At 47.8% G+C, this 71823-nt stretch overlaps 2 protein-coding genes across 2 annotated transcripts; both read right to left on the reverse strand.

The window, feature by feature from the left end:
- Positions 1–23762: 23762 nt before the first annotated feature.
- On the reverse strand, positions 23763–33322 carry LOC124647813 (disease resistance protein RGA2-like). Its single transcript, XM_047187683.1, has 6 exons — positions 33230–33322; positions 30824–31879; positions 28270–30405; positions 28001–28105; positions 23873–23980; positions 23763–23780 (listed from the first exon to the last, which is right to left on the reverse strand). The coding sequence occupies exons 2-6, from the start codon at positions 31859–31861 to the stop codon at positions 23763–23765; spliced, it is 3405 nt and encodes a 1134-aa protein (XP_047043639.1). The 5' UTR covers positions 31862–31879; positions 33230–33322.
- Positions 33323–53604: 20282 nt separating this feature from the next.
- Positions 53605–57764, reverse strand: LOC124706356 (enolase). Its single transcript, XM_047238020.1, has 17 exons — positions 57633–57764; positions 56965–57028; positions 56457–56521; positions 56301–56348; positions 56091–56177; positions 55900–55980; positions 55712–55813; positions 55547–55627; positions 55390–55464; positions 55003–55065; positions 54842–54922; positions 54570–54764; positions 54432–54482; positions 54259–54347; positions 54120–54171; positions 53972–54028; positions 53605–53828 (listed from the first exon to the last, which is right to left on the reverse strand). Exons 1-17 carry the CDS (start codon positions 57699–57701, stop codon positions 53748–53750), a joined length of 1341 nt encoding a protein of 446 aa, XP_047093976.1. The 5' UTR covers positions 57702–57764; the 3' UTR covers positions 53605–53747.
- Positions 57765–71823: the final 14059 nt, after the last annotated feature.

The raw sequence follows: 71823 nt of genomic DNA on the forward strand, positions 1-71823 counted from the left end.
AACTTAAGAGGGAGCAAGCCGAAAGCAGCCAAGCGGAGAAAAACTCCGAGCATATCAGTGGAAAAGGGCGAGCTGAAATTGAAGCTAAGTGTTGACAAAGGAGACCATCAAATCTCAGCAAAAAGAGCTCAATGGACTCCGGAAATTTATGAAGACGGCGAGCAAAGCACTCGGGACTTGCTCAATGAGAACATCTTGGGTACCGATACCAGAACCCTGCCCAGATATTTGTTCCGACGTTTTACTTTATGCTCGAATACCGTATGCTTATATCCTCACCGTTTATGCGTAGCCGCTGGGTATTCTCAAGAGCGCCGGAATTTGTACCCACGTGATCGACCTTCTTCAACTTGCGTGCGATGACCGCAAAGATCTTATCTCCGCCTCCCGCAAGATATGTTACAACTTATCCATCAAGAGGAGCCGCACTTGCGACGTCCGGAAACTTATTAGGAAGATGGATGTCCCACCGGAACCGGTGACAGATCCGCAAGCATCCTCAGCCCGAGGCGCAGCCTGCAATGGCCTTGACCATGTGCCCGGCACATACTCCGGATCTTGATCTTGATGAAGTGACCACGGGCGTTCTCCGGATGCGGATGTCAACGCGCCGTCGGATGCGATGAGCGGCTACGACACCCGTATCGCGCGCAGGATCCGAGCACGAGGAATTCTACGACAAGGTCGTCCTTCCCGTGGACGAGCCCTTAGAAGCGGAACTTCGAAGGAGCTTGCCGCCAAGGCGCGACCTGCGGAATCCGGAACCCAATTTACCCGGACCAGCTCCAAGGAAGCTCCCCAAGAGGAACCCAAGACCAGCGCTGCCGCTTCGAAAAAGAAAGTGAAGAAGATGTGTCTTCTCCGGCCGAAGGCGCCAAGGAACAAGATCCAGAGGGCAAGACTTCTCCGGCTAAGGGGAGTGAGAACTTTTATTCCCGCGGGAAAACAATGCATCATTTTGGCCCCAGCGAGGGTTTGTAATAAGACTTTAAATTCTTAAGTAGCTAGGAACGAAACGATTATGCATGGGGCGGAAACACTTATCCCGCTATCCGTTTAATATTATGTGCATGTTTCGCTTTATGTCGGAAGCAAGTGCTGATCTCGTTATTTTCCGGCTTGCCCGCTTGACCTTCCACGAGCCGGAAAACCTTAGCCGGAGACGCTCGCCAGCGGCGACGAAGCCCAATGGCAATCCGTCCATAACCGCGGAAACAAGCCCTCAGGCATAGGTGCCGGAAATCGCTACTAGGAATCCACGAGTTCGCAACTGTATAACAACTTAATCGAAAACTTAAGCTTACGTCCTAAAGGACGATTTTAGAAATCACAACTTTTATACACGCCTAGGCGGAAAACATCCAGCTCTGCGGTTTTAGTCGGAAAAAACATACACGATCTAAAATGAACAAGTAAAGGAGGTAAAAGACTCAAAGAGTGAACCATAAGCTTTATTTCATTGATCATGTATAACTATTACGTAGTTTGTAACTCGGAAAATATGCTAAGTGTAGAAAGGACGTAGCCGTGCTATATTCCAAGGGCGATCTGTTTCATCGTAGATGTCATCCGGATCCTCACGCTTGCGTTTCCGGCGCCAGTTAGCAGGTCTATCCCTCAGCTCGCGGAAATCGACAAGGTAGTACGATCCGTTATGAAGCACTTTGCTAACGACAAAGGGTCCTTCCCATGGAGATTGCAACTTATGGTCTTTCACTCTGTCGAAGGCGGAGGACCAGGTCTCCGGCCATGAAGGAGCGTTTCCGAACTCGACGACTGTGATAGCGTCGGAGCTTCGGCTGGTAGATGGCGGAGCGCCGGTCAGCCTAGGTTCCGAGCTTCTTCGATCAGGTCCACGCATAGCTGTCTCGGCCTCGTCACTGTTTCTTCATTATAGGCGGAAACTCGCGGTGAATCGTGGATGATGTCGGAGGGAATCACGGCTTCGGATCCGTATACCAGAAGAAAGGGGTAAACCCCGTTGACTCGTTAGGGGTAGTTCGCAAACTCCACAAGACAGCTGTCTAGTTCGTCGGCCCAAGCTCCACCTGCTCGTCGCAGCGGTTCTTCAAGGCGTGGCTTGATTCCTGATAATATTAGACCGTTAGCTCTTTCGACTTGACCATTGGATTGTGGGTGAGCCACAGATGCAAGGTCCAATCGAATCCCCATTGTCTCACAATAATCCTTCAATTCTCCCTGAGCGAAGTTTGTGCCATTATCTGTGATTATGCCGTGTGGGATGCCGAATCTCATTACGAGGCTGATGACAAATTTTAGTGCCGTAGCACCGTCGGCTTTTCTCACCGGCTTGGCCTCGATCCACTTGCCGAACTTGTCAACAACGACCAGAGGTATTCACAACCACCAGGAGATGATCGTTTTAACTTACCAACCATATCGAGCCCCTGCACCGCAAATGGCCAGGTGATAGGTATGGTCTTCGCCTCTTGGGCTGGAGCGTTTGGTTGAGTAGCGTAGTACCGACAACCTCGGCAGGTCTTGACTATCTTATCAAGCATCTTCTTTAGCCGTGAGCCAATAAAAGCCTAGCCGAAAAGCTTTTGCAACGAGTGACCCGGGAGCGGCATGGTGCCCGCAGTCCCCTCGCGTGGATCTCTCTCGAGGATTTCAATGCCATCTTGATTGGAGACGCATTTGAGAAATACCCCGTTGCGCTTCGTTTGTAGAGCTGTCCATCAACAATTGTGTAGGATCGTGCTCGTCTCGATGATCCGGCGCGCGAGGACCTCGTCCTCCGGCAACTTCGATCGATGAGGTAGTCCAGAAAGGCCGTGTCCAAGCCGGAATGGTAGCCAATACCTCTTTGGCCGGAGACACCGCCACCTCCGGATTTTCCGAGTTAGCGCCTTCACCGAGGGTATCCGGAGATGCTCTAGGAAAATTCCGAGCGGAATTGGTTTTCTCGCCGGATCCGAGCTTGGATAGCATATCTCGCCGCCGTGTTGTCGTCTCTTCGACGTACTTGACTTCGTATCCGAGGAAGCTCTTGGCGATCTCGTCAACTTCGTCTCTGTAGGCCGCCATGACGGAGTTTCTGGCGTTCCAAGTTCCGGCTACTTGCTGTGCCACCAGGTCGGAATCTCCGCAACAAATGATGTGCTTGATCCCTATTTCCTTAGCGATGCGCAGTCCGTGTAGTAGAGCCTCGTATTCCGCCATGTTATTTGTAGCTTCAAGTGGATCTCGCGTAACATACCGCAGCTTCTTCTCCGTAGGGGACTTCAGTGGTGACTCCGGCTCCCGAGCCTTGATGCTGCTTGGATCCGTCGAAGTGCATGACCCATGTTTCTGGTTCCGGCTCCGGACTTGCATCCGGAGCTTCAGTCCAATCCGCAACGAAATCTGCCAGACTTGGGATTTTACCGCAGTCCTTGGCTTGTAGGCGATGTCGAAGGCGGATAATTCAATGCCCCATTTAGCTGTCCGTCCCGTTGCGCCGCCGTTGTTGAGAATTGTTGACAGAGGAGCTTTGCTCACAACTCGTTATCGGGTGCTCTTGGAAGTAGTGTCTCAGCCTTCCGGCCGCCTAGGAAAACTCCATAAGCTAGCTTCTGAAAGTGAGGGTATCTTTGCTTTGACTCCGCCAGCACCTCGCTTATGTAGTAGACAGGTCTTTGGACGTCATATTCATGACCTTCCTCCTTTCGCTCCACCACGATGACGAGGCCGATGACTTTGTTGGTAGCCGCCGTATAAAGGAGCATTGGCTCGACTCGCTGGGCTGCCAGGATAGGTGGGGAGGTAAGTATTTCCTTCAACCCTCGAAGAGCCGCGGCTACCGCGTCTGTCCTGCATAAATTTGTCCTGTTTTCTTCAAGAACTTGTACAGAGGTAGCGCCTTCTCGCCAAGACGGCTAACAAACCTATCGATTGCCGCGACACAACCAGCTAGTCGCTGCACATCTTTGAGACAAGTTGGCCGTTTGATACACAGTGATTGCCTTGATCTTTTCCCGGTTAACCTCAATGCCTCTCGTGAGAGACTATGAAGCCAAGGAGTTTTCCGCCGGCACGCCAAAGACGCACTTCAGCGGATTCAACATCATCTTGTACCGACGGAGATTCTCAAAGGTTTCGTGAGGTCGCTGATCAAGTCGGATCCTTTCCGGGTCATGACCGCGATGTCGTCGACGTAGGCGTGCACGTTCCGGCCAATTTGGTCCTTCGTGCATCGCCGCATCGTACGCTGGTAGGTGGCACCTGCGTTTTTCAAACCAAAAGGCATAGTAACATAGCAGTAAGTGCCAAACGGGGTAATGAATGAAGTCGCTTTTGGTCGGATTCCTTCATCCGGATCTCGATGGTACCCGAATACGCATCAAGAAAACACGAGTTCCGCCCCGCCGTCGAATCAATGACTTGGTCAATGCGCGGCAGGGGGAACGGATCCTTCGGGCAATGCTTGTTCAAGCCGTAGTAATCGATGCACATTCTTAGTATTTCAGTTGTTCTTTTTGGGTACAAGGACGGGATTCGCGACCCAATCGGTGTGGATAACTTCTATTACAAAACCTCGCTTCTAGTAACTTTGCTAGTTCCATTCCTATGGCGCGGCGCTTCTTATCTCCAAAGCGTCGCATAGCTTGCTTCACCGGTTTAGCCCCGGATTTATGTTGAGGTAGTGCTCGGCGAGTTCCCTAGGTACTCCGGACATGTCGAAGGTTGCCATGCGAAGATATCCATGTTAGCGCGGAGGAACTCGACGAGCGCGCTTTCCTATTTGGGGTCCATGTTGGCTCCGATCGAGACTTGCTTGCTAGGGTCATCTTCCTTGAAGCCGACTTTCTTGGTCTCAATCGCGGCCCCGAAGGAGTTTTTCTCGCTCGGAGATCTCGCTTCTTGGTGGTTTGCATCTCGCTCGGATCCACCGCGGCCCCGTAGCCTTTCAGCCTCTTCTCCGGATATGACAGACTCTGCGAAGGCGGCTTCGCCCAACTCGCACTCATGAGCCTTTTTGTAGTCTCCGGTTATGGTGATCATTCCATTGGGACCCGGCATCTTGAGCTTGTTGTAGATATAGCATGCTCTTGCGTGGAACTTGTGGTAGGTGGGCCTGCCGAAGATGACGTGGTAGGAGCTCTTGAAGGGCACCACTTCAAACGTGATCTTATCTTCGCGGAAATTATGAACATCGCCGAAAGCCACGGGAAGCGTGATGCTGCCGAGGGAGTTTGCCTTCTTACCCGGAACCACGCCGTGAAACTCAGTGGTGCTGTGTTTGAGTTGTTCCTTGGTGAGGTTCATCCGCTCCAGCAGTCTCCAGTACATGATGTTCAAGCCGGCTCCGCCATCCATGAGGCACTTGGAGAAGTCATACCCGTCTATGCGGGGACTCACAACCAAGGCGTAGTATTCTTTTGGCACAATGGCGGGATGATCTTCCCCGTCAAATGTGCACGGAACTTCCGACCACCCGACATATCACGGCACAACTGGAACCGTGTGCGTTCAGTGATCCGGGTAGCTGATTTTGTAGCGCGGATCGTGGGGGTTCCGAGGAAGGTGTGGTAAGCCCCCACGCTCTTTTTCTCGAAGGGGTTGGATTTACCCGCGGATCCGGCTTTGGGATCCGGCGAGTTATCATCCTCGTCCATCGCCTCGAACTGTCCTCCTCCTTGTCCTTGTTCTTGCCCTTGCCTCCTTTGCCGCGTGGGCGGTGCTTCCGGCTCGCTTGTATCCTGCCTCCGGGTCATTCTTTAGGTCGTTGACCCACTTGCGCTATGCGGTTGGTGTGCGTGGACTTCCCCGTAGCCGGATCCAAGTGGGCCAGCATGGCATGTCTCTCGTACTCTCGTAGGTTTGCGGGCGCGGGATCCGCCAGCCAGTGACTCCGTGCCATGTTGCCGACCCCCGCCGGCTCCGCTCCGCGGCCGCGTCCTCTTCCGCCTCCCGAGCCTCCGCGTTGGAACGCCATGGCGACCATGTCGGATCCGCCGCTCTTCTGGTCATCAGGGTTTTTGCGTTTGTGGCCACTGTTGTTACCGTTATCACGGTTCTTCTGTTGGTGCAGGGGAACTGCCGTGGCTGCGAGATCACCGCCTGCGTCGTCATCGGCGGCAGTGTGATCACTGGCAATGGAGATCATCTCGTCCAAAGTCAGGTTGTTGGCGTTGGCCAAACATGTAAGCTTATGCCTCAGCAGTCCTCCTCTCTGTAGTCCACCAATGAAGGCGTACATGGTAGTGGTGTGATTGACGTTTTCGCATTCGTTCCTGCATGCCAACCATCGTGTGAGGAAGTTTCTTGAGGTTTCTCCCTTCTTCTGGATACAAGCTTGTAAGTCGCTTGTCGTGGCAGTGTCTTTTGTAGGTGCCTCCGAAGTGTTTCTCAAAAGCGGTCTTCAGGTCAAACCAACAAAAGATGGAGTTTTTCTCGAGGTCACCGAGCCGCATCCGGGCTGGTCCTACAAGGTACAACTGGAGCATGCGGCAGCGATATTAGGGGTTCCTCCGGCGAAGGTTACTGCATTGTAGTAATCCTCAATCCAGGTATCCGGCCTTTCGGTGCCATCATAATGCTTCATGTTTCCGGTAGCTTGAGGGAGCTCCTTGGCTTTGGTTCCTCTCGAATCATCCTCGCCAAAGCACTTCGGTCCGATGTAGTCGGTCTCCGTATTCGCTGAGGCGTTCCCGCTGCGCCGCGCGAGCCGTGTCGGGGGACCGTGAGCGAGAGCGAGATCTCCGCCACCGCCTCCGCCTCCACCTCCGCCGCCACCGCTAGGTGGTGGTGAGGGAGACCCGCGAGGGGGCCGATCCGACCTCCTCGCTTCCGCCTCGCAGTATTCTCCCCGGCCCTCCCGTGCCGGCTCCGGCTCCCGTGGCTGCCTTCGCCATGACGCCGGCTGCCCCGGTCGTTCCGGCTCCGGCGGGGCTCCGGTCGCGCTCCTCATTCCGGCTCCTCCTAGGCTCCGGCTCACGATCATTGTTCCGATTCCGGCGAGGCTCCGGCGTGCGCTCCCCGTTCCGGCTTCCGAAGGCATCACGATGTCGCGGATAATAATTCCACCATGCCCTTGAGGCCTCGGTGTTTCCGGGCTGGACTACGGCGACGAGGGGGACGCGGGTAACCATTAGGCGGAGGAGAGGCGTTGCGGTACTTGTCTCGTCCGGAGTACATTGCATCCTTTCCCTTTCTCGGATCTGACGGTGGCGTCTTTGATGGTACGGGGATCGGATTTGGGTGTTCTCTGGCTTTCCTTCTGCGTTCCGAGGATCCGGTTCGCGACTCGTCATCTCGCTGGCGATTGTTGCGGGCGTCCTTCTGCGCAGTGGAGACGCAATGCTCCGGGTTGGATTCCAACTTGCGCGAAGTATCTGCCTTGCTCGTCGTTTAACCGCTGAAGCGACGAGCGTGCGCAAGTAGTTGATGTCAACCTCCTCGTCACTTTTCTTCAGAATTTCTGCAGCTCTTGCCAAGTTGTCCTTTGGGGTAGCGAGCGGCTGCCGTTCGGCAGGGTTGCGAAGTTGATCCTACGGGGAGGGATTGCTTCTCCGACGATTCTCATCGCCTCCGCCCGTGCGTAGGTCATCTTTACCTCCCACTCCGCTCTCATGCTCTTGACTTGCTCGAGCGCTGCGGTGACTTCACGATCCTCGTCTTTCAAAGCGATCCATGATCGCGCAGCCTTCTTCCCTCTCATCCAATATAGCAACTGCGGTATTGGCAAACTTTTTGGCCGTGGCCGCATCTCCTTTCTCGGTGGCCTCTAAAGCCTCCGGATCCGCGGCATCGCCAGGAGTTATTGGCTTGTTGAGGACGTCCGACTTTGCGACCAAATCCATGCGTGCTTGTGCAACTATCTCTTCAGCGACAGGAGGCTCTCCGAGGAAGGATCCCTACGGGGCCGTTCCCGCGACATCGGAGATCCATGGTGAGATGGCCGGGGGTCGGATTGAGTGTCCGCCGCTTCGATCCGTCTTCTCCGAGCGCCGCTACCGTTGCAAGTACCGCTTTGGCTGGGCGGAGTCGACTTCAGTCGATCGCTGAAACCATACTCCCCTAGCTTGCGGACGAAGTCATCAGATTCCGTGGACGGGGAGTCTCCGGAAATTGGGCTTAGATTTCCCAAGATCGATTCTTCAGCCGGAGTCTCGCTTTCTCCGACAGCCTCCTGCTGATCCGGAGCAGCGTAGTTTTCCGGGCCTCAACTCGCACGGGACCAGCTCCGACTTCATGAGGGGCGGTTCCGGCGGTATGGGCCAAGAAGTGTACGAAGTGACACCTTTGCTTCTCTAACACCTGGGAGACCCAGCGGATCTCGCATTGGTCTTCCACCGTTACTTCCCGCTCAGGGCGGATTGGGTGGGTTTTGATTTTTCCGCATCTAAGGCGGAATCTTCGCTAGGAAGTTCCAGCCGTCTCGTATCGGATCTTCGCGACCGCGTCCCGCTCAGCCGGCGGTCGCGTCGCGCTACTTACTGCAGGGTTTCCGTCGGAATCGACGGCTTCCCCGATGAAGATGTGTATGCCGCCAACTCGGGACGATGGAGAGCTTGACGGGGTCGGTTTTAGCCGGAATCCAACACTCATCCGGAGGGACGATCGGCAGATTTCCGGCGTAAAGGACACGCCCCACGCCGATGGTGTCGTCGTAGCTTCCCATGGCGGAACCCTCCTGGCTCCGGCCTCCGTACGCCGCAGGCCCCACGGTGGGCGCCAACCGTCGCTGCCTAATCGACTGCACTCTCTGGAGGAGGGATCCTCACGAGGGGGAGAAGAAGTAGGGGCCATAGGGCGGAGTGCACACGGGACGGTGGTACGCGAGTTACCCAGCCTTCGAACACCCGCACGATGACAGGGCCTACCGCTGCTTGTCCGGAATTATCCGGGCGCTTTCGCGTTGTTACAATGAGTTGTGGTTGTGCCTCTAGGGCTCCCGGGATCCGGCTTATAAAGGCGCACGGATCTAGGGTTTACATGGAGAGTCCTAACCGGATTACGTATAGCCTAACTACGGCATAATATCTTGCCGTGCACGTCACGGATCCGCCTTCCATACACGTCGTCCCGGATCCGGGTTCCTCATGGGCCTCCATGGATCCGGGTTACTCCTATGTCGGTACGGATCCGGCCTGCCGATCCTGGGTTGGACTTCTCCCTTCATGATCAACAAGAATCGGGCCGCCCGATGGGCCACATGCCTCATCACCGTCTGTGGGCCACCCGGGCTTGCCGGATCTAGGCACTGTCGATGGTACACCTATGAAGTATACCCACAACAATAGGTTTGTATGGACACATTGCATGGAACATGATCCGAGGTGGTTTTAGCAAGAGGATGTACCATGGTATTAGGGTAAGAATCTGTCCAATTAACTGACGTGAAAAACCAGTCAAGTTGTTCCAAAAGTGGCTCATTTTGCATGTTTGACCAAGTGAACGATCGCCCCTTAAGAGGTAGCTCAATTAAACCCAAATGACTGATAATCTCATTAAATAGGAAAATGTCATTGAGATCCCCACCAGGCCTATTTCTGTTATCTTGCGAGCGAATAAAATTGAAGTCACCCATGAACAACCAGATCCTCATCATCGAGAACATTCAAGTTATAAAGCCATTGCACGAAATTATCTCTTTCCTCTCCATGACAAGGTCCATATATATTAACCAGAGTCCATTGCTGATTGGAGTGAGTGGATGTAAATTTTATAATTATTCCAAATTTCTGTAAATCAATTAGAACCCCGTAAACACCGCCGAATTCCAAACAACCAACATTCCCCCCGACGAGCCCACCGAAGGAGAGCAGACAAAATTATCAAAACGCCGTGGACAAAACCCTCTTATGAATTTACGATCAAAAGCTTCTTTTTTGTCTCTTGCAAACATAGAATAGCACAATTACTTTCTTCCATTTTCTCTCTAACTTTTAGCCGCTTAGCTTCGCATTAATCCCCCTAATATTCCACCCCAACACTGACCAAAAGCGACAATCCATTATCCAACCGATGAGATGTACCAACAGAATGAGCTAGCGTAGCCAACCCATATTACAAAAATAACCCTGGGAACCATACTAACACTGAAAATGCAAGAACCACAGTAACCATAATGGACAGGTAACAAGACACCAAAATATAGGGCACAGTGCCCCTGTAGATGCATGAGAACACTAATCATCAAGATCAGCTTGCTTGGCACCCTCATCACTTGGCTCTGCTGTAAGCTTCGCCACCGTCAAATCTTCGTGGTCCATCTCGCAGCAGATCACCAATGCGCCGCATAACAGGGATAGATACCATTGCCGCCGACTCGCAGCTAGAGCCCCCCACCTCCTCGTCTCAGCCGCACTTGACACCACAGGCGACCGTCTCATCAAATCCCTCACAGCAGAAGAGGGTTCCACCTTCCTAGATCTCTTCTTAGGTTGAGGCTGCAAATCCTTCAGAGGAGCTGCCCTAAAACCCTTGTTCGCTGACACACTTCGAGTGACACGCTGAAGCGAAGGATCTAGAGGCGCTGTCTGCTTCTTTCGACGGCAGTAACTTTGACAGACAGGTGTCGAGCATGGGGAACCATTGGAAGGCATTGAATCTTGCACGTAAACGAGATGACACTTGCAAAGAATCCTCAACAGACTTGAACCATATCACCGCAATCATTCAACCGACAATCAGCAATCAAGACATTTAGCAAGATCCACCGAAGCAAGGCAAAGAGCAATGAAACGTAAATTCTCATCCACCACCCTTGGCTTGATCGGCACCACAATTCTCTTATCTCGTTGCCTTTCCATATATGTATGAGCCCCGGAATGCAAAAGCAACTTCCCAGCTTCGCTTCGTATAACCGAAAGGGGAAGATCTCATGGAGATGGGGATGGACCTCGAAAGCAGCTTCCGGGAGGAAACTGTGCATCGCTCTAGCCCACATCGCGTGGAGGCGGTAGAATTGGACCAATCTCTACACGCCCCACCCGAATAACATCAAAAACACCAGGCCCATGTGCCTCCTCACCCATGTTCACCGAATCACTAGAATTATCGACAATTGTAACACCATAGACTCGCTGGTTGTCCATGCCCCGATCCTCCATCTCATTCATATTATCCTGCATGGGTTCCTGCACAGGTTCATCAAAAGGCTCCTGGACCGCATCCCAACCTATCTCCGGATACTGTGGCTGCACAAAGAGGTTCAGATTCGGTTGCAGATTTCCTTGCATTGGATGCGGATTGCCATCAGGCGGCATCTGATCTTCATCAGCAGGCAGCTGTTCAGCAAATTCTGCGGATAATATGAAAACGAGCGCAATCCACGTCTCCTTAACACCTCCAACTCGTCGAGAACTTGCCGAAAACAACATCCCGAGGCACGAGAGCAGGGGAACTAAAGGATGCATACACAAGAATCCTTTCCTTGATAGGATCATCACGATTCCAGAAGTGAAATTTCCCAAAGGTGGACACCGCAGAGGAGATATCAAAGTCATTCCTATAGTCAGGCGGCGTACCCAAGAACATGAGCCATCCCTTACGAAATCCTAGAGCAGCCCTATGATTCTGCGGCGCATCATCAGCTCTAACAAAATGGACAAAGCGGTTGAGCAACTGATAGTGGCCATGTTGGACCAACGCATTGACCGCATTGGGGCTACTGAGCTGGAAGAGACCAGCACCAAAAAGGCTCGGCTGATTATCCAGGACATTGCGGTTCAGTGGACCAAGGAGGAGATTAAGCACCTGACCTCTCCAGAAGACTTCCTCAGCTGGCGGCGGCGGGGCTCGACAATGGCAATGCAGAAATCATGGTGGTAAGGGAGCGGATCTTGAGCAGGAGAGTATAAGGTTCTCGGCAATCTTGTCGGCCCGCCATCGATCACTTGATGACCCCAGGGCAACCACGGCGTAGGATCCACTTCAAACGCCGCCATCGATGACGACGAATCTAGGTTTGGAGTAGTACAAGGTGGCGGCAGGTTGGGAGTAGCACTATCCGACGGCAAAACGACATCTTCGAGGGGAATAAGCGAATTTATCCTGTCGGACGAAGCCGAAACGGCAGCAGCAGCCCCAGATAATTCCTCTTTAGGTAATGGGCCTGACTTCTTGGGCACCCATTTTTGGGCCTTGGCTTGTACTCGAAAACTTGAAACAGCTTCTTTTTAATATGCCCATAGCTATAACAAGCCCGACACCTAATATCATTTGTGCAATCTTTCCGAAGGTGAGTCATGCTTAAACACCTACCACACTTCCGGACCTTAAAAGTCATATCATCAATCATTTGTTCGAACGCCTCATCTTGTACCTTCTCAACTTGTACAAAAGGTTGATTATCAGTCGCCTCTAAAGTTGTAGGAACAGAAACCCCACCGTCAAGGGTAGAAACCCGTGTGACACCCGCATCACATACTTCCCGTTCGAAACACCCTTAGCCAACGAACCATCGATAAAGCCCGCAAGCATGCATATTCAAAGTTGCACTACAACTAGAATCGGGCTTTTGATAACCCTTGCAAGCGTAATAAGCAATCTCCTCAAAGAAACTCCAATTTCCTCTTAGGGCCGAAAACCCCATAGGCTTATGAATCGATTTTGGTGCGAGTTCTTCATAGCAGAGAGACCAAGCTGCATTGCTCGCTTTGAGGGACTCGACAAGTACCCATTCAGCTTTGACACTCTTGTCGCCAAAGCGAAAATTCTCTCCTCCAGCTTAGGACCACCTCGACTCCAAAGATGGAAGAAACATTTAAATTGCTGGCATCTATATTGTTTGAGCTTCAATATATGGAAAGCAACTTCTTTTGAAGCAACAGCAAAAGAGAACACCCTATCCTTAAGAGAGGACACAAGAAATTCCCCACAGAAACCACCAAGGCAAGCTTCCAAGGCTAAAGCAACCAAATCCTCCTCCATGCGAAAGGTGGCCCTTCCAAATGACACGACCATTGAAAAATGACCCGAACTGTCAGAAGGGTGCACAGCTGTATGAAACTTACTTCTGACATCCTTTGAGAAGTTTCTACCATGTGAGAAATCAAGACCCAGTCTTAAAGAATCAAAAACCGCAGAGGAAACCCCACTGCTATCCATCCTTGTCCCCTCACTATGTGAGCTTGTGTTCTGTTTATCGGATTTCAACAGAACAGGTGGCGCATGCTGCAAAGGCACAACTGGCGACACTGTTTTAGAAGCCAAAACCTCCAGAGGAGCCGCAGCCAAATCTTCCATAGAAGGGATAACTGCATTATCCCCCATTAAGACAGGTGGCAAGACTGCATGATCCATGCAAACACGTCGAGAAGGCACTGATGCAGCCGGCAAACCAATACGAACAACATGAATGGGAAAGAACAACTTGGCCCCAATGCTGAAGTGATCACCTTTCTGCAATGAACGACAGCCAATCTGCACTCCACGTGCATTTTTCAGACGCAACCATTGATCCTTTTCAGACACTTCCAACATGCCGTCGTAAGATTTCATGCGGCCACGATCTAAATCCTTAATCGTGGAATAAGTGATTTTCCAGAACTTAGACAAAGAATCATTATCTACAATCTCTTTCGCGATCGGAGCATTCACAACTAGGTTGGCCCTAGATTTGGCTTCAAAACTGACAGGATCTATGACCCCAGCATATTTCTCGAAAGCAACAGTAGATCTACTTGAGGCGTCACATACCTTTGCCTTTGTGAGGGGAGATTTATCATAAACCTTGATCACTTGATGAGGAAAGGTAATATAGGAGTTCTTTTGAATCACCTCCCCTTCATATAAATACCGAGATGCCACAGATGCGCCAGATGAATCCACAAGAGCCAACAAAACACGCGAATGAGAACCCGAGACAAGAAGTTCACCTTCCTTTGGACGGAAGTTCGCCAGATCCAGATCTTGCACATTGCGGAATGAAACAGTCCAAGACTCCATGGGAGAGGATCCCATCGAAAAACCAACCCAACTAGAGGGAAAACACCAGAGGAAGAGATGCCGTAGGAAAAAGTGGAGGGAGATGACCAGAGATCACCGGCCAGGGCGTCTAGGGTTTAGTCGCCGGAGGTGGAGGTGGAGTCGCCATCTTCTCGCCTCTTCTGTGACCTGATAAGTTGTCGATGAAGAAGGGAATGCCTTGGGCATCCCCAAGCTTAGATGCTTGAGTCTTCTTGAAATATGCAGGGATGAACCACAGGGGCATCCCCAAGCTTAGACTTTTCACTCTTCTTTATCATATTATATCATCCTCCTCTCTCGACCCTTGAAAACTTCCTCCACACCAAACTCAAAACAAACTCATTAGAGGGTTAGTGCATAATTAAAAATTCACATGTTCAGAGAGAACACAATCATTCCTAACACTTCTAGACATTACCCAAAGCTACTGAAAGTTAATGGAACAAAGAAATCCATTCAAACACAGTAAAAAAGGCAATGTGAAATAAAAGGCAGAATCTGTCAAAACAGAACAGTCCGTAAAGACGAATTTTTTAGAGGCACTTAACATGCTCATATGAAGAAGCTAAAATTTAATGAAAGAAGCGTACATATCTGAGGATCACTCATGAATTTTCGCAGATTTTTGTGAGTTTCGTACAGAGAGTTCTACTCAAATTCGTGACAGCTAGAAATCTGTTTCTGCGCAGAAATCCAAATCTAGTATCAACCTTACTATCTAAGACTTTACTTGGCACAACAATGCAATAAAGTAAAGATAAGGAGAGGTTGCTACAGTAGTAACAACTTCGAAGACACAAATATAGAACAAAAATTGCAGAAATAAAATAATGGGTTGTCTCCCATAAGCGCTTTTCTTTAACGCCTTTCAGTTAGGCACAGAAAGTGTAAATCAAGTAACATCTAGAGATGAAGCATCAACAGAAGAGTTGGGAGTTTTCTAAATAATGCATTGTATCTTATCTATGTAAGTTTTCAGAGGCTCCTCTTTCATTACTTTTAGACTTACTATCCTCCTCAAATAAATTTTCAGGAACAATCCAATCAAAATTCTTTTCTAGTGCCTCATGCATTCCTATGAGCTTATAAGGTATTTGTACTTTAGTCTCCCCCTCACAATTGGCTTTATTAGTATACTTTAGTCTATCTTTGTCCATCTTTTCAAGGGTATTTGCAAAATTGGTATAAAAGCCAAGCATCTTATGTTGAATAAAGACTTTTCTAGCCTCTCTAGCTACATCACCAAATTCTTTAAGAAGGGTTTCTAAAACAAAATCTTTCTTCTCTCCTTCTTCCATATCACAGAGTGTAAGAAACATGTGTTGCATTATAGGATTAAGATTAACAAATCTAGCTTCCAACATGTGCACTAAGGAGGCAGTAGCAATTTCGTAAGTAGGAGCAAGTTCTACCAAGGATCTATCTTCAAAATCTTTAACTGTACTAACATGAGTGAAAAAATCCTCTATATTATCTCTTCCAATGATAGACCCACGCCCTACCGGTATATCTTTGAAAGTTAACTTAGGACGAAGCATGATGAAATAAACAAAGGTAAACTGATAAATAAAGTAAATGCAAGTAACTAATTTTTTTGTGTTTTTTATATAAAGAAAGCAAACAAAACAGAAAATAAAATAAAGTAAAGCAAGACAATAACAAAGTAAAGAGATTGGATGTGAGAGACTCCCCTTGCAGCGTGTCTTGATCTCCCCGGCAACGGCGCCAGAAAACAGTCTTGATGGCGCGTGATGCACACGTCCGTTGGGAACCCCAAGAGGAAGGTGTGATGCGCACAGAAGTAAGTTTTCCTTCAGAAAGAACCAAGGTTATCGAACCAATAGGAGATGAAGGCCACGTGAAGGTTGTTGGTGAAGGGATTCCGGCGCCAACGTGGAACCTGCACAACACAATCAAAATACTTTGCCCCAACTTAACAGTGAGGTTGTCAATCTCACCGGCTTGCTGAAAACAAAGGATTAAACGTATGGTGTGGAGAATGATGTTTGTTTGCGAAGAACAACGAGAGAACAGATATTGCGATAGATTGTATTTCAGATGTAAAAGAATGGACCAGGGTCTACAGTTCACTAGTGGTGTCTCTCCAATAAGATAAATAGCATGTTGGGTGAACAAATTACGGTTGTGCAATTGACAAATAGAGAGGGCATAACAATGCACATACATATCATGATGACTAATATGAGATTTACTTAGGGCATTACGACAAAGAACATAGACCGCTATCCAAGCATGCATCTATGCCTAAAAAGTCCACCTTCGGGTTAGCATCCGCACCCCTTCCAGTATTAAGTTGCAAACAACAGACAATTGCATTAAGTATTGTGCGTAATGTAAACAATACAAATATCCTTAGGCAAAGCATTGTTGTTGTATCCCTATTGGCAACAGCACATCCATAACCTTAGAACTTTCTGTCACTGTCCCAGATTCAATGGAGGCATGAACCCACTATCGAGCATAAATACTCCCTCTTGGAGTTACAAGTATCAACTTGGCCAGAGCCTCTACTAGCAACGGAGAGCATGCAAGATCATAAACAACACATATATGATAGATCAATAATCAACTTGACATAGTATAAAATATTCATCGGATCCCAACAAACACAACATGTAGCATTACAAATAGACGATCTTGATCATGATAGGCAGCTCACAAGATCCAAACATGATAGCACAAGAGGAGAAGACAACCATCTAGCTACTGCTATGGACCCATAGTCCAAGGATGAACTACTCACGCATCAATCCGGAGGCGGGCATGATGATGTAGAGTCCTCCGGTGATGATTCCCCTCTCCGGCAGGGTGCCGGAGGCGATCTCCCGAATCCCCGAGATGGGATTGGCGGCGGCGGCGTCACAGTAACTTTTCTCGTATCGTGGCTCTCGGTACTAGGGTTTTCGCGACGGAGAGAATAAATAGGCGAAGGGGCAGAGTCGGAGGGCGGCCGAGGGCCCACCCCATAGGCCGGCGCGCCCCGCTCTTGGCCGCGCCGCCGTGTGGGGTGGGGCCCCTTGGCCCTTCTCCGTCTCTCCTTCGGTGTTCGGAAGGCTCCGTGCAAAATAAGACCGTGGGCTTTTGTTTCGTCCAATTCCGAGAATATTTCCCGTGTAGGATTTCCGAAACCAAAAACAGCAGAAAACGTGAAGTGGCGCTTCGGCATCTTGTTAATAGGTTAGTGCCGGAAAATGCATAAAAATGATGTAAAGTGTATATAAAACATGTGAGTATTGTCATAAAACTAGCATGGAACATAAGAAATTATAGATACGTTTGAGACGTATCAGTTGTCTGATGTCCTATGACTGGTGGCTCACTGATGCTTTTCCTTGAGTCTATGTGGTACTCAAGCTTGGGTTGTTGCATGTTTATGCTTGCTCAAGCCTCTGCTGAGGCTTGCAGTGATCCCTTGGATCATATGCAAGGCCTGGTGCTTGGTTAGTTTAACTGTTTCATTTATCTGTGTAGTTCTGATGTACAGGATGGATAAATGATGTGAACTGCTTAGCAGTGATGATCTTATAGATGGATTTGATGTAGCTAGAGGGATGCCAACCACTGGTTGGGTACCCTAGCTTATACTGAACCCTATTGGGTGATGATGTGATGCTTTAGTGAATTTATCTGTGTGGCTAGGTAGCTGTTATGACCCTAGCAGACTTTATCTGCTAGAAATGGTTGCTCCTACCTCTATTGGATGCTTCTGTGCACTATTCCTGGTAGTCTTCCATGGCTGCTAGGTTATTTGATGTTGAAATCATACTGGACAATTAACTATCCATTAATTTGATGGTTTATCAGGCTATAGGTGCTTTGTGAATCTGACTGACTATATAGGATAAATCCATGATGGATTTCTTTGGCTATGTCACTGTGTTGACATAACCATTATTCCCTTGGTAATTTCCTTCTAGTTAGGTCACTTGCTTGCTAGCACCAAATGGCTTGGCAGCCACATGATGATACAAACAGGGTTCTACCCTTCTTTGCTTCTGTGATGCATGTGTATGCTTATTGATGATCAAAACATGGGTTTTGCTCAGGATCATTTGTGTATACCTCACTCCATCTCCTAGATAAGTTGCTGATGTAGAGGATTTGCTTCTGGTTGGTTTGTGAGGCTTGCCCTGCTCCTCCTGCTGGCTTGTGATGCTTCTCCTGGTGACTTGTTCAACAACACAGTTCCTGTTGGAACTGTTCTGGATGGTTTGATGATTTTTGGATGGATGGAAGAGCTTTGGTGTTCTTCCTGTTCTTCCTGTTCTAAGGCTCTGGTTGTGCTTACCCTTGGAGATCCTGTCGATGGATTTTTAGGGTTAGGGTTGTGAAAAGTTTATATACTGTCTCCCCTTGCTCCCCTGGTCGACAGCACTCCATTTCTTGGGCACTTCACCCCTGGTTGTGTGTGCTGTGAGACATGCACACATGCATTGTGAGTTGCCTGTGTGTGTGTGGCTTGGGACTTGAGCTGTGAATGGATCAGCTCGCCTGGTTTGGTAATATCCACCCAAAATTCCATTTCTTTGACTAACTTGCCAAGTGGTTTTACCACTTGCCTTAACTCTTTGCTTTGTCTTTGTTGTTTGCTTATGTAGGTTTTGGGAAAATGATCAAGAAGATCAATCAAGTGGTGTTCAAGCAAATCATGAAGACTTACTTGTCTAGTTTAGCAATTTACTTTTACTTGTACTTTTCCTTTTCTATTTTCCATTTAATTCCTGTAATGAGTTGTAATATTCATAATTCAGTTTGGATAATGTAAATGACAATGTATCTTGTGTGATTATCAATAAAGCTCAAGGTTTTATCTAATGAGCTTAAATTATAATTTCTATTGTTCCAATATCTTATTTATTTAATTGTTGATTGAATTATCCATAATTGGATTATAATATTCTTGTTTAATGTTTGAATTTTGAAATTCAAACACATAATATTGTAATTCAATCATGCAACTTAAATTGAGATGGCATATGTTCCCCTCTCTTATCGAAAACCCTAATTAAGTTAATTGAGGTCCAAGTTTATCGCACTCTCGAAACCCTAACCCTGTAAGGTGTCGAGAGAGAAACTTGTCCCCCCTAAGATGCAGTTTTTCTTTAAAAGCGCAAAATTTCCCCAGATTTTACGATGCAATGCACATCCCTTTCTAAATTCTACCCCTCGATCGTCTCTAAACCTGGGATATTACATGTTGTCCCCATGATTCCAACTCCTGCCATGGCCATGTTATACAACGCTTCCCTGGGATCTCCCGCCGGTGGCTTGAATGCTAACATGAAAGCATGTGTCGCCATATATCCTACTTCCAGCGTTTTTGGGATGATGTGTCCCCTCGTGTCTATTGACATAAAAGACATGTCGAGGTTCTGAATCAGATTCTCTCTTTCGTGCTCAGGCACATTTGCTAACCGAGATCTTGTTCTTGCATGGCCGTCTCTATGGTTGTTTCCCGATGTTCCTGATTGTCGACTCAGTTCTGCCCTATGTGCGCTTGACGCAGAAGCTGCGGCTTTCCTTGCTTCAACTATTCTTCTCTCTTTCTCTAACTCTCATCCGGTGCGGGCGAGTTTATATTGGTATGCTTGCAATACTTCTGGTGTAACCGTGGTGGTCATCAGCTCTGTGCCAACCATAGCCCTCTGAGCTTTGTTCCAAGCTGCTTGCGACATCTGCACCTTCTCTCACGCCGTGGGGCCGACGTATTTGGGTCATGTTCCGTGCGTGAGATCTGCAGGGTCGATGTACGGGTTGCCCAATTCATCAAAATCTTCCGACGCTTCATCCTCTGGTCGGCTTGATTCCCCGATTACGTAGACTTGGTGGTATTTTGCAGCTGTGTTTTTATTTTCAGGATCGGTGACACCATCGTATCGATCGGCGAAGACCTCCCGAATAGAAGTAGATATGTCGATGAAGTCGAAGTTGTCGATGCTTTCCGAGTCGCTGCTCAGATCGGAGTCCGTGAACGACCCGAAAGACATGCCGCTGAGCAGATCGGCGAGTTCTCCGCCGGCGGCGGGCTAGATAAAACTTGGCGGTGAAGCCTCCTCATCGCTTGACTCGATTGATGATGATGATGATGATCCCGAGAAATCGGAATCCGCGCTAACAGTTCCGAAAAAATCGGTGCCAGGCGATGCGATCCTTCTTTCCCGACGCGAAAGTGGAAACTCCTGAACGTCATCTCCATCGACTCCTCCAGATCGGCATATGCATGCAAACGGGCGGGAGGGTGAGAAACAAAATCGACGAGATCAGGTTTGGCCTGTTTACCTCTGTCCATCACGTTGCTTGTTGTTGACGATGTTGACGATGCCATCGAGATCACCTCCTTGACGCATCTAATTCTCACAGATGGCGCCAATTGACAAGGGATTAGCTTGTCAATGCCTACAGATTGTAGACTTGGATTTTCGTAGAAAGTAGAGGGCAAGTAGATCTCGAAGGTTCAGCCAAAAAAGGTGCTCGACTATGAAAAACTAGGGTTTGTGTTAACAATGGTTCGATCCTTTCTTTCTCCCTCGGCTCCCCTTTATATAGGAGGTGGAGCCGAGGCTTCCGTATCGTACAAGTTACAAAATCCGGGAGACTATTTGAGTCCTTCCCGTATTGATACAAGACTTTATTCCTAATCTATCTCTATTTTCCATATCGATGGTTATTGGGCTTCCAGGCTTCATAGACTTCGGGTCGTGGGCCTTCAGCCATCCTCGGGTACCTTATTCGGCAGGCCCATCCGGGATGCCTATGTCACCAGAAGACCAGCTTCTCCATAAGCGACATCTCTAAGAAGGAAACATTGCACAAACGCTGTCGTTGCCCGATCATAGATCTTAGGTTTTCACCCTGAAGACAGTCATCGCTCTCAAAACAATGCCTTCAACAAGAACATCGTCATGCACAACCAATTACGGCCAGACCTTGGATTTTCACCCTGAAAGATAAAATTCTGAATTTCACCTATGCAGTAGCCCCACTTACATGTCGCTATTTCAAGTCACGAAACACCAAGCCAATTCCGCATCATCACCAAGACCCGACCACCATAGCTAGTCCACATATCTCGGTTTTCATGACATTCTCTGCTAGCACCATGAAACGAAAACATGCTCCATGATATTAACAGCCAGCAGAGTTTCGAAGCGCTCTCTCTGAAACCAAACGGTCAGATAAAAACATGGGTGCGCACGACCGAAACCTACCAGATCCAGCAATCTTCAGGCATGATTCGCACAATGAATTTCGCCGGCAGAGCCTTCCAGAAAATGACAATCCAGCCAGACTGATGGAAACATGCATCCGACGGATCTTCAACTTGGTGTGAGAAGAATCTGAGGACCGCCACCATTATTCGCAAGACCAACAGCCCCCTCGCCGCCAGTCAACTACCAACCAGAGCGGAAGATAGGGAGAGGGCAGCCCAGCACGGACCGTCGACGCGGCGAACCAACTCCAGGAACAACACACACCTGACTAGGCCCAACCGGCCCATATCTTGGCCCAAGGCCCAGATCGGATCGAGCAAACCTAGAACTCCACCGTGCGCCCGAGTAACCGCCCGGCGGCGCACCACCCCCTCCTCGTCACCGCTCCGGTGGAAGCGCTGAGGCGATATTAAGCTGACAATAGACAAACTGAAAAATAGGTACATTTACCTATTTTTCAGTTTGTCTATTGTCAGTTTATTTTCAGTTTGTCTAGTACCTATTTTCCAGTTTGTCTATTGTCAGCTTAATATCATGATTGGAATATTAGGGTGTAATTTTTCGGTTCCTAGACGATTAAGGCATAAAATAAACCTTTGGTCTCCTTTAACTTTTTTATTTGCAGGATTATGTGTACAATTATTGGAGTGGATAAGGGACGAGATATAGCCAAACTTGCGACGTAACGTCCTTGAACAAATGTACATCCATGTTAGTTTCTTGTCTATTATTTTTCTCCTCACTGCTACTTGTAGATGTCAGAGCCACATGACATTGTGATCTTGAAGCATTTGTGTTTGTTTTTTCTTGTTTATTTTTTTGCCATTTCTTCATTCTAGATCTGTTTGTGGAATAAGCAGTTTTGGGTGTTTTATGTGTTATCTCGTGCAAGCACTGCCAGCGGCTTCCACTTGTATTTTGTGCTGACTATTAATGTTCACAAGTTTGGGATTTCTGAACACCTTGTTTCTGAGAAAATGGAATGGCAAATGGGATGGATTGGGACGCAGAGGGATGAGTCATTTGGTCAACTAGATGTTACCCCACGCGTTGCTGTGGAAATTTTAGGAATAATTTTTTTCATAATATAATTAGAATATATGAAGAATCACCTCAGAATACAATATATATAGCATAATTGGGTGTACAAAAAGTTGTTCATGAGGTGAGCCTAACACAACTCTCAGAATCTTCTTACCATGAAAAAGAAGTAATTCCAACTTGGCCGCTAAGTGCAACGTCTCTCAGAAAACTTGCACCTCATTTTCCATTTGAAGTTCAAAGTTGATTTACTGCATACACTATATACTATAATAGGCGGAATATCTACTAAACAACTGTAATCCAAAAAATGATTAAGTCTTAAATAGAAATTAGCCAAATAAGAAGAAGGAATTTTCATATTTCAACAGAAAGTACACAAATGAGCCAAAGATTACAAAAACTTAATAAAGTATTACTAATCATGAGACCAATATGTTCCTTTTATGATACATGGCAGAAGAGTGAACCACCAGCTTGAATTCTGCCAAGAAATAACACATTTTCATGTAGCAGGTTCAGAACCAGCATATGATCATCCTTTAGAGTCCAGAAGATGCATTTGAGCTCCCTAAGATTTGGGGGATCTTCAGAATGTAATTTTGGAAGCAAGCTCTTGTCGGAGGTGGCATTTTGGCTCATAGGAGCAAATACTCCCATTATATAAAATAATTAAAAATTAATTTTAAAAATGTTAAAAAAAATTGACATAAAATTTTTGGTATGCATCGTGACATTCTATGTTCGTACACAAGTTTTCGTGGAAAAACAACATTTTGTGTGGTGTGTACAAAAAAGACAAAAAAATATGCTGTATGTAGTCGTGTTACAACATCAAAATTTGTCTTTTTTACAGGAGCCACATAATTTTTTTTATTTTTTTGAAAATTTGTGTACCAACATAAAATGTTTAGATGTACATGTAAAAATTTAGTTTAGAATTTTTTGACACTTTAAAATATGGATTCACATAATGAGAGCAAATGCTCCTATGAGCCAAAGTGCATTTCCCGCTCTTGTCTTCTTTTATTGTTTGAAACTCTCCTGTAACAGTGTAAAATTATTTTAATCCGGTCAGATACAATATTTAACTTGGTAAAATAAAAATATCAGTTGGAATAGGAGTAGGTGTGACATACCATGAAAAAAAACTAAGTTGCACCTAGTATTTGTGTGTGTAGAAATAATTTTAGTACATCAAAAGGAACAAATATATGATGCTACAAATATTCTATATAACTTTTTTTTCGAGAAAGATATTCTATATAACTATTCATTGACAACCATTCTCTTGAACGTAGAATAATAATACGCAAAAGTACCTGCTGGCTGTATCGGTCTGTCTCACGTTCTTCCTCATGCAGCAGTGTGCCCTTTCTTTCTTAGTACAATGAAGTATCCATGAGATACGGGAAGAGAAAAATGCCACACTTACCAACAGATTGGACGGAAGCTGGTATTTTGCTGATAATTTTTTTAGCATGGCTACCTTACACATGCTTGTCAAATCACTTCAGAAAATATTAGTAGACAGAAGCTTCAGCAGAAGAGAAGAATTTGAAGAAAGTCTTAGAAAGCTTTTTTTACCTGAAGGCGTAGAAAGCTTGACTTAGAACGAACTAACCAACATAATCTGAAGAGCCATGCAAGCAAGTGACTGACTCCTTATGTGTTCTAACCTGTAAACGAAACCCAAATATGTCAAACACACTGCAGAGCATGGAACCACCGACGAGGTAAGTCAAATCTGCAAAAATCGCCTGCAAAGCGCAAACCATGTCGTAGTCCTGCAAAGAGTCGAATGTCAGAAAGGAAGTCAGTTGCGGACTCCTCCAAACACCAATAAAGTAGAGAGCTCATCGACTATGTCGTGGGAATTGGATTCGTTGGTCGCCTGGTCATGCCTCGACTCCTCGAAGCCTACACAATTACCTGGAGGTCATATATAGGAAAACAATTAAGAGGCGGCCGCTCGGCTGCCCTAATCATGCTCTACCGTTTCTTTTTTGTGGAGCTATATGGAAGAAACTGGGAAGGGAAAGGTCGCCTGACTCACTAAGCATGCTCAGTCTTTTCGTTTCCGTGGAATTGTAGCGACAAAAAGCACGGATGCATGATCTAAGCAGATGTTCTTGCGGGGATGGATGAGCCAATAGGAAAAATTGAGGTGACGTGGCTCACTGTGAGATCAGTAAAATGGGGCCATCTATTAAAAAAGAGAAGATGACTCCATGTAGTACTAATTATGAAGCCTAGCAATTTGTTTGTACAGAGGAGGATAAGAAATGCTTTCGTCTTTTCCAGTTCTTTAGGCGCCTGAGCTAGAACAGCTCTCATTAAGAGTTTAACAAAATCAAGTGGTATTATGCGAGTCTTCCAAGCGCATGTTATGATTGAGATCGGTGGTTAAAAGGAAAGGAAGAAGACATATTCCTAGTAGGGGGAACACACATGATATATACTACTCCCTCCGTTCCTTTCTATAATGCCTATTGTTTTTTCGCTTTTGTTTTGGAATATAAGAGTAAAGCTATGTTTTTTTTGCAAAGAACCCCTTCCACCGATATGTTCCATCCAGAAAATCTGGAAACAAATCTGTTCCTGTCCAGTAAATCAGGAAACCAATCTGTTCCCGTCCAGAAAATGTGGAAACCAATCTGATTATGGAAAGATAGCATGAGAGAGGGAGTACATTGCGCGATCGGTTATGGAAACAAGATTATTTTCTGAGATCTGATTTCAGTTTCCTATTTTGTTTCTAAGATCGCTAGGGGGTTTTGTGTCAAAAAATTGCTTGCGCTAATTTCCGTGCCAAAATACAATAGGCACTATAGAAAGGAACGGAGGGAGTAGTATTTACCAAAATATTTCGCTGCAATCGGATAACAAGGTTTTCTTCCCTGTGAATCAACGATCTTTCTCATTTTTATTGCTTCAGTTTAGTTTATTTCCAGATTTGGAATGTCCTTCGAATAACCAAAAAAATGTTTCATTTTTTCTTCCAGTGAAACAAATACGTGTGTTTGCTTCCAATATACTAACAAATATTTATTTCCATCAATATTGTTTGCCAAAAAGTAGTGTTTGCTTCAAATGAAACAATATATCTTTCTAGAAAGAGGATTGAATTTTCATCTAGAGGAAATAGTATTTGCACGTACTAATATCAGAATTTGCTCCCATATACAATAATGGGGCAACAGTAAGTAGCGCTACATGCCCCTAAGACTATAGAAGCACACCCGCTAGGACAACACATGCTTGAACATGGCACTGGTGTGTAGATCACTATTTTCGAGAAGGGGCGTCGACGAGATCATAGCAACGTCCGCGAAGAATGATGATGGTGTTGACGAAGAATAGTGGGGGCTCGTTGACGGCCTACAATCATCTCCTGCATATAATAGACATGTGAAGCATGGATTCTCGGAATCAAAACTATGTTCCTCTCACAAAAGAAACTTAGGAAGCATGGATTTTCGGAAGTAAAACCATGTAGTATCACATGTATGATACTAATTTGAACCATGATTTTTCGAGAAAAAAAAAGAATTCGTGAGTGTCAATCTATATGAGACTTAGGAAGCATAGAAGTTTCGAAACACAAAAAGCCACGCTTGCCCCAAAAGAATTGGTACATAATTTTTTTAATAGCGATCAGACTCAGATATATAGTACTCACCTATTTATTATGTTGTAGATTCGTCGGGTTTTGCGTGCGTGATGTTATGGTAATATAGCTAGTTACCATCTCATTTTTTTTCATTTTTTTTCATGCCATGTGACCAAAATGTGTTGGGGGTGTGGGAAATTACTACCTATATTATTTTCACTATGAGTAGTCTAAATCCCACCAACATTAAATTTATCACTAATACTACCTCAGTTTTAATGAAAAAGTGCACCCGCATTTCAAGACGGACTTTGACCAAAAAAAAATAAGCAACAAAATTCTAAATATATTGTACGTAATTAATAACATTAAATTAGTATTAAAAACATTTTATAATGATAATAATTTTATGCTAACAATATTTATATATTTTAGATAATTCTCAGTTGAAGAAAACACACGAAAAAAGAGAATGCTTTATTTATGGAACGGAGGGAGCATCAATCATCCTTTCCTACGGGAGCTCTTTTACGGTGATTGGCACGGAACTTTGGTTGTATTCCTACGGACCTCCATAATCCTCTAGTCCTCATTCCTCCTCTCGAGTTCCTTGTCTCTTGTCTTGGTTGTTTTTTAGAACCTCCTCATCTTTATCACTTGATCGGGAAAGCCCAGCCGAACTGGAGGGTACAACTTCATCTTTTCGTCCCTGGTAGAAAAACAAGACAGTAGGAAAAGCATATAAATTAATGCTCTAGCATTAACAGTGGATCTCTACGATGGGGAGTTTCTTAGCATGTTTTCATAGTACCAAGGTTGCATCTAATAATTTTACACTAATGTATGTATGATTAAACTAGCCAATATTTTTTCCTCTAACCACGTGTAAGGGTTGTATTTTACTACTAGTCCTTCTGTTAAATTACCCAAAATAGGGCTATCATAGGCACTTCCTCTTTCCCAAAATAGGATGGCTAAAATATTTGGATAAAGTAAAACTTCATAAAGTTTAACCCACTATATAGAAAAAGTGTCAACATTTATAATCCTAAATTAATATTTTTATAACTATTATCAAATATATTTTTATATCATGTACATTTAAAATTGTAGATATTAATATTTATTTTGTATATAGGTGCTCAAACTTTAAAAGGTTTAAGTCTGAATAAAAAATATAGGCATCCTAACTTGAAAAGGAGGGAGTATCATGCATACCTGGAAATAAGCTAATGTGTCACTATAATTAATGAGGAGAGATCATAAAGGTACCATAGGTAGATATCGTATCATATCATGTAAACTAAAAAAAAAATCTTGTACACAAATTTGCACTGAGATTTTACAAATTCAATAAATATAATGTGATTATGATACTACTACATGATACCATGCATTATAGAGGTAGTAACTTATGCATGATACTGCTATATGATACTTTCTATTGTGAGTTTGTGACTAGTCTTAGAAAGTTCATAACCAATTCGCTAAGAGCAATTCCAATAATATAACCAACTGCTGGCTATAAGAGCCCACCTCCCTTCTCTCTCCCATTCTCTCTCCTCCAAGTCATTCAAAATATATTATTTAATGTCTTATAGTCAGCTGACTGGACTCTATTGTACTTGCTCTAAGACTAAGAAAGTTCATAACCTCTCTCATCAATTACTGCGTGCACCAATAATTTTGCATGGACAGGACAAGAAAGGAAAAAGAAGAACATGCATTAAGGAAAGGGAGCAATAAAATGACGAGTCCTTATAATGCCTAACAATTTTAAAAAGCTGATGGGACTTATAATCACTAACGGAGGAGTACTAGCTACGATGATACAACCATCTCTCTTTTTTTTTAAATCACATGCCACATCAGCAAAGTAAGTAGGATAGCGCGGCCTTAGAGAAAAAAATAAGAACATGCATTATTAGGAAAAGAGAGCAATAAATGAGGAGCCCTTATAATGCCTAACAATTTTAAAAAGCTCATAGGACTTATAGTCACTAACGGAGGGAGTAATAGCTACTATGATACAGCCATCTTTTTTTAAATAACTTGCCACATCAGCAAAGTACATAGGATACCGCAAGAAACACCCACTAAGAAAGGCCTAAATGGAATCAACAAACATAACTGAATGGAACATATTAGCTGTGTATGTCTAGAAAAACAGCGACAAAAGAGGAATATCTATTACCGTTTCACGGGCGCCCATGCGGTTCTCTTCATTTTCATCTTGGTGGTTGTTTACATCATCCTCATCGTCACCCCGCGATGACGCTTCACTAAACTCAAACCAGTCCTGTGTCAAGCAGAACGAAACAATAGGGACTAAATATTCATGCTCTAGCATATATATGAACTGCTAAGAAGGAATGGAATCGATAGCGGGGTATTAAGGAATGTACGGACTAATCATATATACTTCGTACTAGAAAAGGGCAGCGAATTAACTACATATATTACCTCTGGATCGATGTTTGTCTCCATGTTGTAGGGCTCCCTTGTGTAAAATAGGTTCCATTTCTTCTCTATCTTCCCATCATCTGCATAAGCCTCAACATGTTGGATATGGCTGAACTTGTCCCACTCTGTGTCAGATTCCCCCAAAGCCATGGCAGCGAGTACCTCTGGACTGCACTTTAGCACCAAACGACTGGGATTTAATGTCTGCAGATACAACGGAAGTTGTTCCTCGACGTTGTAAATTTCCAGCACAAGCCTCCGGAGGGCAGTCATCTCCTGCAGCGACTCAAGCTTTGGACATCCGTCGATCTCAAGCTTTTGCAGTTTGGGAAATTTCGATATCCTAGTTAGGCAGGGGATATCATACAGGTCGAGCTCAACCACTGAAACAAAGTTTTCAAGAGACTGGAGACCCTTAACACTCCCTATGGTTAATTTTTTCAAAGACCTTGCATGCAAGGAAAGACCAGGAGCGATACACTTCAATTTGCAACTTTCGATTAAAAGTACCTCCAAGGCCGACATAGCTTGCACTTCCACATCCCACTCCCACTCCTCCCATTCCACCATTCCATCTAAGAGCATCTCATGAAGCCTTGGAAACGCAGGCGGCGCCTGGGCTGAAGCATGGTGATGGTCACTGTAGGGCTGAACAAATTCAGGCCCAACACGCTTGATCGCTGGAGCACAATTCACCGATAGGTACTCCAAAAATGGGAGCCGACATAGTCCATCAGGAAGTTGGATGCAGCAAGCCAGGTCTGTCATTAATAGAGTCCTCAAGTTCTGAAGTGGCATTGTTGTTGTCCACATCATCCATCTTGGGAGATGACGCCCAAAATATCCCTGGATGGAAAGGAATTCTAAGCAGGGCAGAGGGCATAGCACATTAAAGACCACCTCAATTCTTTGCTCTTCCTCCTCAGAGACGTCTACATTGAGCAACCCATTATCTCCTAGTTTGCTGCGACAATTTAAGTGAAGTGTAGTAAGGTCTGGCTTTGCACTTAATCTAACATTTGCTACAGACGAGGTAGCAGATACACTCTCTAGATGTTCTATTCCAAGCTCCTTGAGCAGATAAAGAGGCCCCAACTCTTCCAAACTGCACCAATCCCCATCCATATAAGCTGGAAAACCCCATTGTGACCTCAAATTTGTCAGCGCACCATAACCTCTAGGAATATTATTTACTTGTGCAGTCCCAATGTTTAGAAATCTCAATCCATGTAGCTTAACAATGCTATCAGGAAGTTTCACAATTCCTTTACATCCATCAATGTCAAAATATTGCAAGAATTTCATCTGGTGGATGTTCTCTGGCAGTCTAGATATATCAGTGCATCCTCTTAATGCCAAATACCTCAGATGCTTGAGTTGACATACAGATTCAATCAATGCAGCAAAATTTGCGGTTTCTACAAACAGAGTCCTTAGGATTGAGAAGGTAACCAGGGATTCACCAGGCTGAATTTTTAATTTTCCACGTAATATTAGTGTCCTAAGTGAAATTTGCTCCTCTAAATTCCTCAATTCAAATCCATCGGATTCAACACCTTTGGTTTCTATAGACAACCTAAGAAAACTGTGGGAACTAAGTTTATTTTTAGCACTATCTCCACCGACAACTACCAATGCTTCATCCCTAGCCACAAATTTAGCAAAGGAGTAAATGACATCATGCATGCCACAAACAAAATCGTGAGGGTATTCTGTATTTGGCTCGATAAGATTCCTCAATATTAGTTCCATGTAATACTTTCTTCCTTCTTCTTCTAGACTATGCGAGTCTCCATGAACTAATCCTTCACCAATCCACATGTACACAACTTGATTGACACTTAGTATTGCCTCTTTAGGAATAAGAGAGAAGTGCAGAAAGCATTGCTTTAAGTATGGGGGCAAGTCATCATAGCTAAGATATATTGCATAGTTTAGCTCCTCTGGCATTTGAGATACTGACCATATATCATCATTCATAACATCTTCCCAATCATGTCGTGTTTTGTCCTTCTTACATAGGAGTCCTCCCATCACTTTTATAGCAAGTGGTAAACCATCACATTTTGCTATAATTTGCAGCCCAATATCTTTTAGCATGTCAACTTCGATTTCATTTCCGTCCGATGTGATAACCTATAAGTAGTTTCAACATATAGAGTTAACATGGCTAGTGAGTGTAGTTTATTATACCTAGATCACCAAGAAAATTAACTACTCCTAATTAACAAAAGGCTTGCACTGTCTACATTAATTCCCAAGCCTAAGTGTGGAATCATTCGATAATTGGATTTCTAAAGCAGTACATTATTCATGAGTGCATATAGATCGGTCGATGTCTTTTTGTGGTTCCATTTATAATCAGGAAATTCAATGGTCTCATATTTTTTATCAGTGCATTTCAATACATGTAACATTTACCATCTTTGTGAACCTGTCTTAAAGCGTGAGGAGTTTGTCTTCGTAGACATATGTGAACCTAAATAAATACTCGTATTACATTAAGTGTGATCCTAAAACAATTGTGTTGTAATTAATTTGAGGAAGTACCAACCTGCCTCTTAAGCAATGACCATGCATCTTCTGGACCTAGTTTGTCAACACGGTGGTAGTGCGCAACTTTCATGCTTCGGCCCACTGTCTCATGTCTTGTGGTGATGAGAACTCTGCTACCGGGTCCACCATAGCTAAAGGGAGTCATCAACAGCTTGAACCATTCATCAACACCCCACATGTCATCGAGTACAAGAAAGAACTTCTTGTCCTCGATGGCATTCTTGAGAGCATCAACAAGTAGGGCCTTGTCTCGAGCCAAACCCCCACCAGGCAGGTCACCGCCAGCGGCAACAATGGCCGTACTCAACAACTCAACATCATTAAAATCTCGTGTGATGCTTAGCCATATCTTCTTAGCAAACTTTGCATCGATTGCCTTGTCGTTGAAGATCTTCTTGCCGAGGGTGCTCTTCCCAATCCCGCCAACACCAACAATGGCGACCACCATGAGCCGATCACCCTTATCGCCAGCCACCTCCTTCGTAAGGACCTCCACAAGTGCTCTTGTATCCTCCACGATCTTATCACCAACAACACCTGATCGCTCTATCAATGAATCTGTTTTACGATCATTGGCGAGAGATTGAGTCGTCTTCTTATTTCGGTAGGCTTCCAACTTGATGAAATTGAAAATAGCACCCCTCTTGGAGATGTCATCTAGCTTCTGGTTGAGCGCCTTGATGCGGGTGCCGATGTCGTGGGCGTGGAGGGGATTTCGCATGCAGAAGAGCAAGGGGTTAAAGCACGACCATGAGCCCTTGGATAGGCGTTGCTCCATGGCTTTGAGCTGGCACATGTCGAGGATATCGGTGGTGAGGTACATGGCATGCTTCAGCTCGTCCACCCAGCCCCGCACACTTTCATCGGTGATGTTCCTCCTATCGGCATCAGCAAGGAAGTGCTTGAGGTCCCTCAACTTGACGCCTAGTTTCTCGATCTCGCCCGAAACCCCGATGAGTATGGCCACCTCTTCTTTGGCCATTTCGGTGAGTGTGTTGGTCACGTAGGATGCCAAAGCATCCAGAACCGCCGCCATCACTGCAAGGTTTACTCACTGAAAACGGAAACACATAAAATTAGTCCTTGACAGCAGGGACCGGGGGAAGGGGGGAAGAGCGGGGGCAAGACCCCCCCCCCCAACAAATCGGTAGTGCCTTGGAAAAGATGAGCGAGATCACTAACTTTGAGTAGATACATGCCAAAACAGCCAACAGGCCCGGTCCCAAGCCATTAAGTGAATCAGACAATCACGTCAAAGAAATAAAGAATAGGTAGGCCCAGCAGAGAAGAGGAGACGTCCATGTGCAAGCAAGCGAAGAAAACAATCCTAACTCCGCTAGAGGTGATGCTGAAATCGACCATGGTATTTCCGAGCCAGAACAAGCAACGATTATAACCACAGAGTATGATCGAAACCTAGGTAGACGACTTTTAATCTGGGAACTCCCTCCTGACAATCAAGGTGATGCTAGGCGTTTTTATATATCTGAGGGGCCCTATCAACCAATCTTGGATGAGTATGTATTTACTGCAACTGGTGGTAGCCGTCGTCGATTCCAGAGTGCTTGGTTCATAAATTTTTCCTGGTTGGAATATTCACCTCATACAAATCGTGCATATTGCTTGCCTTGTTTTCTCTTTTCGAAGAAGCCAATTGGTACGTGTGGTTCAGACATATTTCCAGTCAAAGGATTTGATAAGTGGAAGAAGGTCAACAATGAAAAAGAATGTGCTTCCTCACACATATGGGAACTAGTCCCAGTTCAGATCATAATTTAACAGTTTAAGGTTATGAAAGCCTGAAAAATAATATAACTCATAGTGATAAGGTGATTGTAAAGCAATGCAAGAAACGAGTTGCTGATGCTAGACTAAGGCTTATCGTTTCCATCGATGTTATAAAGCAAGCAAGAATGATTTAGTTTCAAATAACTAGAATTGTATTGCATGTTATCTAAAAAGAATCACTATTGGCTGCATCAGGTTGTTAATGAGCCTCTTCTGCTATGAAACTGGTCAAGACCCGTCTTCGCACTAAGTTAGGAGATGACTTTCTTCGCTATACATAGATAGGAAAATAGCAGAAAAATTTAGCGTTGAAAAAATTATTGAGACATTTGATCTTTGTGCTCGTAAAGCTGAGTTCAAATTAATAGATATGTAAATTTATTCATATTCTTTCAGCCCCCTCCCATCTTCCATTCCTGGCTCAATTGATTCACTGCCAAAAACTACCAAAAAAAATTACAGAAAAAAGGTGGCTTGAAAACAAACAAAAAAAAATGGAGTCATGCGTGCATACAAAAATCTACTTCAAATTAAGAAAACAAAAGGTGTATTTATGGAAAAAAAATTGCTACGCATAAACAGCAAAATTAATCGAGTTGAAAACAAGAAGATGTACCTTGAATCAATTGAAGATGTGAGAGAAGGATCTTTTTCTCCAGTTGGCCCTTGCTCTAGATCGAGTAATAGCTTGCTTGTTTGTTGAACTATAGAGGCCGGCTGGCTTTGTAAATCTATCTATGGGGGTATTTAAAGGTACAAAATGACCCAACCGACAGAGAGAATAGACACTCACACGCAAAGAAGAGAATGCTATCGCTCTTCCAAGTAAGGCATAGGTAGCTTTAGCAGGACCTAAGATAATGCCTTGCTTTATTCTTGATGGCTTGCAATGCACAGCCCACGGCTTCTTTTCCTTTTTGGCAGGGCAGGAAAGGAATTGCTCCAATCCATGTGTATCTTTCCATGCTGGTGTAAGGCTACAGATAGCACATCATCTTGACAAGCGACGAATCAGTTCAAGCTAAAACAAGGGAACAATAACACTCTAAATTTTATTTGATTGACTGAAAGAACCAGAGAATCAGTTCATGTTTTGTCATTGCCCATAGATGTCTCTCACTCCAAATTTATGTCGATGATATATAGCTACAATATAGCCAGAGAGTCTGTAAGCTGTTGCAGATTACTAGTGAAACAGCTAAGGAACCAAAATAGTAAGTATTATTGTCGTCGTAAACAAATTAACAAATTAACTGAGCTGGAGCAAAATTGTATCGACAGTCTTCAACTCCTTTCTTAAAACGTTTTTCAACTGGCGTTTTGCTAGCATGGAAGTGCTGCACATTCTGGGTGGAGACTACCACATAAAGCTCCATATCCGTAATAGAACTGACAACTTCACGTGGAGCTTGATCGCTGTTTATGGTGCTGCTCAAGCTGAGTTTAAGCCTGCTTTTCTCCGTGAGTTGGTTAATCATGCAAAGGATAATTCGCACCTGATCATTATTCGAGGGGATTTCAATTTGGTTGGATTTCCTCACGAGAAGAGTAGAGGCCGATTCGACCATCATTGGCATTTTATGTTCAGTGATATCATTGATAGTTTAGACTTAAGAGAGGTTATACAATTCACTTGAGCAAACTCTCTTCCGCTGCCTACATATGAGAAGTTAGATAGTGTACTTATGGATTCAGAATGGGTATTGAAATACCCTATGATTTGTGTACGTATTGAGTCCTTGTCGGATCATGCTCCGATTCTCATTACCACTGGCACACCTAGACCTCCGGGCAACCGTCCATTAAAAATTGAACTTGGATGGTTTCACAGGGAAGGGTTTGCGGATTTGGTGAGAACGGTACGGGAGAAACCTGTCGCGGGCCAAGATCCCATCCAAATGTGGAATAATAAACTACGGGCTACGCGTAGATACCTTGGGGGATGGATGAGGCATACGACTGGCTGCTAAAAAAATGAGAAACTCCACTTGTCTTCAATTATCGAGGATATTGAGGCTATTGCGGAAGAGAGACCACTAACTACGCAAGAAATTAAAGTTAAAAGTCAATCAAATGCGAAATTAGCTGGGATTCCTCACGGAGAGGAATTCAAGTGGTACCAATGATCGAAAGCTCAATTACTTTTGAAACTGGAAAATAATTTGAATAGCTTCTGAGTATATAATGTATACGACATAGCGTGTAAATAGTTCAGAAAATATTGTAGTTATTGGAGTATCTGTTGTGAACAAACAACCAAAATGATACCAGCAGATGATTGAGAATAAAAACCCGACACCTGAAACCTATGGTCTAAAGCTTCCCCAATCTGCTACTCTCCTCATATAAACAAATCAAATAAGATATTAACATCCGTCTGATGCTCACTACCACCGCTTCTTCCGCCTTCCTCGTGCCGCACCCCACCTCGACGCTGCTACAGGCAGCCCCGCATGCTCCAGAACCGAGCCAGCGGCGGCCGAAATCGGTGCTGCGATCTAGTCCCCTTTCCCCCGCGGCCGAAATCGTCGGGAGCGCGCCGGCGACCTCACAGGGGCGCGGACGGGAGAGCGATGGCGACCTTGGGAGGCGGAGGGAGCGCCACGACGACGACCCTTGGAGTCATACGGGAAGCCTCGCAAGGGCACGGGCGCGGCCACTCGGGAGGAGCGATTTTGGACCGATTCGGCGATCCAGGGAGAGGCAGGGCGGCGGTGGCGCAATTTAGAGCAGAGGAGAGGACGGTCTAGCCTTCCGACGTCGTTCTCCCACACCTGGCCATCATTGCCGCCTCCGCCAGGCCACACACGCCGCCGCTGCCAGAGAGGGGAGAGATGCGAGAGGGAAAATGCAGGTTTAGACTGCTCATAGTGGGAGTAACATAGCTAGTAACATCACACATCTCAAGACATTTTGGTGATAGGGCATGCTAATAAATAAATAAAAAGAGTGAGGTGTTAACTAACTATGTTATCATAACATCACACACCTCAAGGCAAGATGAGTCTATAATATAATAAATGATACAATGCATGACACCACATATAAGTTACTACCCACTATGAAGATAGTAACCTAGACTAGTAACATGGCATATATTACTAGTTTAAGTTACTCCCCACTATGACCAGCCTTACCGAGAGAGATAGGTCGCAGCAACTTCCCGCAAACCGACCCTACAAGACCGCCCACATGCACATGGTAGCGGCACATCGAGCGAGCGGTGGCGATCAATACACTAGCCCACTGAGCAATGCATGCACCGGCAAAACGCTAAGAAGTCACGAATTGCAACAACATTAATCTATTTAGATAATGTTAGGAAAAAAAAGGTGCAAATGGAGGAAAAAAAAGAACATATAAACCCCTAAGGAAAACATGGAAATGAAAGAACAAAAAGGATTTTTGCAAATGTATAGGACTTTTATTTGTGAAACACAGTAGACGGTCACATATACGCACATACACTCACCCCTATGAATGCACGCACGTACACCCTACCTCTATGAGCATCTCCGAGAGACTGCGTCCAAGAAATTTCATTCGACGGGTCTTGAGATTGACGAAGTCACCACAAGGCGCCTCGTTATCGAGGGAACATCGCCTCCCACTGAAGAATATTCTATCTTTTAATGAGACATCAAAGTGTCAAACCTAGGGTTTGAACTCTGATGGGCTGGGGGTGCCACTGCCTCATAATCACCCAACCACAGGTTGGTTCTCACAAATGTATAGAACTAGCTACGTTTACCGTGTGTAGGAACAGGCCTAAGACCAAATGCGGTTCTAAAGCAAAGGTGGACGGAGACACTGTATACAAAAGGTGAGATAATTCGACATATTGAACTTGCGGTAGTTTATCTTAGCACATCAGGCGACCTAAATTAACATGGAGCGATCGTTTGCGATCGCGCGGTCAAAAAATATGCTTGTACCCAGGTCCAGTGGCTCGACGCATAGTGACAGAGCGCGACCACTCGTGGCAGCGACCTATGTCGATGTGTCTTCTCAGCCTCGTCAGTGCTGGCGACGAGGCGTCACTTCGCCAGTCTGTGCCAAGTTGAAAGGGTATTTTACCCTTAACCATTATTTTGGCTAACAATGACACCAGAGCTATTGTATGGAATAATGGTTTCTATAAGTGTATACACAGGTTTTAGTCCGCATATGAGGTTGCAAGGTGGTGAGAGACCCTACATTGACGTTCTCAAGAATCGATGGTGTTTCGGTCTTTTTTCTATAGCTTATATTTGAGTCTATAGGAATCACCGCTCTGTTAAGAGGGGCGGTCTCGATGAGCTTAATAGGGATGTTGCCAAAGCCACATATACACATCCTACCAAAAAAATCACACCAAAAAGTGCTGAGAGGTATAGTTGTTCCGAGAAACATTTCATTTGAGCAAAGTTGGGAACCATGGCATAGGGCTTAGGAAGAGGAACCGAAGTTCTAGGCAGGTCGGCACACAGCCCAGCATGTCGAGTGCTACTGTCGGGCAGCCCGCTATCTGGCCCGGCATGCCGGGTAGCACACCGAAAATTTCAGTACCTACCAGACCCTATGTCGGGTATCGCGGCTCTGGCACCAAACGGCTCTTTTTCTCGGGGGGACTATATAAGCCACTTCTTCTTCCTTGAAGAGGTAGGTTGACCAGTCCAAAAGCTCAAGACATTTCTCTCTCTCGTACACTCCATTGTTGAGCTCCAAAAGCTTGAGATCTCACTCCTCCTCCAATCAAACTCAAATCCCTATGGGAAAAAGTTTGAGGAGGTCTAGATCTACGATTCCACCAAGCCAAATCTCATTCCCCCTTGAGTTCATCGAGCTAGCTTGTTACTCTTGGGTTTGTGGAAACCCTGGCCCTAGGCGGCAAGAGTCACTCGAAAGCATCCGGGTTGTGGATTTGCTTCAAGAAGAAGTTTGTGAGGGTTTGGAGACTACCTTCAAACTACCACAAGTGAGTGAGCTATTCCTTCGTGGGATAGGCTCCGGAGAAGAAGGTGAGCCTTTGTGGCGTTAGGAAATCCTTCGTGGGATCACACACCTCTCCAACGTGATGTACCATCCTCTTAAGGAAGGGAACACGGGAATACATCTTCGTCTCCGCGTGCTTCGGTTATTTCTAATCGATCTCTTTAATTGTGTTCTTTATTTGTGTGATAGCCTTCGTGCTTCAAGTATCTTGTTTCATCATATAGGTTGTCTCACCTAGTTTGCATTAGGCTCACTTTCTATTCCGCAAAGCCTAAACTTATAAAAGAACTAAAAGAAAATTTGTAGAACATGTTCAACCCCCCTCTAGGTTACCATCTCTATCCTTTCACACGTTAATGGCGATGCCTGGCCTGCCGACCAGCCGCCGCCCACGACTGCCAACGAAGTTAATGGCGATGTCACACCTGTCACGCCTCTCGGCTGCCTCCGGCATATATAAAGAGGGGGCACGCTCGGCTGCCCCATCTCATCTCCTCCACACAAACCCTAACCGCCGCACAACCTCCACCGTAGCGCCGCCTCACACCTTTCCTCCACCTTTGCCATGAGCACCTTTCCTCCACCTTTGCCATGAAGGCTACTGCGCCTCCACCGTAGCACCGCCTCGCATTTGTCATCCACATTTTCTATGAGGAGCGCCGGACACGTCCAGGCTATTGCGCCTCCAACCCCGTCTCCACCTCTGACTCCACCTCCCCTAGTCGACAGCTCCAACAAGGAGAACGGAGATAGCGTGGACAACATCATCGACGCAGCCATGGACGTGTAGTTCATGGCTGACGCAGAGCACGAGGAGGAGCGGGCGGCCCACGTGTCGGGGGGAAGACCCCGGGTAGGGCAATGGACGCGGAGCAGCCGGCTGGCCACTGGCCGGCTCGCGGCAAAGGCCGGCTGAGGAGCAGCCGGCTGGCGCCGTGGCCGGCTGGTCGGAAGCCGGGCTGGCTCTAGGTCCTAGTCGGCCTGGCTACGGCCGCCAATGCGTAGCTGGGCCGGCTTCTACAAGCCATATCCGGCGGGGGTCCGTACCTCGGACCGACTCGAGGCTGGCGAGTCTTGCACTAGAAGGAACCGGGTTGGTGATCCGGGTTCCCAAAGTTCACGGCTGACTTCATCTTCCGTAAAGCGCGGGGCACTCGTGGAGCAATAGTGCCACGCGCCGGACAGGCCATCATGGCTTACGACGCGCCGTACGGGCTACGGTGGGCGACGGCGACGGGGACACTTCCTCTCCATACCGGCTGACCAAGGCAGCCGGATGGGACAGGCCATGACGCCTCAACGGCTCCTGACGTCACCGCCTCGGGAAGGAGCGGAAGCCGAAGCCGGCCAAGCCGGCTAGTAGACTATAGGGTCTTATATGTAAAGTGCCGGTGCCTATATAAGCCGCACTACCCCCTCTTGTGCAGGGAGGATCGATCACTTATTGCTTTCACCTACCTACAGCGCTGCCTCGTGAGAGAGACCTTCGTCTCCCTTAGCCTCTCGGGGCCAGCCGGACACGGCTCTAGGAGCACCATTGTGCTTGTGTGACATCTTATACACTCTAGCGAGGAGTAGAGGTTTTACCTCCACCGGAGGGCCTCGAACACTGGGTACGTCGCCGTGTCGCTCGTGCCCAAACCCGCTTCCGGATACCTCCGTGAGATCTCTCGGGAGCCCCTTCGATTAGCCACCCTATGGCATATGCCGTGACGATACCACGACATTTGGCGCCCACCGTGGGGCCTTCGGCATCCTCGGCCGGTGTCTTCATCCGGACGGGCCTCACCATCACCACCGGCGAGCGAGTCGCTTCGGGCTTGATGCGGAGGTTCGGCTCCCTCGGCTTGCGTCGGCGACAACGGCGGCTGCTTCGCCGACCGGCCCTTCCCGGCCGGCGGCCGCGTCATCTCCTTCGGCGGCCACGACGTCTACGTCGCCACCGTCGCACCGCCGCGCTACCCGCGGCGGGTGTTGCGCTGCGCTAGCCCTCCTCCGCGAGCCGGCAGCGGCGCTCCCGCCAGCCCGCCGTCGTGCAAGTCATGATGGGCTGGCGAGGAAGTCACCAAGAACCCGCGCACCCGCGGCCCCAACCTGGAGCGCAACGTTGACCCCAACGCCTCCGGCTCGGGCCCAAAGGCGCCACCACCACCGTCCCGGGCTGGAGCAAGTCCGGGCAAAGCTGAGCACCCCGCTCACCACCGGCGCCGGCACCGACGCCGCCGCCGTCGAGGCGGACACGGAGGCGCACCGCGTGCTCCTCCTCAAGCGAGACCGAGGAGCTGGCTGCTGCTAAGCGCCGGTGGGACATCACCCGGCGCGAGTACAACCACGCCCACGGCCTCACCCCGGGCGGCGACAACCCCGGTCGAGCCGGCCGGATCCGCCGCGAGAGGCCGCGACCTAGGCGCCGAGATCGACCGCGACGGCGCGGACGAGCCGGCTCCATCCATGGAGCTGCCCATCTACAACACCCCCGACAAGAACATGCTCGCGGCCGAAGCTGCCGCGGAAGAGCTGCACCGCCTCGAAGGCGAAGAGCTACGCCGCCGGGGCTGCGCGGGTGGCTGATTTGGTGAAGGCTGCCAACGGGCGGTCGAAAGACCCAGGTACGCCCGAGACCCTAGGGCTCCTCACGCTCGTGGTGCCGCGAGCAACGCCGGGGACACGGCCGAATCCGCCTCCCCGGCACCAAGCCGGCGCAGCGACTCCCGCGCCACGCGCGCAACCCCAAGCCGGCCAAGCCACCAGCCGGGCGGCGGCGGCAGCCGCAGCCGGGCCCCACCAAGCGGGAACCGGGAGCAAGACTCCGAGCCTCGACGCCCACATCGGCCGGCTCCCGAAGCCGGCGGCGCTCGCCGGCCGGCCCACTCCCGGGCTGGGCCCGCGCATCGAGCACTGCCGGCGCCGAGAGATCGCCTCGCCCGGCTGATCGAATCCCGCATCGCGGAAGAGGAGGCGCCGGCTTGCCCCAAGTGCTTCGGGCCCCGCATCGCCAACGAGCCCGTGCTCGACGGCTTCCGGCTCCCCGCGACACGCCCAAGTACGACGGCACCGCCAAGCCGGAGGGCCGGCTGCTGGACTACTCCACCGCGGTCGGCATCTCTCGGGGCAACAAGCGGCTGGGCTGTGCGCTACTCCCCCCTCATGCTGCTCGGCTCCGCCCGCACATGGCTCAACAACCTGCCGGCCGGCGGCATAAACGGCTGGCTGGACTTCGAGGCCGCCTTCATCGGCAACTTCACCGGCACCTATCGCCGGCCGGGTCGCCCTCAACGGCTTGAGATGTGCAAGCGGGGCCCGGACGAGACGGATCGCGCGTACCCGACGCGCCGGTGCGAGATGCGCAACTCTTGCGAGGGCGTGCACGAGATGCAAGCCATCGGCTTCTTCATGGGAGGCTGCCGGCCCAACACCATGCTGTGGCACAAGCTACGCCGCGGCGAGCCCAAGACGATGGCCGCCTTGATTTCCATTGCCGACAAGTACGCGGCTGGCCGAGGAAGCCGGCAAAGCGCCGGCTGACGTTTCACCGGCCCCGGCAAGACGAGACAACAACAAGCCGGCTGAGCACAAGCCGGCCGAGGGCGGCTCGCATGGCAGCCGGCGGGACAACTACCGCGGCAAGCGTCCACGGCGACCAGCCGGACCGCCGGTACGGTTCCGCCCATGTGGCAGCCGTGTCGGACAACGCGGCAGGCGGCAGCCGCCGCCGAAGCAAACAGACCGGCAATGGAAGCCGAAGTACACCTTCGAGCAGATGCTCGACTCGCCGTGCAAGTACCACGGCGGCAAGAACCCCTCCAACCACACCACCCGCGACTGCCACTTCATGAAGCGGCCGACAAGCGGCGAACCCCTCCCCCCTCCACCCCCGCCCCCTCCAGCCGGCGGGCCGGGTGGTCAAGGCGGCGCGGAGAACGCCAACCTCGAGCACCACGAGGCTAACCAAGTGCACCATGGCCGATATCTGGCCGAAGATGCTACCTACATCATCTTCACCTCCGAGCCGAGGACAAGACGAGCCGGCGAGCCGTTCCCTCGAGGTCAACGCGGTCATACCGCCGGTCCCCCGAGTACCTAAGCCGGTCGGAGCAGGCCATCACATTCGATCGCCGCGACACACCGGCTGTCTGCCGAAGCCGGGCAGCTACGCCATGGTCCTCGACCCCACCATCGGCACGACTCGGCGCGGCGTGCGATTTTCGCGCGTCCTCATCGACGGCGGCAGCAGCATCAGCATCCTCTACCGCGACACCGCCCGCAAGCTGGGCATCCGGGAGGCCGAGTTGCGCCCCACCCCCACCGTCTTCCATGGCATCGTGCCGGGCCCACTGCTGCCGGCCGATCGGCCGGATCACGGCCGGAGGTGATGTTCGGGAAGCCGGACCACTTCCGCACCGAGAGAATCGAGTTCGAGGTGGTGGACCTCGTGAGTCCCTACCACGCGCTCCTGGGCAGGCCGGCCACTGACCAAGTTCATGGCGGTGCCCCACTATGGGTACCTGAAGATGAAGTTGCACGGCCCAAAGGGGGTCATCACCATAGCCGGCGACTATCGCCGCTCCATGGGCTGCGCCACGCGAGCTCCAAGATGGCCCAGACACTGGTCATCGCCACCGAGAAGCAGCTCATCCACGACGCCGTTGCCCTCGCCAAGGCCGCGCGAGACGGACATGCCGGCTGCGAGGCAACCCGGCTGGGACGACTCACTTCCGGCCGGCCGACAACACCAAGAAGATCCTGCTGGACCCGGCGCAGCCGGCTCAAGTACGTCACCATCGGTGCCGGCTTGAGCAAGAAATAGGAAAGCGAGCTCACCGGCTTCCTCCGTGAGAATCGGGACATCTTCGCATGGACTCCAAGAGACATGCCGGGTGTGCCGAGGGAGTTGGCTGAGCACCACCTCCACGTCCGGCTCGACGCCAAGCCGGTGAAGCAGCCTCTCGGGCGCTTCGCCGAAGAACGAAGGAAGGCCATCGGTGAAGAAATCGCCGGCTCCTAGCTGCCGGCTTCATCATGGAAGTGCGCACCCGGACTGGTTGGCAAACCCGGTCCTGGTCTTGAAGAAGAACGGCTCTCGGCGCATGTGTATCGACTACACCAGCCTGAACAAGGCGTGCCCGAAGGACCCCTTCCCCTGCCGCGCATAGATCAAGTCATAGACTCGGTTGCCGGCTGTGAGCTGTTGTCTTTTCTAGATGCCTATTCAGGCTACCACCAGATTCCTTTGAATCCGGATGATCAAATAAAGACTTCGTTCATTACCCCGTACGGGGCTTACGCTACACGACTATGCCGTTCGGCTTGAAAAATGCAGGCGCCACCTACCAAAGGTGCATGCAAAAGTGTTTGCGGGATCAAATCGGCAGAAATGTTCACGCATATGTGGATGATGTCGTTGTAAAAACCAAGGAGATGCCTACCCTCCTTGATGACCTGAGAGAAACCTTCACCAATCTGCGAAGATTCCGGATGAAGCTCAACCCGGCCAAGTGCACTTTCGGCGTGCCGGCCGGCCAACTCTGGGCTACCTCGTCTCTCGGCGAGGAATCGAAGCCAACCCGGAGAAGATCGGTGCCATTGAGAAGATGGAGCTGCCGTAGTGCCTCAAAGACGTCCGGAAGTTCGGCTGGGCTGTGCGGCTTCCTTGAGCCGCTTCGTCGGCCGGCTGGGGAGAAGGCACTGCCCCTATATCGGTTGATGAGGAAGGCGGACAAGTTCGTCCGGTCACCACGGGCGGATGAAGCCTTCCGTGACTTAAAGCGCGTGCTCTCAACCGCGCCAATCCTCGCAACGCCGGGTTCAATGGAGCCGATGCTTGTTGTACATCGCAGCCACCAACCCGAGTGGTTAGCGTTGTCCTGGTGGTGGAGCGCAAAGAAGCCGAAAACGAGAGCGGCTGGTCCAGGCGCCCGGTCTACTACCTCGGCGAAGTGCTCTCCCGATCGAAGCAAAACTACACCCACTACCGGAAGGTCACCTACGGTGTCTACATGGCAGCCAAGAAGCTCAAGCACTACTTCCAAGAACATCCCATCCGGGTGGTTGCCCACGAGCGCCTCTGGCGGAAATCATCGGCAGCAAAGATGCCAACGGCCGGGTTGCCAAGTGGGCCCTGGAGCTAGCCGCCCACACCATCCTCTACGAGCCACGCACAGCCATCAAGTCGCAGATCCTCGCGGACTTCTTCGTCGACTGGGCTGAGATGCGGTACCTGCCGCCGTTGCCGGATTCCACACATTGGAAGATGCACTTCGACGGCTCGAAGATGCGCAACGGCTTGGGAGCCGGCATCGTCATCACCTCTCCCAAGGGAGACCGGGCTGGACTACGTCCTGCGAGATCCACTTCGCCGCATCCAACAATGTGGCGGAGTATGAAGCGCTCATACATGGGCTGAAGGCTGGCCAAGGAGATTGGTGTGCGTCGCATACTTTGCTTCGGCGACTCCGACTTGGTTATACGGACAAGCATCCGGCGGCGGGACGCGAAGGACGCCAACATGGCCTCGTACCGCTTCCATGTCCAGCAGCTATCCGGCTTCTTCGACGGCTGCGAATTCCACCATGTGCCACGAGCAAACAACGAGGCGGCTGACGCATTGTCCAAGATTGGCTCAACCCGGCAAGCCATTCCGCCGGGTATCGCCTTGGCGGTTATCAAGAAGCCGTCCATCATACCGTCACCGGATTCGGATTCAATATTCGTGCCGGCTGACCCGGGGGCTGCTCGGCCGAACCCGGGGGCTTCATCGCCCAAGTCGGGGGCTAACAAGCCGAACCCGCCGGCTACCATGCCGAACCCGGGGACTTCTCGGTCCAACCCGGGGGCTTCATCGCCACACTCGGGGGCTAGCAAGCCGAACCCGCCGGCTAGCAAGCCGAACCGGCGACCATGCGGTCGAAGCCGGAAGCTCCCACGCGGGAGACCCTGTTGGTCGGCGTATTCGAGATAAGATGCGTACCTTCATGGGCACAAGAATTCCTCTCCTACCTCACCGACGGTGTGCTTTGCTCGATGACGGAGTCCGGGCCGGGCGGATTGAGAGAAGGGCCAAGGCCTATACAATCATCAACCACGAGCTGTACAAACGCAGCGTAAGTGGGGTGCTCCGACGGTGCGTCGAGCCGGCTGAAGGGATTGAACTCCTAAGGGAAATCCATCGGGGTGAGTGCGGCCATCACGCCTCCTCCCGAGCCATAGTGGCCAAAGCCTTCCGGCACGGTTTTCTTGGCCGTTGCGCTCGGAGACGCGAGAAGAGCTGGTGAAGAAGTGTAACGGCTGCCAACGCTTCGCCAAGCAAAGGAACACGCCGGCTTCCGCCTTGAAGACCATCCCCATTACCTGGCCATTTGCCGTATGGGGCTTGGATATGGTGGGCCCATTCAAAACAGCGCGGCGGCATGACTCATCTCTTGGTGATGATTGACAAGTTCACTAAGTGGATCGAAGCCAAGCCAATCAAGAAGCTGGACGGCTCCACAGCCGTCACATTCCTCAAGGAAATAATCGTGAGATATGGCTACCCGCATAGCATCATCACCGACAATGGCAGCAACTTCGCCGAAGGCATCTTCAAACGCTCTTGCGGAGAGATGGGAATCCGGATGGACCTATCGTCCGTGGCGCACCCGGAAACCAACGGCCAAGTGGAGAAGGCTAACGGCTTGATCCTAGCCGGCATCCGGCCCCGGCTGGTGGAGCCGCTTGAGCGCTCAGCCGGCTGCTCGGATTGAAGAGCTGCCCGGTGTCTTTGTGGAGCCTGCGCACGACGCCAAACCGCTCGGTCGGGTTCACACCCTTCTTCCTCGTATACGGGGCCGAAGCCGATCCTGCCGGTGATATCGAGCACGACGCGCCAAGAATCAAGCTCTACACAGAGGCTGAAGCCAAAGAAGCTCGCGAAGATGGAGTCGACCTGGTTGAAGAGGTCCGGCTGATGGCCGAGTCCAGGTCAACCGTATATCAGCAAAGCCTCCGTCGCTACCACAGCCGGAAGGTCAAGACCTTAGTATTCCGAGAAGGAGACCTAGTGCTCCGGCTGATCCAACGGACAGCCGGACAGCATAAACTAGCATCCCCATGGGAGGGTCCCTTCATCGTGAGCAAGGCGGTAGGCAATGATTCCTACTATCTCATAGATGCCCAAGAGGCTAAGAAAAACAAGCCGGACAAGGCTGACGAGGAGACTAAACGTCCCTGGAATGTCGAGTTACTCCGCCCATTTTACACATGAGAACAGGAATGTATGTATCCCTTGTATCCCTTTTGTGAGTTATGAAAAAGCTTGCGCCAAGAGCGCCGTCTCCGACAAGTTTTTCGCGTACTTTACCTTGTTTCGCCAATTGGCTTGAACCCTCTCACGCGGTCGGCTCAGTAACGTGATCCGGTTTCCGACAGCCGGCTTCTGATCCAGCTACAGACCGCAACCCGGCTGTCCGGCTGGCGGGAGTAAGGCCTAGGGAGCCGACACGTGAAAAACGACTAAGGGAAAGAGTAAAAGCGAGTTGACTTGCAACCTTTCATAAAAGTATCGGATTGCCGAATTCAGCTCGTTCGGCGAAATCTTGTCGGCCTCACCCGGCGGCCCGCTCTTGATCCGGCGACGGATCGCAAGTCGGACGTACGACCGGCAAGAGCACAGCCAAAGAGTGGGGTGGATGGGAAAAAGCGAACGAGTCGAAAGAAAGCAACTCGGTACACAAATGGTTAACAAACACATTAAAGTGCGACATAATTAAAGGGCGATAATATTCATACATACGCACCGGCATCCCGGGGATTTAATAAATTGTCTTGGCAAAAGAACAACTGAAAAGCAGGAAATCTAAGCCGGAGGGGCATCAGTGGAGCCGGCTGCCGGATCTTCATCAGGCACGTCCTCCGCCTCCTCATCGTCCATGTACTCTCCATCGGACGGAGGAGGGTTCGGGTCCGCGACGAAGAGGGTCTTGTCGACGAACTCGGCGATAGTGCTGGCTCGAGCAAGGCGGGCGGCCTTGAGATCGGGCTGGGAGCTTGTCCTCCACGGCGGCTCGCCGGAACTCAAGCTGCCCCGGGTCCACCTCGTTGTACCAAGAGAGGACGAAGGACAGCGCCATGTCGGCACCGGCGCGCGTGGCCGACTCCTTCCAGTCGAGGAAACGGTCCGGCGCCCGCTCCATCGCAGCGATGAGGCCGGAGATATCTTGCGGCGCCGCCTCTTCGGGCCACAGCATGGGCACCGGCTCTTCGGCCGCCTTCCGAAGCTCCCGGCCGAGCTTGGTGATGGGCTCGATGCGGGCACCCATGGACGCCGGGTGATCCTCCATGGAGAAATACTCCGAGCTGCCTTCGCCGGTCTCCCGCCTCCTGGAGTCGCGCGCGACGCCAACGGCTGTCCAAAGCCGCCTCTGCGTCTCCGGGAAGGCCGCTGCGGGGAAGAAGAAACATGTCAGGAGCTATCAAAGCCGAAATAAGCTGAAAAATGCAAATTTTCGAAGTCCTAAAGTAGGCCTGGCGGCAGCCGGCAAGAGCCGACTGCCCCCAGCCCGAAGATGGCGATTTCGAAGTAAAAGAGAAAAAAGCCTGGCGGCAGCCGGCAAGAACCGACTGCCCCCAGCCCGAAGATGGAGATATCGAAAAAATCAAGTTTCTGCCGCCGGCTGCCAACATAAGCCGGCAGCCGACGGCCGAAAGCCGGCAAAGGGAAAGAACATAAAGATGCACTCACCTGCCAAGCCGCGATCAAGCGCGCCAAAATCGTCGGTCCAGCGTTTGGCGGTAGCCGTCGGCTCTCGTGGATTTGGCGGTGACCTCCTCTGCAGCGCAAGCCGCGCTTCTCCACCTCCGTCGGCCGCCGGCTCGGATCATCCACCTTCTCCTTCTCCGCCGTCCTGAGGGAGTTGAGCTCGGTGAGGTGGTTCCGCTCCAGCCGGGCGCAGCCGCGTCGGCTCACGATCAGCCGGCTTAAGCTTGCGGGCGGCGGATCGGCCCGCCTCCTCGCTCACGGCGCACTGATCGCGAGCGGCTCGGAGATCCGACTCCAGCTGCGGAACCTTGGCGGCTTCAACTACAAGCCGGCCAGAAAGGAATGTCGGCCAACCAAGATTAGAAAGAAAACAAGACATCAAGTCGAAAGAAGCATAGAGCTTACCCTTGGCGGCTTCCAGCTCGCGGGCCAAGTCGGCCCGGTCCAGCTTGGCCTTGTGGTAGTGGGTCACGGCGCGGTTGTACAGAGCGGTGCGCCGATCCGCCACAGCCTAAGGAAAAAAGAAAAAGTTAGTCAATCGGGCGAAACCCGTGCCGGCTCCAAGCAGCCGGCCCATGCCTCGGAGGGCTACCAGGATAATAATCGGATCAAAAACGGTCGAAGCTTACCTTGCGGCTTCCTCCACCTTGGCGACGTTAGCCGCGGCCTCGGTTGCCACTGGCCTTGAGATTGGCCTGCGAGGCTGGAGAAGAACATCTCCACCGATGCTTGGCCGGGGTTCCCCTCCCGGCTGGTCACCTCGTAGGAGTCGGCGCGGAGCCACGCACTGCTCCATGGTGGCAGCCGAGCCGAGGCTGGAGTCGGAGGCGGACGGCACTCGAAGAAGAAGTGCGCCCTTGGCCACGTGCAGGCCTTGCGGTGATGCCGTTGGGGTTCCCGTCCTCACCAACGCGCGCGAGTCGGCGCCCTCCGTGCGCACCGGCTCGTCTCTTGCCGGCTCCTGTCGGGCCGGCTCCCCCGTCGTCGGCTGCGGTGGCGGCGTCGCTCCGGCGCGGCGGATGGCCCGGCCGGCCCGGTCGTCTCCGGCGCTCGAGGTGCCTCCTCCGGGCTTTCGTCCGGCACCACCACGCTTGGCACGGCTCCGGCTCCGATCGTGGGCGGCGCAGCCCTCCCGGCTCCGGTTCCGGTCGCGGGCGGTGCGGAGCTGCCGGCTCCGGCTCCGGTCGACGGCGGCATTCCCGGACCAGCCCCGGCGGCTGGGCCCCGGAAGGGACGAGTCCGGCCCGGGAACATGTCGTCCGGCGTCGCCTGGCGAGTCGGCTCAGCCCGCGTGCCGCGATCGGGCGGCGAGGCCGGCGGCACGGCGAAGGAAGGCGCCCCTGTGGCGGGCGGCGGCGGTGTAGGTGCGCGCGAGGAAGGCTGCGGCGTCCGCTCCCTCCTGCGGCGGGGAAGCGGCGACGTAACGCGCGGAGCTTGCGGGAGCCGCCGCCACGGGCAAACTTGATAGGGGCCCTAGCCGGATAAACGAGAGAGATAATAAGCATAAAAGTAAGGAAAGAAAAGGAATCAAACAAGAAAAGGAGAGAAAGAACTCACCCGGCCTGCTCCGGGACCATCTTCGGGCTGGCTGCCGGCGCAGCTCTTCGCCTTCGCCTCCAAGGCGGCGGTGGAGCCGGCTCGCTTCGTGCCCTTGGGCGCCGAAGTCGCCGTGGTGCTTGGCGGCCTCGCACGCGGAGGCACGGCGGGGATGGGCCCCGTGCCGGACATCGCCGGCTCCTCCTCCTCCTCCTGCTGCTCCGGTGAAGGGGCGGATTGTGCTTCCCCCGGCCGCCTAGATCGGGCGCTGCGGCAGGTCGTCGTCACCGGCATGCTCGCCGGCTTGGTCGGCCGGATCGACGTGATCCGGCGTCCACCTCTTCGTCGCCAGGTCGCCGGTCCTCGGCGTTACGGCGCTCAAAAGCTAGAAAGACGAGAAAAAACATGAACATATGACAAGCCGGAAGTCGGCGAGAAGAAAAAGGAAGTCGGCCTCGCAGCCGCAAGCGGGAAAATGGCAAAGACATGAGACTTACCCGTGCCGGCGGATGCTCCCTGTCGCAAGGCACCAGCCCGTAGCTCCGGCTCTCCGTTAGGTTCGCCTTGGTGATGTGGTTCACCGGCTGGCCACACGGGCTTTGTTGAGCGGCGCCTTGGACGTCCGGTTCGGATCGAACCGGCCGGACATGTACCCGATCTTGTGGGAGCGCATCCGGAGCGGCAGCACCGGCGCTCGGCGATGGTGCGAGAGGAGATCTTCGGCGATCAGCCCGCCGGTGGTGGCTGTCCCAGGAAGTCCCAGAGCAGGTTCACCTCGGCGGTCTGGTCCGTCGAGCGGGCGTTGTGGCTCCAGTTGATCCGGCCGACTGGAGGAGCCGGGTTGAACTCCGGCAAGTTGATCCGGTCGACGAGCGCCCCGTCGTTGCGCACGTAGAAGAATGACATCTGCCAGTTCTTCACCGAATCGACGGTGGGGATTTTGGGGAAAGGCGTACCGGGCCGGGTGTAGATCGAGGCGGCGCCACAGGCCCGCAAGCGGCCCTCGGTGGTTTGGGCCTTCAAGTAGAAGAGCCGGCTCCAGAAGTCGATGTCGGGCCACCGGCCGGCGTAAGCCTCCCTGCACGCTACGTAGCGGCTCAAGAGGACGCACGCGTTGGCCGGCAAGTGATGCGGCTGAAGGCCGAAGTGGTCCAAGAACCGCCGGAAGAACGTCGAGGCCGGCAGGCCCAGTCCGCGATCGAGGTGCGCGCCGAAAACGACGCGCTCGCCGGGCTCCGGCTTGGGCTCCACCTCCCCGCCGGGCGCCCGCGTGATCACCGACCGCGGGATCCGCCGGAGGCGCACCAGGCGCTCGATGTCGTCCTCGCGCATGTAGGAGCCCCTCCACGACCCGCTGGGGGACGCCATTGACGAGGCTGAGGAAGAAGACGACCAGGAGAGGCGGAACGGCGAGGAAGAACCTTGCGACCGCGGCGGCGACAACGGCGGCTGAGAACGCTCCGTCGAGACGCGCGGCCCCGTGGCGCCGGACTGGTGAAGTGGCGGCGGATCGGTGGAGATTTGTCCGCCGGAGTTCGCCAGCGGAAGGCGTTCGCCGGAGCAACGGCAAGCTCGGGCGCGCGGAGAGCGATGGAGGCAGGAGCGCGAGGAAGAAGAAGTGAGCAAGTGCCGCCTCGGTACCCTCCCCCGCGGCATTTATAGCCTCTGCCGCGGGCGGTTGGCCTCAAGTGGCGTTCGTGGGCCACGCCGCCCGGATCTTCGCGCATTAACGTCGCCCACGACCGCTACCGTTACCGGAAACTGCCACACCACGTCGCCCACTACCGCACCGGATCCGGAGGAACATTGATGTGACCGAGACGAACCGACGGCCCAGAGCCGGGCGTCGGACCGGTCAAGTCGGGCGCAGGGCCCGAGGCGGCGGAGACCCCGGCGCGCAGCAAGCCGGAGCCGGACAAAAAGTTCCACTCGAACCAAAACTCTTCAGCAAGGCGGAGGCGCCATCAAATCTTGCGAGAAAAGCAAAAACTATACAAGTGTAAAAAAGCGGCCGGTCGGGAGCGGCCCGGCAGGAACAAGCCGGACGAGGGCGCGGCCGGCTGAATGAAAATTCTCGGTCGGCCCCTCCAAGTGCCGTCAAATATATTCAAGAAGCCGGGAAAACCTGCCTAGGTCCTTCTAAACGCAGGACCTTGCCGGCTTCGGGGGCTAATGTCGGGGAAGACCCGGGTAGGGCAATGGACGCGGAGCAGCCGGCTGGCCACCGGCCGGCTCGCGGCAAAGGCCGGGCGAGGAGCAGCCGGCCGGCGCCGTGGCCGGCTGGTCGGAAGCCGGGCTGGCTCTAGGTCCTAGTCGGCCCGGCTACGGCCGCCAATGCTGTAGGCTGGGCCGGCTTCTACAAGCCATATCCGGCCGGGGGTGCGTGCCTCGGACCGACTCGAGGCTGGCGAGTCTTGCACTAGAAGGAACCGGGTTGGTGATCCGGGTTCCCAAAGTCCACGCCGACTTCATCTTCCGTAAAGCGCGGGGCACCGTGGAGCAATAGTGCCACGCGCCGGACGAGGCCATCATGGCTTACGACGCGCCGTACGAGGCTACGGTGGGCGGCGGCGACGGGGACACTTCCTCTCCATACCGCCGACCAAGGCGGCCGGATGGGACAGAGCCATGACGCCTCAACGGCTCCGACGTCACCGCCTCGGGAAGGAGCGGAAGCCGAAGCCGGCCAAGCCGGCTAGTAGACTATAGGGTCTTATATGTAAAGTGCCGGTGCCTATATAAGCCGCACTACCCCCTCTTGTGCAGGGAGGATCGATCACTTATTGCTTTCACCTACCTACAGCGCTGCCCTGTGAGAGAGACCTTCGTCTCCCTTAGCCTCTCAGGGCCAGCCGGACACGGCTCTAGGAGCACCATTGCCTTGTGTGACATCTTATACACTCTAGCAGGAGTAGAGGTTTTACCTCCACCGGAGGGCCTCGAACCTGGGTACGTCGCCGTGTCGCTCGTGCCCAAACCCGCTTCCGGATACCGCCGTGAGATCTCTCAGGAGCCCCTTCGATTAGCCACCCTATGGCATATGCCGTGACGATACCACGACACCACGCGGCGTTCGACGCGGAGCAGGAACACCGCAGGGAGGCGGTGGCCGTAGAGGACGAGTCCGACGACGAGGAGTTCGAGTGGGGCTAGAACGGGCCTAGCCCGGAGGAGAAGGCGGCGGAGCAGAGGGGTTTAGTCGAGTCATTCGAGACGCTCAAGAAGGCCAAGGATGTCGCCAATGAGGCGTTGCGACAGCGGCTACTGGAGGACGCGGTGGTCCACCGAGCTCTGATGGCCGCACGACGGATGGAGCGGCGGGCGACGGAGAAGCTAATGAGGAGGGAGGGAGGCAATGACAGGGCCGGGCCATCAACCGCCCTTAGGGTCGACAAGTAGTCTAGGACCTTTTCGTCCTTCTTGTTTTCCTTATGTACATTTTATGCATTTGAGCTATGAAAGAAATGTTGGAAAAACAATATGGGTCGCCCGCTGTGAGTAAATCCAGACGCAAACGGACGCGCGCTAAAAAAACCATATTCGTGTCTGTGGTTCGACGCAATATTTTAAACGCCCTAAATGCGTCGCCCAGCGGAGAGGCCGCCCTTATGCTTTGAGTCATATGAAAGTCCTGCTCGTGCGGGAAATTCAATTCGGCTCCCGGGTGCGTATGCTCCCTCTACCAAAAAATCATATTTTGAAATGTCGAAAAATTTGGACAAAAAATTCTACATTTACATCTCCATAATATATGAATGTTTGTCAAGTTTCACGAAAAAACAATATTTTTTGTGTTCTATGTAAAAAGGCGAAAGTTTATCTTGTGAAAAACATTATTTTTGTCACTGAATTTTGTCTTTTTTACACACGTCACATGATAAGTTGATTTTTTATGAAACGACTTTGTAAGAGCGTAGCACATAAAGATGTACGCGCGGATTTTTTGTTTCAATTTTTTTAAAATTTAAAATATGTGTAAGATGCATTTCAAAATATAGGGAGCATATGCACCCATGTTCTAAAACACCACTCTGCCATCTTTTAAGCTACTACCCTGATATTCAAAATCCGTCTTTCTCGAAAAAAGAAAGAGACGACATCAATCTATGCGTATCGTTACTCGTGCCATCATCAATCTATGCGTATCGTTACTCGTGCCATCTTTTAAGCTACTACCCTGATGTTCAAAATCCGTCATTCTTGAAAAAAGAAAGAGACGACATCAATCTATCATTACTCCTGGGCTCTAGGCAGTCTGATGCGTTTCTGATCTCACAAAAGTTCCAAGGTGCAGACTTACTTCTGCAAGATTGTAAATTTAGTTTCTTTTATCTTACATACAAAAGTTCCAAGGTGCAGATTTACTTCTGGAAGAATAGCAAAACTAAAATGAGTGATTTATTCACAGTGACAGAACCCGAAGTCTTGAGCTTCAAAGGACTGGGATGTTTTTGTTTTTGTGCTTCTATAGCAATTTGGAAGGTATATATCCCGGAAGATAAAATAGTTCTAACAACACACAAAATTAGTTTCTAGATTGCACTGTAATTTTGGGATACACTGTAATTTGAAAAAGGCAAAAACCAAAACATCCCAAAACCACATGTTATAAAAACATCAAACATTCATCAAACAGTGTAGAGATCTATCCAGAACACGTGAAAAATCTCATGTACAGTAATAAACAGCAAACATTCGTCAGACAGGGTAAAGAACTAAAGATTCATCCAGAAAACGGCCACAAGACAGAAATCAAAGTTCAGATTGTATTTTGTATCCGTTACTGGGAACTTATTGCTCCGATTCTGCGAGCATAACCGGGCACCGGGAAAGTTTAGTACAGCACATTTTTGACAAAATTTAGGAACAGAGAAGCTCCTTCAATTCCCATCTAGTAGGGCTCCACTGGAGTACGGAAGTTGAGTCCAGCGTACACAGCAGCGGCACCAAGCTCCTCCTCGATCCTAAGAAGCTGCCCAGTTTAAAAAAAAAAACAGAAGTCAGTAAAATGCGCCGGCGTATGTTGTCAAATAAACGCACCTTAATAAAACAAGAAAGGGCAACGAAAAAAATAGCAGTAAGATTGTATAAGTGAGTGGTAGCAAGTTTCCATACCTGGTTGTACTTGGCAAGACGTTCTGATCTGCAAGGTGCTCCGGTCTTGATCTGGCCCTGTAACAAAAGGGAGATTGTTCCATTAGCTTCACCATTAAACTTTAGTTGCACTAATGACAATTCTTCCAAGAAAAAGTTGGAAACATACGGTGGATAACCCAACCGCCAAATCAGCAATGAATGTATCCTCAGTTTCACCACTGCAGCAAAGAGATAGCACTCGAATATTTCAGATAACAAAGAAAGGTAACAGTACAGGAATAAAAGATGGTGACTGAGAAGTGTACCTCCGGTGACTGGTCATCACACCCCAGCCAGCACGTTTTGACATTCTCACAGCCTCAATGCTCTCGGTCACAGATCCAATTTGGTTAACCTACATTGTAATGCGGATACACAATACTTGAGCTGACAAAGCTATCGGCTGCAACAAATTGAAGTTATCTCAAACCAGGCATACCTTGAGGAGAAGAGCATTGCATGACTTCTCTTCAATCGCCTTTGCAACCCTCTGCACGTAAGAGGGTAATAAACTACGTAAATCACCTAGGCAAATGAAAAGATAAAGACAATGTATTACATTGAAGAGAGTACATACAGTTGGGTTTGTGACAAGGAGGTCATCTCCGACAATCTGCACTTGCTCTCCAATTTCCGCAGTCATCTTAGCATAGTGAACCCAGTCATCCTGATCAAATGGGTCCTCAATGGAGACAATTGGGTATTCATCAACAAATGACTTGTACACATTCTTCAGGCTATCTCCAGATATCTTCTGGGAGCCATCATTGTTCTGCAACAAGCAACAGAATAACCATAAGTTGGCCATCAAAATAAACTTAACAATTCAAACTGACAATCAGACATTACATCTTCCTTGAAGTTCAGATCATAGGTTTTGTCCTTTTCACCGTAGAACTCTGAAGCAGCAACATCCATTCCAATGACAACCTAGCGTAGCATATGTAATGTCTCAGTAAAAGGCGTCAATAATCATTAAATCAACTTGGACATGATGTAATGCAACAAACCTTGCCAGTATACCCAGCCTTTTCAATAGCCACCTTCAAGAGCTCAAGACCCTCCTTGTTCTCCTATAGTTTAACAAAAGGCCAAGGAATTAAGAAGTACTCCAAAAAGATGTTTTGTTGACCATTATGCATCTCAAACTGTACGGTTATGGCTTTAAAAACAAATAAATTTCTAGTATCATAGAGATAATTATGGCCTTTATCAAGAAGAAACAAATAAGACAAATTCCTGACTAACTGGTGTGCCACAGCAATTACCATATATTCAGAGATAGCAAAAATTGAACAGGAAGAAAAAAGCAATACGAATTTCTGACTAACTTTTGAGCCATTTCAAAGGATTATCTCATGTTGTACGGGCGTAAGCCAAAGATATAAAGGACAAACCTGAATGTTAGGAGCAAAACCACCTTCATCACCAACATTAGTAGCATCTTGACCATACTTCTTCTTGATAACGGACTGAACCAAACAGTAAATGTGTAAACTATTAGACATTGCAAAACTACCAGCTAGAAAGTGAAAAGTGCAATTGAAGAATCACCTTCAAGTTGTGATACACTTCAACACCCATCTTCATGGCCTCCTTGAAGGATGAAGCTCCAGTAGGAAGGATCATGAATTCCTGTAGAAGCATAGAGAGCAAAAGTTACAGGCCACTGAAGTCATACGATAAGAGCTATATGTAAATTTAGATTTGGGGCCCTGCCTGCATAGCAAGCTTGTTTCCAGCATGCGATCCACCGTTGATGACATTGAATGCAGGCACAGGCAGAACCAGATGCTTGTTACCAGCAAGGTTGGCGATGTGCTGCAGTTTACAAGACACATATAAATCCACAGTGATAGGCATAATAACAATTCAGTGATAAGCAGAACAAGCATAGCGAAATGTACCTGGTACAGTGGAATCTTCTTGACAGAAGCTCCTGCTTTGCATACAGCAAGTGACACAGCCAGGATAGCATTAGCACCAAGCTGAATTTCAAGAGAATCAAGTCATCAGGTGGCAATTAGCGAAATGCAATGGTTGTACTTTTCCTCTCAACACTATAACCACCAGCATGTACACCAATACCGAAATATACCTTTTGCTTGCACCAGCCCCACTCATTCTTGGTTCCGTCAAGTTCATGAACCATGAAGTTGTCAAGCAGAGTCTGTTCTGTGGGATCCTACAAAGCAAATAGAACGTGCCAAAACTATTAAGTTAATACTGTATATGTATGCAGAGAAAACAATAAGTTAATACTGAAGTATGCACATAATCAGTTTAACGAAGGAACAAGGAGGCAAACCTTGCCAATCAATGCTGGTCCAATAATGGAGTTCACATTGTCCACAGCCTGTTACAGGGACAACTTTAAGAGTTAACTTATGGAGCAACCACAGCTTAAAGTTATAAGAGATGACATGCTACAAAGTATTATAGAACACGCTAAATCAAGACAAACCTTTTGCACACCCTTGCCCAAGTAATCTTTGCCTCCATCCCTCAACTCCAAAGCTTCGTAGACACCTATTATACAGGAAAGAACAGCCCAAGTTTAATTTCACAGCAAGGGTAGACATAGACATTAGTGATTTACATAAAAAAAACAGGATCAATCCTCCAAATCCGAATGGGAAACTAAATCTCAATGAATGAAAATGAACATGCAGAAGCCACGAGGCTAGAAGAGATTCTTCAGCTTCCTACACAGATACACTAGAAGAGATTCTTCAGCTTCCTACACAGATACACTAGAATCCTTGTAAATGGGAAGACGCCAATTCAGCTTAGTGCATAATCGATGAACCAAAATCCATGACATCACTACATAGCTTTTTGTTAAAATAGGGACATATTGTATTGTGCGCTACAAACTACAAATTCACAACATATTGACTAAAATGCATTGATAGTAGCAAGGTCACAGCCACAACAGAAAAAGAAAGCACGCTGGTAACTGAGAGACCTACCAGTTGATGCACCGCTGGGCACAGCAGCCCTCGCAAATGTTCCATCAGAGCAGCACACATCAACCTGGCAGTACAAGGAAAGGGTTCACACTTAGCTATAGGAAGAATAGGCAAGCTGGAAGCATTAATAATTGACAAATTTGACGGACTGGAACATAGGCGCAAACTACTACCGCATCACGAGACAAAATTCCCACTAGTGCGAAACTAAACAACGAGATAACAGAGATCAGATCGTAACAAGCAGCAGATCAGCTACAAACGATCCAGTCACCTCGCTACAGCGGAAAAAAAATCAGCAAGGAGAACAGAAAAGCTAAATAGATCGTACGGCTAATCGAGTAAACGCGTAGCCACGAAATGATCAGATCTACTGGAACCCGTAAAACTCCTAAACCCTATCCGTAACCAGGATTACAGCCAAAAGCGGAGTAAGCACAGAAACGAACAAATCAGAGCACAATCCACCAACCCAAGGCCAAATCGGAGCTACGCAGTTACAGATCGCACCGTCCAGAGGCGCTAGGAGTGGTTGGTCGTGTCGCACATTACTAGATATATAAACCCTACAGAGGAAGGCACTCGAAATCGGGGCTCGAGCTCCAGATCTCGCTGTATAACGACACCTTAGATGATGAGGATGGAGCGGAGTTGGGCGGTGCGCGTACCTCGACGGTGGGGTTGCCACGGCTGTCGAAGATCTGGCGAGCCTTGACGCTCTGGATGGTCGCCGCCATGGCCGGGGAAAGTGATGGATCTAGAAGATGTTTTTGGGCGGAGAGCGAGCTGGGAATTTGCGGAGGTTTTGAGGAGGGGGAGCGGGGCCGCTTTTATGGTGCGACGCAGCGGGTGGGCGTAGCCAGCCTTCGCTGACGGAGGAAAGGAGGGGGCTCACATGACTTGGCATCTACTGCGTTTCCTATTGTTTTTTCCTTCGATCGCATCGGCGGCACTATTTTGTTTGGACAATAAGTAATGATTTTCTTCGAGAGGAAGAAAAGGGGAAATTGGCATCGCGAAGCTTTTATTTTCTTTTCTTTCGATCGCTCGTCGACAATACTGTTGGATGGGAATGGCAAATGGAATCTGTATTACACAGATGGCATATTCGCTGGCGAGGCAGCCGCCGCAGTTCTTTCCGAAACCATGGTCGGCCCGCGGGAATGCGTGGTTGTCGATGGGCTTCGACGCGCGTTTCAACGGGCTGTGCTCCACATGGTTCAGACTAGGCTGTAAAGGTTTAGAAGGTGCTTAGGCCCACTTCTTTTAGCTTAGGCATGAGCCGGCTGATGGGTTTGGTGGAGAAACTATGTGGGAAAAAGTTCTTACAAACGGTTTTTTGGGCTTCAGCTTTGGTGGCGTCGTCAAGGTGTGTTCATATCTTTCTTGCTCGCTTGGAGCTGGTTGTTGTCTGTGGATGAAAGCCTCGATTTGGTGCATGATCAGCACGATGGCGGCATCCTCGATGTCGTATCTCCGTTGGGAGCATCGTGCTATAAAACAAGTTTTGGAGGTCCTATGTTGCATTCTTTCGATACTCACCAATGTCCACGGTTGATCTTGAGGGGCGCTATTGCAAGCCATGGCTAGTCCAAGACGAGGCATTCTCGGGCTGACCTAGTTATGACATCGATCTCCTTGAGATGGTATGTTGACAAGGATAGTTCTTACGGAGCTATAGTTCTTTGGATGCGTCCAGTGGCGGTCGAGACGCGGCTTTGTTGTTTAGCTTAGCACATGCTCTTTCATGTTGTTGTTGCTTTGTATGTGGTGGATGTCTTTGGACTACCGGTGTGAAGTTTGTGTTACCCTTGTTGCCGTAGTGAGGTGTCGCTCTAAGTCTCGCACCTCTACCTTTGGCGTACTCTCAAAAAAAATTTGGTCTTCTAAAAATCTGTGTTATTTTTTTCTTGAGTTGTGTAATGTTAATGCTCGTAATGGTCCTAGATTTGATATGTGCTCTACATAAGTGATGATACCATACATATGATAGTTTTTAGCAGAACATGAGATATAAATGAATTGATAAAAATACTAAAATTCAAATGATAGTAAAAAACATAGTGTCGCATACAATTCATTACGTGCCAAAATAAAATAAATGTCTTGGTGATTCGAAATTACAGTAACAATAACTTCTCGACCTACCAAACTTTCAACAATGTTAGTTTGAAGTGCAGCCATGATGTCATCATCAAAAGTGTAAGAGGGCCCAATGATAAAAGATGCATTATCCTCATGGAGATATGTGCCTCCCTCTATCATGTCGAAATGGTCATCATATAGCTTGTTATCACAAGGCGTCAGAGGATCGCAATGTGATATAGAAAGCAGAATGCACCACTATACATCTTGTGAACACCAAATGCTCTTTCACATAATTGCATAAAGATGAGTGGCGATTCTTGAATTTCTCCTGCATGTTCCGCGGAGGTGCCCCTTGAAAGTTGATGACCCACAAGTATAGGGGGTGTATCGTAGTACTTTCGATAAATAAGAGTGTCGAAGCCAACGAGGAGCAGAAGGTGTTGACAAGCGGTTTCGATGAAGGATTCACTTGTAAATGCTCACGGACAAGTATTCGGGGGTTTTGATATAGCGGACGAATAAAGTACAAGTAAGTAAAGTGCAAGAGAAATAATTGCAGCGAGTGGCCCAATCTTTTTTAGCACAAAGGACAAGCCAGGTTTGTTTACTTATAATGACCAAACGTTCTTGAGGACACACGGGAATTTAGTCTAGTGCTTTCGCTTTATATATCTGATTAATCTTCATTGTTTTGATAAGTGTTGTGTGGGTGAACCTATGCTAATGCACCGCCCTTCCTAGGACTAATACATACTTGTGATTATACCCCTTGCAAGCATCCGCAAATACAAGAAAGTAATTAAGATAAATCTAACCACGGCCTTAAACTACGAGATCCTGCTATCCCTCCTGCATCGATATACCAACGGGGGTTTAGGTTTACGTCACTCCGGCAACCCGCAATTAGCAAACGAATACAAGATGTATTCCCCTAGGCCCATAAATGGTGAAGTATCATGTAGTCGACGTTCACATGACACCACTAGAAGAATAACACCACAACTTAAATATCATAACATTGAATACTAACCAACATAATTCACTACTAACATTTAGACTTCACCCATGTCCTCAAGAACTAAACGAACTACTCACGAGACATCATATGGAACATGATCAGAGGTGATATGATGATGAATAACAATCTGAACATAAATCTTGGTTCAATGGTTTCACTCAATAGCATCAATAACAAGTAGAAATCAATACGGGAGAGTTTCCCCTATCAAACAATCAAGATCCAACCCTAATTGTTACGGCGGTGACGAGGTGCAGCGGTGGAGATGGCGGTGATGATGATGAAGATGATGGTGATGATGATGGAGATGATGTCCAGCTCGATGACGGTGACGATGGCGTCGATTTCCCCCTCGGGAGGGAATTTCCCCGGCGGATTTCAGCTGCTGGGAGAGCTCTTTTCTCTCGGTGTTTTTCCGCCCGCGAGGCGAGCTGTGAATCTTCGCGACTATCCTGCTGGAGCTTAGGTTTTCGGGACGAAGAAGTACGCGAAGGAGAGGAGGCCGGAGAGGGGGCTGTGGGCCCCCTCCCCACAAGGCGCCGCGGCGAGGCCTGGGCCGCGCCGGCCTATGGGGGGCCCATGGCGGCCCTCCTCGGCTCCTCCTTTTGGCTACCTCCGTCTTCCGGAAAAATAGGATTTTCGGTATAATTCCCGTCGGTTGTTGATCTTCCGAAATATTGCATTCGACGGTGCTTTTTCCGACGAGAATCCCGACTCCGGTGCACGATTCTCCAATAATCATGAAACATGCAAAATAGATGAAATAACATAAGTATCATCCCTAAATATGAAATATATCAATGAATAACAGTAAATTATGATATAAAATAGTGATGCAAAATGGACGTATCAAAAGTCCATAATATGGTATCGCTACTCTTTAAATGGGGCGAGATAACCGAGTTTTGTTTGGATATTTAAAGTCAACAAGATAGTATTTTCATGCAAGTAGCAAAAATATCATAACTTAACTAAAATATTTGTGCTACATATGCAATATGATTACAATGAGGAGTGTGTGTGGATAATTGGGGAATCTAGACCGAGCATTAGTCTATACACGTGTATCGTGAACAAACCCATGCCATCCGGGAACAACAAATGTGATACTCATGTCAAAACCGGATATTGCCGGGACATTCCGAGCTTCTATAACCTTTCTGTCGAGTCTACTTTATCATGTCACCTTAACAATTATGATATGAATGTGTGTTCCATCAATTGCTCCAATAGCATCCTTGATATTGGGATAGAATGTAGGTTTTCTAAGTTTGCCATGAACTTGGGTGAAAATAGGTACATTAGGTGTAATGTAATAACCCGCCAAATAATCTACATGGTCTAATACTTCATGAAACTATTTGTTGATGATAGAAACACTACACTAAAAACGGTTTGTGGCATGACTATTTGACTCGAGTGCCCCCAACATCCAAAAAAGATAGTTATTAGTTTCTCGCTAGACATCTAAGATGTTGACTTTATGCCATAATATGCAATAATACACTTGTAGAATATTTTGTGATCCTTCATCCTCTCATCAACCCATTGTACACGTGTCATCAATGGAATTGTTCTAGATGCATAAGAAACCTTCCAACTGTACTCTGAAATACAAGACACGGGCATATAACATATAGTTGCATCAGAGTCGCCATTTGAGAATTTTATTTGTAATTAGAAAAAAACAAATAAGCAAACGGCCAGGACAATACATGTTCAAACAAATAAGAAAACGATCATGAAAAATACAAGTTCAAAGTAAATAAAATAGGTTCATGAAAAATGCAAATTCAAAGCAAATAACATAGGTTTGTGACAAATAAGAGTTAAAAACAAATAACACGGGGTCATGATAGTATTCATGACAAATACAACCTCATAACACTATTTCTTGCTATGCTCACATGTCATCCTAATCCAATCAATACTTTGGCTAGGTGTAGCATCCTCCTCCAAACAAGTGAATACATCATGATGCTCACTAGCAAACGGAGGCGCGGCGGCACGCCGCGCTGGAGTCTGGTAATAGTGAGGCAAGTGGTATTTCTTATTGATGTTTTTCATCTTTATGAAGTTGAAATGAGATGAAATGGAAGTCTATGTTTTTTTGCTGGGAACCTCGGGCTGCCATAGTGAGCAGGTTAGCGGCGTTAAACCATTGAATTGTAAATAGGTCAATACGGCTTACGAACGAAATAGGTGCCTGTGTTTATTTCGGAAAGAATGGTAAAGTATTTAGCTTAGAATGACAGTCGTAGCATATTTGTTGTATATATGTACTAATAATAAAGCTGATTGATGACATGAGAGCGGTCCTAGCTTTATTATAATTGTCTAGTTCATAGGAGGACAGGGGTTGGTATGCTTTGTATTATCTAAGGAAATGTCAAAGTGTTTAGCTGGAGCGATGGAGTTACATAAATAGCATAATAATAGACATAGAAAATCGTGGAACTGAATTTTTAGTATGTGTTCTCTTTTCTTTTTGCAAGCCACATGACATGTTGTTGTGTACGTGGGCTGATTAACTGTAGCTGTTGGTTTAATGCTGGTTGTAGGAGTAGGCTGCAGTTGGTGGTGGGGCGAAGGTGGTGCAGTCTGAAATTATTGTTTTGGATGTATATGCATGTGTTGAAAGCTAGCTGACGTGTCTGTGTGCATGCAGAGGAGTAGGAAAACAAGGAATAAATAAGCCTGGTGTTGTTGTGTATTGTAGCTGCTACAATTTTAATAGAAATACATTGTGCAGTGTTGTTGTTTTTTGTAGGGGAATCGATTAGTGTAGTGAGTTAGTGGTAGGTGGGATGGGTTTGTTTTTTAGCGCGGTGCTAGGAGGTGGCTGCCTCTATTTATTGGTTGGCATTCTTCATCTGCTCTTGTGTTAGGTAATCATGGCTGGTCGTGCTATTGAGTTTCTGGCGCCTCCTCCTTTTGTAGATGGTAGTATTCTTCAGTTTTGGGTGAAGGGAGGTAATATTTCTCTGGAGATCGCTGCTCGCGCTTTTACGGAGGCTCATTTCGGTGATTGGCGGTTGTTTTCTATTAAGAATGGTGCTGCTCGTGGATGTGTTTTCGGACGGCTTTGGAATCGTCGCGATGCGTTTGATTTGCATGGCGGAGGCGGTTTGGGTGGGCAATACTATTCTCTGTTGTGCGAAGGTGGATCCGAGCATGTTGTATGATGCTCGTGCATCATTGTTTGTTCCAGTTATTCGTTTTGTCCGTTGATGGTTTTTTGGTTGCTTGCTTTAGCTGTTAATGTGATGGGTGGAGGTGTCTCAGGTTCGTGTTATTGTGTGGTGTGATATGTTTCTTTGGTTTGTTGTTGTCTGTGATGGTTGTATGGCGGATTGAATAAAATGGAGGCGTGTTTCTTTTCTTTGTATGAATTGTAGGAAGAGATAACAGTGATTGAAGGTGATGTGAAATGTGTATATCTGGTTTTATTAATCATATATGCATATATGAAACCAAAACGTGGTCAAAGCAGAACATGGTCAGCAGAAGATGTTATCTTCAGAATACATCTGAAATAATGGGGAGAGGGTACATGTACTTTATATATTAAAAGTGCTAAAACTCTACGTTTTCTAGCAAATGTCTGAGAAACATAGAGGAAAGCACATTTTCTTTTTTCATCTTCTTGCTTTATTCAACACAAGGTAATTGATTCCCTAACAGATATTACAACATAGAGATAAACACACATGTCTTTTAGAGAGTAAGTGTAAGAACATGCTTGCAGGTTGTTATTCCAAAGTATAAAAAAATGCCAAGAACCAAAGGTTGTTAGTTTGTCTCAGATTTAATTGTATTTGAAGCCAACAAATCTGTCGAGGGCAGATTATCAAACATCGAAGTTGAATGTGTCTACTAATTGAAACTACCAAAGTACCGAATATTACGGAGTAACCTGGTAACTCATTAATAATATTATGAGTCGATTGATGATATCTGAACAGAATGCTTTAGGACGACTTCACAAATTAAGCTCTTAATTACACTTGTTTCGGGCTTGGGAGATTGAATAATATTGGGCAGTCTATATGTGGATACGTATTCCATGCTTCTTGGCAGCATAAGTAACATGACGAGTACCAGAGCAAGGCTTGCCTCAATGGTGCGATTAAGGTTCGACTTTGAGAAGGATTCGAGAGGCGGATGCAAAAATTGTCACTTCTTTTGCTCCAGCCACAATAACAAACTCAGATCTCCGAAAATCAATCATTTATCACCATGGGCTCGGTCCTTAAAATATGAGAGTGTGGATTGCTACTATGGAGTAGGGTCTGTAGAAAAGTAAAACAAAATGGGCAGACTCTAAGGTTAGGAGTTGACACGGGAAAATGTACATCCAAAATTGAGCTATTCCTCTAGCCTAAATTAATTGGTCTAGATGAAGTACTAATTTTGGGATATCTTTGGTATGTAACTCTTAGTCAGCATTTCGACAAAGAGGTAGTGAGCGAGATGTGTTGTTCTCTGTAGTTGATGGTGATTAGGTGTTTTGTGTAATTAGTGGTGTATTGCATGGAGAGTGGTGCTCTTTTGGCTATTTTTGGCAGATTGGGTGGTTTCATTCAGCTGTGATCACGTGAGTAGTTTGTTGTTTGTTTGTAGCTGGTTTGGTAGGCTCTAGGTTGAGGCAGTGTATAGCTGCCTTGTTACAGTGAGTAGGGCGTGTAGGTTCTGTTATTTGAAGTTGGCTGATTGTGGTGGATGGGTAGCAGTGTTAATGTGTTGGCAGGGTATGGTCTTCTATGATGTACGAAGCTACTAAGTTGGCACGATGTGCTTGATGCATTTCGTTGGCAGGATGTGCAATTATCTTGTATCAGAGACAGTGATGTTGATTCAGTTTTTTGCGGTGATACCGCTGTAGGTGAGCTGGTGTTGTAGTTTTGTGTGTGCTTTTAGTAGGGTTAAGAAGTGGGCCAGGGTGACTGGCAGTCTGGGTGTCCTATATAATGGGTCGACCTACACCAACGTTTTCATTGGTAAGCATCGCATACCGTTTAGTTCATCACACCTCTTTGTTGTTGTGTGTTTTAGCTGCTAACTAAGGCGACGATGGCTGCTGCTCTCATTGAGTTTTTGGCACCTCCTCCTTGTGCTGAAGGTAGTATGCTCAAGTTTTGGAGCAGAGGGGGGAATATTTCTTTGGAAGATGCTACTCGTATGTTTTTAGAGGCGTATTTTGATGACCATCGGTTTTTTAAAGTCAAGAGGGGTGCTGGAAACTGTGTCTTTGGGCATCTGTGGAATAGTGGCGATGCATTCGATTTGCATGGCACCGCTGGTTGGGTGGGCAACACTATTGTATGTTGTGCGAAGGTGGATCCGCACATGTTACATGATATTCGTGCGGCGGCGTTTGTTCCAGTTATTCGTTTTGTTCGTTAGTGGCGTGGTCTGTTTTGTTGCTATTGTATCGTTTGGTTGGTTCGTTAGTTGTTGCGGTTGTTCGTGCACGGTTCTTCCGCTTGGTTAGCTCGGTGTATGTTGTGTGTTGTTGTGTTTGATGGAGAGGCTTTAGTTTCAGGTGGTGTGTGGTGTTGTATCGGGTGAGTGTGATGTTGGTTTGTAATCGGTATGTGTTGTATGAAATAAAATCGATATGTGTTTGTTTTATTTTCTAGTCTATACATTACAGGTTGAAAATCGACAGCTATTTTTCAAAATAAGTGAGAATAATTGGCAGGTATTTTTTATATAATGGCGAATTGGAATGTTAAGTTTTACTTTTAGGGCTAAGACGTATATATGAGTTTATGAGAAAGCGAGAATCTGTGCTCATGGGGTGATGTGTTGCTGCTTGTTTGCTTGTGTGTGCCTCGCGAGTGGTTGGGGGCAGCAGCCTGTGGTGTTTGTTGCTGGGCAGGTGAATTCAATTATGGAGAGAGAGAGAGAGAGAAGGAAATATGCATGCAAGCTTACGACAGTTTGGTTGAAATGTAGTCTCTTAATTATTGCACTATGGAGAGAGAATGATACAAAGGAAGAGCACCAAGAGTATGATATGATGGTAAGAGGTAGTGACATGCTTGAAATTGTTACAAATAATCACTGGTGCAAAAAGAAATCTGATGGTAAATGTATTCCTTTCCACAATTGTTTAGCCCTAGCTTGGCTCAAACAAATAACTCAAATGTAGCCACATGATGTATTTACCTTCGTAGGCCACGAAAACACTTAGGATTTAAGTCCTTTGAAATAAACCGTAAATCAACACACAAAATTTCAAGGACTATATACTTATGCTTATTATAATCACTTGCATTATTATTACATTATCTGAAAGTTTATGTTATCAAACATAAAGCACGAAAAAGAAGAAAAAACAATAGGTCGTATGACACTGGATTTGTTGACAATACTGATTGCATAGAGTTGAAGTAAGAGAAGTATATCATCCTAGAAACAAACTTAAATATTAAAGAAAAAGGCAAAAAAAGGCCTTAAATGTCAAGTTGTATGCTTAATCATAATATATTGACATCAGCATTTTTTGTCATCTTGTACCGCCTTCAGACCACTGTACAAATAAGGTAACTATAAGCAAATCAATCAAGAAGGAAAATGAATGGGTTGAACCAGAGCAACCGAATGGCGCATTATTAATGTGTTGCTCGTCTAGAACACTTGAGAACACGAAGTGCTCTTTGAAACCGTGTCATTACAAAATGAATGTAGTATAAACTACTGACTGCCCACATGTTTTAAAACTAATTGTCAATATAGGCGACATGAAAGCCTGCCACGAAAAACACCTCAGTAAAGCTTCAGCATGCAGTGGAGCAGAAAGATAAGTTGGACCATCTAGGCTTAAGAGTCATAGATTATATTGTATCTGTCAAGGCTATTTCATCTGGCTGTCAAGAAGTAAGAAGGAGGAAAACTCACTGAGGCACTTAGTTTATTGAGAGAACAACTACTTACCAAAGCATCAGTACTATTTTCAATTGTGACTGGTCTTCTTTCAGGGTTCACTGAGAAGAACACCTACTAACCATTGCATTATTTAGATTTTAGAATCCTCAGACTATAAATAATTTTCATGTCCTAGTAAAATAAACTCAACTGCTAGATCAAACATTACATTCATCGAATACAAAGGACCAAAGGACGAAAATAACACACTATCAGAGGAAACAAAATCCAAAAGCTCATACACATAGGCGTGCAGCTTAATGTATTCCTACATGCCCTACATTCAAGAAGAATCACCAATCATATTAATTGGCAGCAAGGATTTCACTACCGATTCAACTGCTTTTATACAGTCTCGCATCCTGCTTTAGAATAATTACAATTCAGAACAGTTTCGGGTGGACAAAGATTATGCTGGGAGATGAGAAATAACTACGAAAAATAAAATACAGCTGACTCCCACTACAAACGATCTATACAAAATTGCAGTACATATACGGAGGCCAAACATGGGAAGCAGGGAACTGCCTCTATTATTGTTCTTATATTTAAGATATGTATCTTACCACTGAAAATTATAACGGGATTAGGAAACAGAAGAAAGTTGGAACCTTAGTATAGATTTGTGAAGAGGTGGATTTTTTTATAGTACGTAAGTATATATTGTTAGAGTATGAGGTGTTGGATAATTAATTGTCTGAATTGCTGCGCATAAAACATTAGGTGACTATAATCGATCAGACGGGTTCATTATAAGTGAATTGAAATGGGACTTTGTTTTTAAAATTTATTATTTGGTGTTGGATAAGAAAATATGATGCACATGGAAGAAGAAGAAATAATGGCTACTGTATGTGATAGAAAGGGTACATAGTTTATTTTATTTGGAGTAAAAAAACTTGCGGAGAAAGATACATTGAGGGGTATTACAATGGCATGTGCAATGAATTTGCACCATTATTTTGGAGAGGGAACTAAGTAAGCAGAAAAATATAACTCATGTTGTGACGAAGTTGTTCCTACTCCTCGTTGATGGTCTTCGTTAGCACAGATACTTGCAGCTCTGGGCAGTGGAAGGCCTCATCATGTGAAATATGGGTGATGTGGTTTGGGATTACTTTGATTCGGATGGTAGCTGGTATTCTGCTGCTTCGGGAACACCATGCTGAACACTCGTAGAGGGTAAGAGTTTTTCCAACACCTGTGTAGCTGTCGCCTGTTGTGGTGAAATGTTCATCCACATATGCAAATGGGCTCATGGTGTACTCAATGACCGGTGGAGTGTTGAGGTTGCATGGTATCCCTCTTATTTTGAGGTGAATTTTTTCGGAAATTGTCTCCCGGGTGGAGCCATATGATGGTGTCCACTGTGTTAAGTACAACCCGCCTCAGTTTATCCAGTAGCGTAGATTAGCCTCCAAAAGTGCGTAAAGAGAGGTTCCTCTTTGCGGCTGGTCGAAGTACACAAGGTATGTGTCTTCTTTTAGTAGTTTGATTCTGAATCGAGGTTACATGTACATGTGGAGGTAGTCACATAGGTTGCCCATAACCGAGAAGTGGTTGTCTGGCTCAGCATATATGATAACTGCCTGTGAATATTTTTTGATGGCAGCTACATCGTGGAGGTTGGGAGATATGTAGCAGTGGTGAGGGTAGACGATGTGTGATGTGTTTGTGGTTGGTGCGCTGTCGTATTCGTATCTTTCTGTTATGCCGTGTAGGTACTCTGATTTGTCGATGTAAACTGTAAATGTGTCTAAGAGCAAAGAAGGTGTTGAATTTTGGCTGGTTGATCCTGCATGGGCTGGTGTTTTGATTGTAATATTGTCTGGTATGTGTAGGAGTCGTTGTGCGCGCACCAGACACTTGAATCCAGATGGATCTTCGTGTGTTCTTGTTTCGAAGCCAATATACTCTAGTGCAGAATATGGGGCCAACAGCTGTTCTACAATTGCTGGTGTCCACATGTGCAGGGGCATTTCTCGGAGGGTAATGTAGACTCGCTGGTCCACATTGCATGTGCTAAAGTGGACCAAAGAGTCGCTTTGGATAAACTGGTATGGGCAACCATGGATGTTTAGTACTGTGTTTTCTGTGGATAGGCCTATGGCTTGGAGGGCTTCTCGTGGTGTGCGAAGGAAACCATTATTCCCTCGTTTGTGCTTGTGTGAACTTGCATGCCTTTGCGGATGTTCAGTTTCTTCGCTAGTTGCGCTACTACATCGAGCCGTGGCTAAAGTCTGGAGCGAAGAGAGTGGTCTAATTATGTATGCGCAGTGTAGTGGTGCGCATTGTCTCGAGTTTTGTTGGATGTTGCTGAAGAAAATGTCCTTGACGCTTGACGCGTGGCCGCGATGCCATGGTACCTGCAATATTTATGTATGGAGGAAAAATATGGTAAGAGAATGCTGAAAATTGGCCGGCGAGAAGCGATCGTGCGAGAGCAAACCTTTGGATTATCGGTCGTTGGTCTTGTTTTTTTCTTGCAGGTCCTTGCGTATGTGGTTTGTGATGAGGTTTGTTTTCTTGGTTTGGGCTGCATGGGTTTTTATACATGCATTTGCGTTGGCTGTTTCTGTAGCATGTGGTACGCGTGTCCTGTGTTGTGGCAGTGTTGTCGTCGTGTGATTTTAGTTGAGGGCTGAGAGTGGTTGTGTGTTGAGTTGTGTGCCCTTTGTTGTTAGGTGGATTGATACAGTTCCTGCTTAGTCTGGTGCTAGAGAGGGGGAGGCGAGCAGGGATCAGACGCTCTGCATGAGCTGGCTTTCTGTGATGATCCAGCCTATGTGTCAGTATAGCCGGAGCAGTTTATGCGTCCTAATTGACGCAGGTAATTGCACCATTTGTGTTTAAGGCTTATGCAACACAGCGAAACCTAGCGTGTTTCCGTTTGGTGTTCGATTAATTCCCCGTTGTTGTCTCCATCCGGTCGTTTTCATCTCGTAAATTGTCCAATTGTTTTGCTTCATTGATAAAATGGATCTGGTGTTTTTCAATCAATTTGCCTATCTGTCTTGTACTAAAATTTGTAGGTAACGATCGTCAATAGTGTTGTACTTTTCTTTGAGTATTCGTGTATACAATTATAAAATCTAGTGGGTTAGCAGATGAGCAATAATTTTTATGTATAGTTGGTAAAATTGATACTGCCTTCACTGTTAAAAGGTTTTGGTAAACATGTGCATTAGGTGTAAACGGTTGCTTAATTGGTAATGTAGAGATTATTTAAGAAGGAAAATTCGTGTAACTTATACGACCACTTTTTTTTGTCTGTGTTATTGTGTCGCCTTTGTTATATCTAAATTTTGGGTCCGTCCTTGCGAACGATGTTAACAAAGATGATTGTTGAGCGCTCAGAATTTGTAGTGGGTATGTATTGTTTACTGAGTCATTTGTTAGTATATGGAAGGTCTTGATTTAATGGTGGGGTTTGCTCTTTTTTTAGCGTGTTTATCTATAGAGCACTTGTTTGTGATTTCGTTATTTCTTTTGGTTGGAGTATGTGCAGTTTGATGGATGTCAAGTATCGGCTGTTTGTATAGGCTTGTGATGATCACCGCCAACAGGATGCAGATGATTCGGACTGATTTATTAAATGATGAGATCTTGTTTTTTGTGGTTTGTTTGTCTGAGGATGGTTCAGAGTGGCATGCAGTTTATTTCTTTAGTTGAATGTTGATGATCTGGGTTATAGCATGTACTGCACGTGTCGTTCTATGTAGATGACGTGTCGGATTGTTGCTTGTGTTTTCGTTAAGCGATGTCGGGTGTAATATGATCTTATGTGTTCTCCCGGTGTTTTAGATAAGAGTAATATTTTATGTTGCTGAGTTGGCAGGACTGCAACATGCATAGATTTATATTATTTATGATGGGAAAAGAAGAAGGTAAACCAGATCATATCATATATATTCGAGTTTGTTACATAGACTTATGTGATTCGGTGGTGAGGAGTAGTAATTTGTGCACAGTGAACTGTTGGTTTATTTTATTTTGATGCATTTCTTGTTGCCTTGATGATAGGTGGAATGTTGTTGGTTAATAGCACGGAACGAATGTGGCCTATCTAAGAATTATTTTAATCTGTGAGGATCTAAATCTTCTGTGTGTCATAGGCTTTGTCTTTATGCTGTTATAGGTTTTAGTGTAGGCTGGTTAGTTTTCTGTAGCATATACACAGTGTCTACATAAACTATTGGTTTGGTGCATGCATGCGGCTGTAGCTTCTTTCGTTAGGTATCATCCTTTTCTCTCTCACTTAGATTATAGTGTACTGAGAGCTGAATGTTGGTACGCCGAGTTTTAAGTAAATTTGAGATTGAAGTTAGAAAAAACTTAGAAGAAGTTGATAGTGAAATTACCTGGATTCTAACTTAGAAAGTGCAGTTTAATTTCCCATTATTGTTAGAGAGTATTATATATAGGTTCGTACATAAAATTTGATGGAATTGGTGGTGAGTTGGGATATATGATAAATAAGTAAGGTTAGCTAGGTGAAGTTTAATTTTCCTCTGTTGTTAGAGAGTATTATATATAGAATCGTATGTATAGAGCCGTAACAATAGCAGGTGAGTTGGGATATATGAATTTAGGAGACGGTAAGTACATGGTGGGTAAATGGGAGAACAATTGTCAGTGTGAAAGCATGGAGATGGGTAATGCACTTGAGAAGCTGAACAGAATGTCAATACACGAGCAGAGAAAAAAATAAGATTGGAATGAAGGCACCCAGATTTGGTGCTTTATTCAAAACATGGGAACTAAGGAAAGTACATAGGTAAAATGTAGAGGGAAACATCAAAAAGGCTAGTTGATTTGCA

The sequence above is a fragment of the Lolium rigidum genome, chromosome 4 (assembly GCF_022539505.1).
Source record: "Lolium rigidum isolate FL_2022 chromosome 4, APGP_CSIRO_Lrig_0.1, whole genome shotgun sequence".
NCBI lineage: Eukaryota > Viridiplantae > Streptophyta > Magnoliopsida > Poales > Poaceae > Lolium > Lolium rigidum.

Bases quoted from the DNA above. Each gene is read 5' to 3' on its own strand.
- LOC124647813 (XM_047187683.1), bottom strand. From the start codon at position 31,861: ATGGCGGCGGTTCTGGATGCTTTGGCATCCTACGTGACCAACACACTC. The intron at 30,406-30,823 runs GTTGGTACTTCC...AACTACTTATAG, and splicing joins GGTCATTGCTTAAGAGGCAG to GTTATCACATCGGACGGAAA. The intron at 23,981-28,000 runs GTAATAGATATT...GACTCTTTGCAG, and splicing joins GCATGGGCGCCCGTGAAACG to GACTACGACATGGTTTGCGC.
- LOC124706356 (XM_047238020.1), bottom strand. From the start codon at position 57,701: ATGGCGGCGACCATCCAGAGCGTCAAGGCTCGCCAGATCTTCGACAGC. The intron at 55,814-55,899 runs GTACATTTCGCT...TGTAAACTGCAG, and splicing joins AGAAGATTCCACTGTACCAG to CACATCGCCAACCTTGCTGG. The intron at 55,066-55,389 runs GTTTGTCCTTTA...GTTAAACTATAG, and splicing joins GTTTTGCTCCTAACATTCAG to GAGAACAAGGAGGGTCTTGA.